General features: G+C 47.8%; 2 protein-coding genes and 1 long non-coding RNA gene across 3 annotated transcripts; 1 reads left to right on the forward strand and 2 right to left on the reverse strand.

Annotated features, from left to right (window-relative positions):
• Positions 1-1813: 1813 nt before the first annotated feature.
• LOC146191273 (uncharacterized) lies at positions 1814-10817 on the reverse strand. Its single transcript, XR_014706631.1, has 3 exons — positions 10716-10817; positions 9875-9982; positions 1814-2028 (listed from the first exon to the last, which is right to left on the reverse strand). It is a non-coding gene; the product is annotated as an uncharacterized LOC146191273 (long non-coding RNA).
• A 132-nt stretch (positions 10818-10949) lies between these two features.
• Positions 10950-12282, forward strand: LOC146191274 (uncharacterized). Its single transcript, XM_084601786.1, has one exon. It carries the CDS (start codon positions 11162-11164, stop codon positions 11780-11782), a length of 621 nt encoding a protein of 206 aa, XP_084457912.1. The 5' UTR covers positions 10950-11161; the 3' UTR covers positions 11783-12282.
• Positions 12283-16209: 3927 nt separating this feature from the next.
• Positions 16210-56506, reverse strand: LOC146191275 (uncharacterized). The gene is made up of 8 exons (XM_084600299.1): positions 56346-56506; positions 54353-54582; positions 51938-51970; positions 50702-50752; positions 44912-45044; positions 19070-19248; positions 18174-18197; positions 16210-16716 (listed from the first exon to the last, which is right to left on the reverse strand). The coding sequence occupies exons 1-8, from the start codon at positions 56504-56506 to the stop codon at positions 16550-16552; spliced, it is 978 nt and encodes a 325-aa protein (XP_084456425.1). The 3' UTR covers positions 16210-16549.
• Between the last annotated feature and the right edge of the window lie 1701 nt (positions 56507-58207).

The following is a 58207-nucleotide window of genomic DNA, read 5'->3' on the forward strand; positions in this document are numbered from 1 at the left end:
GGTTTAAGCACCCTTCCATATATATTTCATGGAAATCAGGTTAAGCCCAGCTGAGTCCACTTAGAAAGGTACCCTCTCGCAAAACATGGCTTGCCAGTCGTCCTTGCATGATGGAAACTGGCAGCTTGAAATATGAAATCTATGTGTGCCAGGAGGAATTCTATGTAATATTAAGCATTGCAATACTTTGCTTGAAAGCATATGCTTTTTTTTTTGCTCATTAGTTTCATTCACAGTGCACATATCCACTCAGAGACATTTACTCTATTTTCCTTTTCCAAAAGCTTGCTTCGTCCCTGACAGAGTACTGCCAAATTTTTCAGTTTTAAGCTAAGAAAATTTCTCACTGCAAAATTGGAAAGTGTGCCAAGTAATTAAGTAAGGCAACAATGCTATGCTTCAGAATACTCAGGCTACTGGAGGCATTAAGCTGAAAGTTTCATCATTAAAATCTTGTCAAACATGAGGATAGTCCGAAACTGAATTGATAAACTACTGATGTTAATACTGCATTTATGGTTCCAAAAATGGCTGGGATCACACGTGTATGCTGATGGTACAGTGTAGCAACTTTTGCTGCTATACGTACCTTAATTACTATTTCTCAATTTTTTGGAACGCTGTCATCTTGACAATGCTATTTTTTTAACTGCCAATTTTACTTACAATTACTGTGCCTAAAGGTTAAAGGTGTGGGAAAGGTTATACCAGAAACTGAAATACACATAAATTGAGCAAATGCAACAAATATTTTGGGGGCACTTCAGCACCGCTGTTAAGGAAAACATGCCACAGCATTTATGACTCCTGTATCCTCATCCCTGTACATTTAGTTGGCTACTTGTTGACTCACCAATCTTAGTTTGCACTTTTATCACACATACCAATTTGTAAAATTACTAATTACCACATTATGTAAATGAACTCCCAACTCGCACATCTGATTTGGGATTCTGAAAGGCAATGAGTTTTTCTCATGTCAAAGGAGCTGCTTGGGTAGGCAGCTGGACCATACCATGGTCCTCACATCACACAGACCAATCCATCCGGTCATACTATCTGCCACTCATCCTTGTCGCTCAAATTGCCTTTTTTGGTAAATATGGCCTTTTAAGCAGTCACATTAAATTAGCCGAGGGCTTCAACTATTGTTACATGTAAAGAATTACTGCACACGCTTTTTTTTATGCCCTTTTAGTATGCTGCCTCACCATCCCAGTAAAATAGAGGCACAGCAATAGTGTATTAAGCGGGTATCCAAGGTTAGATCTAATCTCATTGCTACAAGCATGTCACCTCGCTATTGAACACAATTCACTTTGAAGGGCCAAGAGTTCAATATTTTAGTAAAGTGATTAGCACTGCCAAATGTTTAAGCATTACATGAGGTGACAGTATGGGTGTAAGTAAGCATTGCAATTAAGAAAGTTGCTGCTCATCTGCAAAATACTGAGTTAAACCAATCTTGTGCAATTCAACAAACACCACCCACTTTGCCATTTTATCATCAGTCCCTGTCTGCAGTTCGAAACATCTTCATTGGGCTTACCTCTAAAAATTGTCTACGAAACATATCTGTAAACTTTTCTTACTTCACTGGTTTTGCGGATTATTTCCAGTCTCAAAAGAAATAACAAATACATGTGGTTCTACGACACATAAAGTAAATACTTACCTTTCTAGGTAGGTTACAAAAGGGAAGTAATGCAGAAGGTAGGCAGTCTAAACATAAATGAGTGTGTCAACATGGTGTTTTGGCACTGGAGTGTTTATTACTCCAATCATGTGCGTTAATAATGAATGAAAAGGCACATAAGTAGGAATACTTTATTTTGACACAGAAGCTATGGGAAGCTATGGCCAACGTGTGTGTGTTGCCATTACGCTCGTAAGTGAAGTGCAGACTTGTGAGTACACTGTTGAGCCAGTAGCACAGGGAGCAGTCAACTTGGGCCAGGGAATGCCATGCTTTGAAAGGTGGGCAGCTGTTGTGATCTCTCGACTAGTATCAGTCACGTGCAGGATCGGCTGTCACGGGGCGAAAAAACAAAAGAATGCAAGCTCAGAACAATAACAAAACACCCAGAGCAACTCAGAGACGTACCAAATTGAAATAAAAAGATAACAGGACTGCAGACTATGCAGCAGCTCATATATTCCAATAGTGGATTTGCATATGGTCACTACACCCTCAAAAAGGAAAGGAGCACAAATGCTGAATTCATGACTCGTCAAAGGAACCAGACAAAAAGAAAAGTGTGCACCCTGTAGCATAGCTCAAGAATGAGAAAAGTCAAAACAACAAAAAGGTTACCCCAAGTAAGGCCAGTACTAGTGCTCTCTGCATGCGTGTGACAATGTATCACTGCAGTGTACATGCACAGCAGAAATGGACACCATAGGTGGTAAAGAACTGATATGAAGTTATCAACACTGGCCGCAGACATTAGAACAGACAGCTGATTGTGCTTTGGTAGGTTGCGAACATATAAATAAACGTTGAGACATCTTGAAAACCATGTGTGCACATTTTCATTTGCTGCTGCATCCAAGAAGTTTCGCTTGCACTGTTCATTAGACGACATGTGTTGCCCTCGGATTGTAGCGTTTGTCGACTACACAGCATGATTCCAGAATTGCGACTGACTCAGCTGTGAACATTTCATTTTTCTAAACTTGCGAAGTCCTTCCTATGGGCTGTGAAAAAGAATGAGGAACTGTTCCACCGAAATGTAGTCGCTGGCCCTCTATAACGCACATGATGGTAGCCATAAGTCATTTTGTGCCAAACAGTAATTTCCATACAAGTAACAAAAAGTTCTCAAACTATGTGACAGGACCATAGCTATTTACTTTGAGGGTGGCCACAGCAAACAGGCAAAAACTACAAGATGGCCAAATCCCTCACCGAACTACAGCACCACAACAGTTGCTACAATGCTAGCATCATAAAACCTCTGGCTGTCTTTGATATATGGTCCTCATCACAAATACACCAGTTCATGTTGTTAAGGAGGCTGTCCATGAGCATCATACTTCTCAAAGCAGCTAAAAAATGTTGCAAACAGAGACCAACACTTGACTTTAAGTGCAGTAGCAGCACTACTAACATTCAGTGTGTTAATGGAGTATAGACACCCTGAAACAGAGAAGACAAAAATTCAATTATAAATTATTTAGCGGTTGAAGATAAAAACCAGGTGATGATCTGTACAGAGTAATGTTTTGCATGTCATTAACAAGCAAAATGCGATCAAAATTAGGTGCATATGCTCCTGTAAGATGAAGTGCTGCACTGGCCTAGCCCAAGCAGTGCGAGTACCTCCAGCCAAAACGCTTTCAAGTGCCATCATCCATGAGATGGTTGCCCAATAGCAATCGGAATTTTCATAATGCAGCGTTCCTTATCTTCGGCCAGCATTTTTCACTCTTCCCCATGGATGAAACCCTTCCCAAAACTCCAAATTGAAGACATCAATTGAGTCATGCAGAATTGTCAATAATGACCTGAACCACAAACCAACTTGGAGAGGTGGAAGCAGGCTCGAGCACTTTGAAGCTATAAAACGGGAGTTTTGAAGCATTCAAATTGTTTTGGAGCACGTTTCTAAAGTCAAAAGATTTTATTAGCTGAATTTTTTATACCTGGCATACCAAAATAACCTATTTGATTCCTTTTTATTCAAAGATCAATGCATTGGTGAAAATACAAGACTAACAGGCAAAACATGTACAGATGTTTAAAATAACACAAATGACCTCAGAAACAATTTGGAACAAACTAGTAGAAAATGCAATGCTTGTTTCTATACTTGATGCCCGAACGATAAGTTTGACTAAAAACATGACTCTTTTAGCTTGAGAAATGTGGACTATACCACTATGATGTGCTCAAGCACCACTAGACTAGTTCGGAGTTCACATCAGTAAGCAGCACATTTCCACTCCCTATCTTGTGCATATAATTTTTTTCATCCCATGCCTGTTCTGATAAAATTTCCAAAGCACTGGTCAGTAATCCCTTCAGTAAGGATAGACTGCCCTCAAGGATAGCCCTTTCCTCCTTCAGATGCCCTACTCCATGGCTTTCTGTCAGTGGCTTCTCATGTTTTCGCTTGAGTGGCACCGGAGCTTCCTTAATTTTAACATGTTAATGATAGGCCCTCCATGCCTGCCCAACACTTGTAACATTTCTAATGATTGACACCTTCACGGTGTCACACCCATAATACTGTATGTTTTTGTCTGACGTATGTTCGACAAGCTTATTATTAACAAAGAGGTTCAATGAAATAGATCTACGACTGCCAGAAACGAGGCTCATGCTGGTCTGGCTTATGAGATTTAATGTCCCAAAGCAACACAGGCTATGAGAGGCTCATGCTCTTCTATTTAGCAGAAAAGGAAAAATATATAAAGGCCCTGTTACGACACAGGTATGCAAACGAACAGAATGAAATTGAGGAAAGCATATAACAAAATCTGCATTGGTGATGAACGGTAATTAGCAGTGTATCTACTCTCAAATGAGAAAAAACTCATTGCAAACTAGGAAACAAACAAACAAAACAAGAAACATGCCACTGTTGAGGTCCGAGACCTCCACATTATGCATCCCATGCTTTACAAACTAGCTACAATAATGGCTGTGCAATCTTTTACTTTCAAGTTATTTATGTTGCATGTATCCCAACATAGACAGCGTTCACCAGTGCTAAACTAAACCACAGCAGCAGACGTGGGAATGCCCTGTAAATACAGCAACAAGATTAACGACTGGGCGAGTTGGTAATCATTCATTTTAAACCAGCCAAAAGACAAGAAACAGAGCAGCCAGACTCATCTCGTTCGCTTCTATTCTCTGTCTTATCCTTTGGCTGGTTTAAAATGAAATACAGCAAGTGCCAAGTAGAACATGATGTGGAGCATGGTGTCTGAAGAGTTGTGCATGAACGAGCCGCGCCGGCGCGGCACGCCACTGCTCGTAGTGTGCCCAACCTCCGACAGGCAGTGAGACTCACGGATTCGGGCAGTATGGCCAGTGTGACTCTTTCGTCTTCCCATGATAACTCTACACTGTTAGAAATTCGCTGAAAAAGAATGTATTAGTTTAGGCCGTTTACAGTCTCTAAACACACCACGAAATATGTCAGCTGTATTGCATTCCGCTTCTGCTTATTTTCCAATTTTTGACCAAATTTGATAAAACCTGGCATTCTGATTCGGTTTCTTGTACTGATTTCAAACATGCAACCATTTTTCCAACTGGCCAATTAGTTCAAGAAATAATGAAATTAATTGTTCATAATTTGCAGAAACAATGAAAAAATAACAGCACTACAAAAAAATTCACATGGACACTTTGCTAGGTACTAGAAAGCGTAATGAATACAATGTTAGGAGCATTTGTTTTTTTAACAAATATTAGCGATGTTATAGCAGTTCAAAGTTTTCAATTTTGCTCTAAATCAGACAGGAAGGCATTCACATTTGGAGCAGTGAATTCTGAACTGCTATAACATCGCTAATATTTGTTATACAAAAGTGCGCGTAACATTGTATTCGTTATGCTTTCTAGTACCTAGCAAAGTGTTCATGTGAATTTTTTGTAGTGTGGTTATTTTTTCATTGTTCCCGCAAATTATGAACAATTTCATTTTATCTTTTGAACTAATTGGCCAATTGGAAACAATTATATATTTGAAATCAGTGCAAGAAACTATATCAAAATACCAGGTTTTATCAAATTTGTTGAAAAACGCAGGAAAAATAGCTTCAAGAGCCATGTCGCCTGTTAAGGATGGCGACAACGAGAAGAGCGCGAGAGCTGCCGCTTTCAACTATTGTGACAAGAATTCCCCACCGGAAAGGAACGCGGGGTGTTTGGCCAGACGGCGACAGCAGCCCAAGTCGGGCCATCGGGAAACAAAAAAGGTTCAAGTGAATCCCGGCGTCTTCCCGCCTGGGTCAGTACCCTCAAGCCGGCCACGCGGTCACCCCCTTAGTCTGGCCGACAGCGCGTAACGGCCCTTGCAACGCAGACGGTGTGGCCCAGACCAAAAGGCGCCGAGCTCCTCGCTAGTAATCTACACTGCGCTTTTTCAATTCGTCTTGCCGACGGCGCGCAGTGGCGCGTTCGACATGGTTCGACGCAGGAGCGCCCCCGACAATGGGACGCAGACAGACGCCGATCGACGCAGGTGTGTGCCAGACTGTGAGACGCCGGCAGTCAGTGAGCTCGTGTGCTGCCTTTTACACTGCCACAGCGGCTTCCTCCTTCCCCACCAAGTCTAAACTTTCGAGGGGGGCCTCCGGGAAAAAAAAAAAGAAAAAAAAAAAGAAAAAGTAATTGGACTTCTTGTGAGGAGGCTTTAATATTTAGACACCGCGTGCAGCAAGATATAACTGATTAAAATCTCGAGGAAATGCAAAGTAGCCAATTGCATGCGTATGTAGTCTTCACGCCATGCCAAAACGGCCGTTCGTCAAGCGTAGGTATCACCTCCGTCAAAGAAAGAGAAAGCCAATATTCTTCTCGAATTAATGTATCTGTGAACTGGAGGCGACGGTGGTAGAAGAAAGACAAGAAGCTCAGGCAGCGTGTCCGCCCTGTGGTGTGCAAGAGGTGCTGTTATATCATAGCTATATTTATCGCACCGCCGCCAGGGCCAGCATGTGTTCTGGCTGCAATGCTCTTCGCTGATTCTGCATGTAGAAGGTCCCCCCCCGCCTCCAATTTCCCCTTTCGAGAAAGATGGCGCCATTGCGGCAGCAAGACTGTATCTGTGGCTGAGGCGTCCCGAGTGTTGAACAGCAACCTTGGAAAAGGCCACACCTCATAAAGCGTTCAGACGTTGGCCCTTCCCAGTGGTTTGTATGAGGTTTCCAGTTCCTAGTCTCCAGTGGTATACAAAACTGATCATATGCGGAAGCACCTTATCGCAGACCAGACTGTCTGTGCTCGCTGATAGCTGAAACAGCCTCATCCAGCGCTATTCTAATTTATTAGGCGAACGCCACGCAGCACCACACTAGAGTAACCCGCACATGGCATTTTACGCTTTAAAACATGCAAGAGCGGTGTCTGACTGCTGCTCTTCAGTCACAGAGGGGGAGTAATTTCATATATTAGTTTGAATCGTCCAATGTGGCCGGCGCATGTCTAATTGTTTACGACATTAATCGACTCATTTAAACATTGTTCATTCAAGATTTATCTTATTTCAATGTCAAGGAGATTTCTAAACTCTATCAAGCCTTTGCGGCTATTTCTGTTGTGAGACGTTCCAATCATCCAATCAACAGCTCAAAATGAAAACCATACCTATGTTTGGTTTTGAATTTTCTCACAACGAAAAAAAAAAAAAAAAAAAAAAAAAAAAAAAAAAAAAAAAAAAAAAAGGGGGGTCCCAAACCGGCTCAAGGTATGAGGACGCCGTAGCACAGGCGTGCGGATCACTTCGGCCACATGGGGTTCTTCAATGAAACTGTCATCTATAAGCATATGCCTGCCATGCTTTCAGCTCCGACCGAAATGCTGTCTCCCAATTAGGATCAAACTAGGGTATCCCAGCTCAGTACTCGAGAGCGTTAATGACTAAGCCACCGCGGTGTCGTAATAAGTAAATAAATAAGCTATGAAGACTAAACCTTTTTCTCGGAGCGTACCATGGTTATTTTATCCGTTTCGTTGCTGCGACGCCGCAGATGTGTATTTTACTCTGACAAAGTGACTATAAATCGGACACGGCTCTCTGTGTACAAGCCCGAATCTGGATTGGGCCCGCACGTTTAAGCCCACCCCGGGTCCAGCAAAAATGTTCATGAGTCGGCCCAGACGGCCCGTGGGCTGAGCCGCACCCGGCTTTTGAGCCGGCCCATGCCCAAGCAGTGTCGTGTGAAGCACGTGCTACCTTCACCTGACACTTCTACAGAAGGTCTGACGATCTTCTATTTTTTCGGTTCCTGGGGCTGCCTTTCAGTGGGTCGCTTTCTACTTTTCGAAGTCTGAAAGGTAGGCAAGGCCGGCAGAGAATATCGTGGGGACTGCTTCCTTTGCTAGCAACACTTTGCAGCACATGCCCATTTAACTCTGTCATCCATGTTTTGGACACAAACCTGGGCTCCAAATGCTCCTCACAAACAGTAACTGTATAGCTCGGTCCTATCTTGGTATGCCGTCCGCAATAGCTGAAGCTGTTCGACATCTTTTCGCACCGAAAAAAGCTGACATTTTTCACTGCAGAATATGTAGCCTGTATCGCAGTGGAGAACAATGCACTTTTTTCCATATTACATTACAACTTAGAATATACCATGATCGAAGAAAGGCGTGGAGCGGGGGCGTCAGCGAAAATTGAGAACTGACTCATTCCTTGCAGCAACCAGCGAACCCGCGGCCACCAACAGTCAACGCAGCCTCTCTGCAGCCTACAGAAGTCAGCGCATCGGTATTGCCACTTACTGTTCGGTGCAGAGCAGCCCGCTCACGCACTTCTATTCTAACACCATGATGCGGAGGTTGTGGGTCCGGGCCGACCAGTGGCATATGGTAGTTTTTTGCTTGACAATTACCTCAGACAAACTCATTATGAAATATCTATTGATAGCCATGCCATTATGGGCATAGAGCAGCGGTCTCAAACTCATATTGCTACGTGGGCCGCATTGACAAAGCCTTTTCTCTCATGACCCAGGAGCCAGAAAATAACAAAACAACAGGAAACAAAGTACAATAAATAACGATAAAATGAACAAAAATAAGCAAAACTTCTTTTTTCCAGACCAAGCCCTTCCATTATTGCAAAAGAAAAGCAACGTGTGCTCCTTTCCGCTTGAATGCCGGACAAAAGCAGCTTCAGGATCGCTCGGAGAGAGGTACTGAAATGACATACCTGTTAATAAATACCACACTTATAATCCTCAGCAAGAAAAAGAAAAGCACACTTGGAAATAAAAGAAAAGGCAGGATGTCCGGCTCCTTGCTTTTGAAGGCATAGTGATGTCAAATGAAAGTTCATGCAGATTAAGTGGTCAACGCCTTATCAAAAATGAATGCATACTAACTGGGTACTAAGTCTGAGCTTATTTTAGTTCGAAATTAGGGCTGGTGGTAATGCTTTCAAAACGCCGGCTGAAAATTGAGCTGGGCAGACTGCATCATGCAGCTTCGCTGGCCGTGCTCCAAGACCCCTGGCATAAAAGGATCATCTCTGATGAGCGGAAAGAGACTGCCCGGCGCTGCTGTGCCAGAAGATGCAGGAGATGACAAAGCAAGTGAGTGCGAGGGCGTGCTCACAATTCTTGCTGCTACAGTGAGCCTTATTTGCTAGGCTGCTTTGATTAATGTGAAGCAACCCTGCCACAATCGGCTAGTAGGCATATCGGTGCCCAGAGAAACTGTCACTGTTTTTAGCTGCTCAACGGCCCTGATAGTAACCGAATAAATAAATAAAGTTCTTGCAGTAACTTTGTTACACGCACAAAAAAGCGACACAACCAATCTGTGCAGGAATACCATTCGTTAAAGAAGGCAGCTTTGCTAGTTTCTCACAGCGAATTGAGAAGACAATATAGCGTGGTTTGATCTTCCATCTCGTGCAAACATTTCTTTGTTTTTGGAGCTAGTCTGGTTTTCTTAGTCTGAATCAACTGTTACATTGCACACTGTTTGCGATGCATTAATTGCAGCTGAGGAAGAAAGGCTGCAAACTACAAGCTGGACACTGCAGCTGCAGGAAGCTGCAGGGATGCTTGCTTGTTCGATTCATTCATGCACTCTATGCAAACTGGTGACCTGCCCCGTGTAAAAGTTAAAACAAATGACCAGTCCCGGTGGCACAGCAATTGTTTTGAAATTAAGTACAGGGCTCACCTTGTGGCGTTGGAGCATAGGCTGCCTCCGCCTTTCATAGTCCCCTTTGTTCAGCCTCAGCAACCAGCAAGCCCATGATAGACTCCAAAACACATATCAGGAAGGTCCCTGCGTACCAAATATTAGACGTCAGCATATAAGCGATGTTTACACACACAAAAGAAATTAAGACAAGTACGTGTTGATGTAAACACAAGGCGAAATCGCTTACCTCACCGTAATTAGAAAGGGGCCTTGCATACATTTGACAGTGCGCAGTCATAAAATGAGGTATGAAATCATTATTCTACACCGCGTCATAGCAATGAGGGTCACACAAAGGGTCACGTCGCACAAATGGTTAGTACGTCGTGGTGCACCGAAACAAAAGCTTCCCACACAGGCCTGTGTGATCCTCGCCTTTCCTGCTTCTACGCGTTGTTTTGTCATGTCCTAGTATCTCCTTAAGTCCCTCCATCAGCTCAAAGACGTTACAATCATTAACTATTCATCCAGACCGCTGAGGAAAGCCTACCCAAGTTTCCCGCCGTTTTCAGGCGCACGCAAGACTGGTAGTCAGGCGTGTTTTACATGACTGAGACTTTCGTGCGGTTGGCCTAATAAACGGTATTTGACCGTATGTTCCTTGGTGTCGAACTACGTTGAGCTTTCGATTGAAACTTTCTACAATAAACCTTTGGGCCGTTCGGGCCCACTGCCGGCCAAGCAGGCTCAATGGTCGTCAACAGAACATTCGGGCGCAGGGAAGTTGAAAACTAAATGTAGAGTTCCAGACAACAGGCAATGACTCAATACATGCATACTGAAATATCTAAAAAATAGAAAAAAATTGCTTACGTACCGTACAACACGAGAGCGCACGTCTGGCACGGCGACGCAGCTCCCACGGCTCCGACGACGACCAGCCATTCTGCTACTAAAAAAAACAACCACCTACCCACAAAACAATAGCCGGACGTGACGTTTTTTTTAAACCGGATAAGACGTCATGGGTTGCAGCAAGCATTTTGCTCCTGCAACCCGGTTGCAGGAAGCATTTCGTTGCTGCAACCGGGTCGCAGCAGACGGCGCCGTCCCAATCGCTTTCTTTTTAGCTTATGCTCGAGGTTCCTTCGCCTGTTTGCCTGTGTTATCGTTGCTCGGCGGCGAAGGAATGTCCCAAATAAGGGGACGATGCCTGCGATGAGCAAGGCCTGCCAAGGGCGAGTTAAGCGCCTTTATCTTGTGTATTATTTGACACTGTCGTGACAGCAGCGAGCTAATGCAGCCTGAAGCTTTCAGACGACGATGAGTAAGCGACTGGAACAACTGTCCGCCGACCGACCGAGCGCCGAGGGCTCCGAGAGGCCCAGCCGATCGCCAGCCGATGGCGACTTGGACCCGGACTCGGACGAGCTCGAGCGGTTACGCTGCTCGAGCGTGCAGACTGAACAAGTGATCGCCGAGCGGAACCGGCGAAACGCTCGGCAGCCTAGCGCAGGGTACCCGGGGCTTGCTTTCGGAGGCTCCATTTTCTCGTCGAGCACTCTAATGCGGTTCAGAGTGATCGCCAATGAGCTGCACAACATCACTAACGTGCAGTTGAAGCGCGCCGAGGGTGAGGTGTCAGCGCTACGCAACCGCATTAACGCGCTGGAGGAGAACCTGGGTCGCGAGGAGAGTGAGCTTCGGCAGGCAAGCCACGAGGTGTCACTCGCCAGGATGGAAAGCCAGCAGGAAGGCGACGACGACAAAGAAGACGGCGAGATGTCGCTGCTCGACACACAGTTGATCGAGTCCAAGCTCAGGTACGAGGCGGTGTCTCGGCAGATTGCGCTACTGGACGCCGAGTTCGAGCCGACTAAGGCGGCTTGCTCCCCTTGTGCCGACGACTCAAGCACTGCGACGCCCGACGCAACGCCTGTTTGAACCGTGTGGTGTTGTCACACTTGCGAAAGTGGATTCGGCACAGCCCGAGCGCGATCTTTGTGTTTGCGACAGTGAGGGAGAATCGGTGCTATCAAGTGCAGTGAAACCAGGTAAGAACGTTAACAGGCCGATTGGGATTTGTGAGAATGCTAACGTTTCACGTTTACAAGCTTAAAGAAAACAAGAAGCAAAAACAGCTCAAACGGCGAGTTTGACTACACCCACGAGTGGTCAACTCATTGTGTTTTCTTGGAGGTGCTGTTTTATGTTGCCTAATTTAAACCTAGTTGTAAGTCAGCCAAGCATTTGAATTTTTATGTGCACCTGACAAAAACAGCATTGTGATTACAGTGTTCATACGGTTAATACACATTTAGGCTGGAAGATTATGATTCTGCCGTATGTAGGAAACAAGCTCGGTGAGGCATGTGTACTTGCACAGACAGCTGTTGACAAAGAAAATAATTGTCAATTAGAGTGATGAAAAAAAAAAAAGAAAAGACGTTCTGAACTTTAAGCGACATTGAAGTGGTGCAATAATAACTCTGCCCAGTATGCTGACAATATGTAAGGATACAAAGGTTTTGAGTAGCAATGCTACCAGTAGCCATATATTATTGCCTGCAATGTCTACATGCAGAACTTGACACAGATCTGGATCCACTCATACCTTCAGTGTGAGAGTGGGATGTTAGGATATTTGTATTTTATTGAATATTTATGAATGTTTTAAGAAGCAAATGACAGAACACAACTGCACAAGACATGTATTGTATGTTGCTCTTGCCATGCCTCGAGCGTAACGCAATAATGAGAGAGCCACTATTTTTAGACACCTTTTGAAAAGTTAGTGTGCCAATAATATGTAATTTTATGTAGAACTGTTCAAACAGAGAGGCCAGCCGTAACGGTGACTATTTGGCAGCCGCTGTAACTTGTATGTTATGATAGAAAGAAAAGCCGATGCTCTTGTTCAGCTGCGTTTGCAAGCACAGCCACATGTATGAGTCTCAGGGGGTATTCTACCTTCTTTCAGTGGTTGCTTCAAAACTTGGCAAGGTTTTCCTGTATGCTTCAGGTGCATGTTTATATGTGAAACGTGCATGTGCAGACTCCTGAAAGCAACAAAATTTGACAAACGCATGTTAGTGATAAGCACTCACCCTTCCACGTGTGGCCTGAAGAACAAACACTTCAAAAGATGCTTTTAGACAGACTCTTCTTATCAGCAGCATTGTGTTGGCGTTATATTATGGCATGTGTACATTACCGTACTGTTCTAGCTGCAATGGCTGTGGTGTTTGGGGACAGCTTTGCTCTTTGATGAAGAAGTCTCTTTTAATGGACATAAATGTACTATGCTTTTACAATAAGATAATTTGGATGTTTACTTCTGTTGCAACCTTTTATAGAAGTACCTTGCTAGCCAAAAACAAACTCTACACATAACCTCATTGTGCCTTTAAAGAAATATCTCGTGCTTTGTTGCACTGCTGTTGTAGTGACTGATTTTTCTAATGGTCACCATGCTTCACATCAGCTAAGCAGCGAGCTGCTTTATAAGGGATGCCTTTGGGCAGCAGTGCAGGGAAAGTTGCCATTTTGGCTTTGGCATAGTAATGTGCATGATAAACATGAAGTATTAAAAGTGTCTAACAGTGTTTCCTGTGAAAACCCTTTTCATCACTCTGTATTTTGTACACTAGTGATAATGTCAGAGTCATTCATTAACCACTAATGAGATCAACAGTCTTCTTGGGGTCTTCTGGGTCACTCGTAACTGAATGCGGCAGGCAGCATCTGTCACGTATATAACTTGGGCATGTAACCAGCATCACGCTTGCTACTTTTGGATAAGAGAAATATATTGAAAACGAGGATGTGCATTCTTCAGATCATCTGGTGTGGCAGCATAACGTCTAAATTGGTGAGCTCTGTGGCATTGGAATCAGCGGCATAGCCAAGGCATAATTTTCAGGGGCTGTTATACGATGCTGGTGAAAAGAAAAATGGGAAAAAAGGCCGAAAAGAGACGGGAGAAGGGAGTGCTACGTTAAGAAAATTTCAGGGGTGTTCTGACACCGAAACACCCCCCGGGCTAGACCCCTGATTAGAGCCTCTGTGCCTGTGTCATGGCTTTGAAAGTAAAACTAAGTGTGGGTGGTCTAAAAACAGGAAATAAAAGGACTCGAAGCTGCATAGTTATGTTGTTTGCTGGTATAATTATTGACTGGTGCAGCAAAGACACTACAAAATTTAGGTGATGGATTTCTATTCTTGTTTTCTTGTGCTACTGTATATTTGTAAATAAAATCATAGTGAGGGTTGTTGAGTTTTGAATCAACAGGGTACGTGCAAAAGTGTAGTCATGCAAGCACTTGTGAAAATATTTGCAGCAAGTAAGTTTCTGGCATAGCTTTCTCTGCACTGTAGCTTGAAGCACGTTTTCATAGTGTACAGCACAATATGCCTTATTCATATGTGCCTTAGTGAAAATTGTAGGTTTTGCAATCATGTCATGTGCATGCAAACTTTGCCACTTTGTTCTCATGAATGATGGAAGTTCCTACATGTAGTGAGCCAGAGACAGGCAGCTGAATTTAACTTTAATTCTCTGGTTTGAAATTCTCTTCCATTCTTTTTCCTTACATAACCTGAAGAGTCTCTCAATATCTTCATGAGGTGATTTCTGAAAGGAAGTACAAAGAGACAGGTGGATATTGGATTCTTCTTACTCTGAACTGCCTTTGATGTCGGAATATTTAGTCTTTTTGAGCACGTGTGTAAAGCATTGTTAACTCTTGTATGTTCTAGAACTGTTATTGCAGATTTAGTATCTGTACCAAAGACTCTACATTCATAGGTGTGTAGATTCAGGTGTGAATCTGTGGCCTGTAAGTCTAGCAATGCACACGAAACAATGCTTAGGTGCCCCATTTTAAATTCTCTGACAGTGCAGTTTTGATGACTTGGCAGTGTGGTGCAACTTTTAATGATGTACTTTACTGAGCAACAGTGGTGCAAAGAATTGCACTGACGTTTTTAGTCTGGGCTACAGGTTTTTAGTTCCTTCATTTGTGCTGCCATGATATATTTTGTGCAGCACAGAGCTGTATTGACTTAACTGTCCAGATTATGCTCCTTCCCAGCACTATTTGGCAATTATATTGTAGAGCACTTGTGGCATTCTTCAGCTTGTGTATTTTGATAGTGGTATATGCATACTCATTGGCATAAATTTAGTGGTAGCCTCACTTCTGAGGTGGCCAAGGAACATTGTTTGGTTTCAATTTTGAACAATTCAGATCACAAATAGAGGCGACCCTAAGCCACTTGGATGTTGTTGGCTGTCAGAGGAAGCTGAAGAGTTGGCATTGTGTGCATGTCTGCATCCCCCCCCCCCCTCCCCTTTTTTTTTTTTAAACGTATGTTTAAAAAGCGAGACCATACCCGGAAGGTATGGTCTCGCTTTCACTGAACGTAACGGATTGTTCTGCTGGCTTACGCGGCGAGCGTGGGGCAGAAACGAGGACTCGTGAGGCTTCGCAAAAGTGCATTGTGTGCTTCCTCGTGCCTTTCATTGTACGTGAGAGTAGGTTGCTGGGAGCCCGTGAAGAGTTCGACTCCCAGACGTACAGCGTTTTGTTAAAAAGTAGTTCGTTTGATTGCCGCGTTTGATTCGTGGGGTCAGCACAGTAATAAAAAAGGAAATGGCGGCGGTGTGCAACATCTAGAGTGGAATCTATGCCAAGTATAGAGATTTTTTTTTGTTTTTATTGTTCTGCTCGCCGATGCAGTGCATGTGCATATGGATTGAAGCCAGAGAATCGTGTTAGTTGGAAAACGCATCTCATGTAGGCAAATCTCGGTAATTAGTAGGCCTATAGCACGGCCTATGAACCTTGACGGAAACTATCTGAGAACGATGCCTCGTTTAAAGCAATCTGAGTAGTTTCTTTGGTTGCAATGGGTGGCGCGACAATCGGTATTGGACGATATGTGCACAGTTTTTAGAGTTGACATGATGAAGCGGTTTTTGGGAAGGCGGCCATCTCTATCGTGGAGCAGTGAATGTTATTATGTTTACAGTGTTCCGAATATTTTGTATACAAAACCTTTTGATTAAATATGTGCGAAAGTGTGACAGTCTGCTGGTTCATTGTGATTGATGCTTCTTCGACGGAACACGATCGCGATATCCAAGGCTGCAGCCTCGCGTTCTGATGCACCCAAAACAAAGAAGAAATTCACAAGAGAGGAGCACATCGCAAACCACGGAAGCATGTACAGACAGGTCGAGAACACAAAGGACAAGCCCTGTCTCGGTGGTTGGAGCGCGCGACTACCGAGTCCGGTGCCGCGGGTTCAATCCCGGCCGCGGTGGCTGCGTTCGATAGAGGCGAAACGCAAAGCGAACGCATGTGTTGTGCGATGTTAATGCGTTTAATGTTTCCAAGGGGTTAGAAATTACCGGAGCTCACTAAGGTCAAGAAGTCTCTTGTGGGTTTGCACCTTTCTCGCCTTTCTAGAGTCTTTTATTCTGCTTTGTGTGACCGAAACGTAAACGTTTTCAGTTGGTAACTTTACTGCAGGGAAGCTTAAACCAGTTGATCGAGTCGCGCTGCAATGTGTCTAGTAGCCGAAGTCGCTCTCGGCTCTTGCCCTCAGCGCCTTGAGTTCCCGAACTTTTGCTTTCCTAAATCGGGTGGCCGCAGCGCACGATTCGTGAACCGAATGTGCCCGCAGTTGATGCCTTGCGGGTTGAGTTTACAAGGGTTGTTGCCTTTTTTCGGCCCTCTTCGATGCGAGGTAGTCCTGAATCTCGAGCCTCTTGTAATGCTGCTGCCAGTTGATAGACACGATGGCAAGGTATGCGCAGAAGTTGACCAAAATAGTGATGAGAGTCACCCACGAGGCATCGGACATTCCGAGCGCTTCGAAGAGAAATGGGAAAGTAAAGAAAGACGATATGAGTCGCTGTACATCAGAGGTCATGCATCTACGCGCTAGCAGCAGTAAGGTTAGTGTCTGTTCTTGTGGTTTGTAAAAGGTCTGTCCGGAAATATGTCTTTGGCTTACTACTTCCAAGACTCTCCTTGAGGCTTTTCGCCTCATGTGGCCGCATGCTGGGGGTACCCTGATAGGGCCCTCGTTTGTCTCGGGTCAGCAGTGAGGCGTTGTTCAGTACCGCCGTTTCAGGGAAAGGTTATTGGCGATAAAAAATAATGCCTTGAGGGGACTTTTGTTACGCGTACATTCTAAAATGACAGATGTCAGAGCCATGATTGGGAACGACCTATAGTTTGTAAATAATGTAACAAGCTCCCCCTGTCCTTTCTTCCCATCGCTCCCCTCTGTACTTCACCATCGCTATCCTCTCCCTATCTCTTTTTTTTTTTTTTTTTCCGCCGGCCGCCGCTCAGGTGCTTCAGATTTTAGATAGTTGCCGCGGCCGGCAACACTCCTTTTCTTCTTTTTGATTATTTAAAAATAAACCACTACCACCACCACCACCTGTAGCTAGCAAAGGACGGCGTTGACAGTGCACAGAGTACAGTTTCTCAAAACTACCACTCAAGCAGCATATATCTACCTCCTCTCGAAATCAGAGCACTGTTAGAGTTCTGCATGTCACAAGCAACATTTGGAGAAGAAATACGAGCAATGTTACTTGGAATATTTCACGTTATTTTAACGATACCTGAATGGTTATGCAGGACAGAGGCTGGTCTGAGGGGAAGTAGTTGTTTTTAGCTGCCATATCGTCGATTTATAGGAGAGGTGTATTTCGCTCTATTCGCCGGATCGTTACATATTTAACGCCAACTACGAGGAAAATGGTCTAACCCTACATTCTCGCGTGGGCAGAGCATTGCCCTACTGAAAAACCAAAAGTTTTACCGGGCAATAACCTCAAACAATCTCATCAAATCACATAAACCATCATACGGTGCACATCATTATCATAAAATATCTTCCATAATTTATGATAATGTACTAGAAACTATGAGACCTTATGCAATTTTATGCGACTTGTAGGTGATTTCTTATGGGAATTGAGTGTGACTGTGTGAGAAAATGTGAGGTTATTGCCTCACAATTTTTTCAGTAGGGTGTATTGTGTCTTTACGTTCATGAAACCAATTGCCTTCTTCGCAGCATTGTTTCCTTACAACGCAGACGATGTACACGAAGCACCGAATGCTTTTTCCCCTCGTCATTAGGCTCAGTTGGCGCCCATCTGTGAAGATTTTGCAGAGGTAAAAACATGATCGCGTCATGGAGGGGCTCCTTGTAATGGACGGCAATTAGTGCGCTGGTTGCAATTTTTGCTCCTTTTTACAGCACGTCGAGAACAGCCTACGAGGAAAAGAAAAACCGAACGACTAACCTCGTCGTTCCCTGGCCGCCTTCACTGCAAAAGACAGAACAGAAACAACGTGAAAAAAAGACGATCAAGAAACAGAATGCGGAAGTAAGGCTGTGAATAAGTGGGACTAGTAGATCGCAGGTTGGAAACGGCGGATAACAATAGGACTACACCGAGAAAGAAAAGCGGATAGGCTCTCGTGCGTGGCATATATGCTGACTGCATCTTCGCTGGGTTTGTTCCCTGCAGCTGCGAAACGAATGTAACATCGATCAGTACATACGTGGAGCGCCTGATTCAGAATTCCATATGTTCCCATGCTTTGTCTCGGGCACTGTATAGTACGGCAAGCTTGTTCTGAAGCTTTCAGCCTAGGGATGCTCGCGGCGTACTTTGGTGCCTTATAAGGCGTATGCGTAGACATAGTTTAGTGGATGCAGAGTAAGTAGCGAAGCTGTATCTGCGTTGGGAACATATCTTGAAGTGCTCTTCCTTGCAAACTTGCCCGGGCCTTGACATCCGGTATGGTTAATGTCAGACCATAGAACGGACGCCCTTTCTGTTGAGCCTAGGCATGCAGCTGTGCTGGTGTTGTATCATCTACTCCAGTTCTTTTATGCCAATGTCCTCCTCGTAAACATACAAGAATTTACCTAAATTCGTGTGGACGGTCTTTAGCGAGATTCGATGTCGAGAGATGCGCAGACTGGCCTATTTTTCTGTGGATATGGTAAATATGTATTTCTGTATTCACTAATCCTATTAATTGTCATTGTTATGACACATACACACACTCTCGTCGTGGGTGAAAGACTTTCAACGTTGATCTCAGTGCTGTCGTGTTCTATGAAGATTTTCTATATAGTGTGTACGCCATTGCTCTACTAAATACATACGAAGCCCAGGCGCGCGTATACCGTGCAATTCGAGGTGGCCCATCTTGACTCCCTGCACGGTGCACTCGTAGACGCCCGCGTCGCGCTCTTTGAGCGGCTTGAAGAGCACCTCCTGGCCTTGCAGGGACACCCGGCTCCATGTGGGACGGAGCTTGGAGCCGTTGTAGAACCACGTCACCGACACACCTGGACCGGCCACCCTGCCGCGCATGCGCGACCAGCAGCCCATCACTTTTTCAGTCATTTCGCTGGCTGATAGTCAAATTATCACATTTTTGTGTTGAATGGCTCGGAAGAAACCAAGCTATACTAACTAGTTACTACTCCCGGGAAGGAAGAACGCCAGATTTAGCCGTGTAAGACCTAGAAAGGGACATAGGGGCGGAGCTGATTGCTGCGCCAGCTCAGGCCAGCGTGGTACCGTTCATTACGAATTCATTGTAAAAGTAGACACCAAAGACAAAGACGACCTTTAGTTTGTTAGGCAAGCTAGACAATACATCAAACTAGCGTACATCACCGCAGCGAGGTTTCGGAGAAACGTTCTATTAAATATGAAAAATGGACATCTTTTAAGATCGAATGACTACCTGTATCCAAATTATTCTTGGAATAGAAAATTATGCCATTCACGGCAACTTGAGATTTCTCTAACAAAGCTGCGATGTCGTATCCCACCTTTAAATTTCTATCTTTACAGGTCTGGTTTGGCACTTTCTCCAGTCTGCACATTTTGCGGTGAACAGGAATCATTAGATCACTTTTTTATTGTTTTGCCGCCGCTTCACTACGTTGAGAAGACAGTTGATGGAAAGGCCATTGCAACAGCTTGGTCTCAGTTTAAGTAGCCCGATATTGTTATCATTTGGCGCCACCATCCTTGGGCACAGTCACAGGTCTGTTTTCGCCGCCATGCAAAATTTTTTACTGGAATCAAATCGTTTGCCTTGCTAAATATTTAAACATCACTTGTTCTACAATTGCAGTGTCAATCTCCAGTGTGTGTTACCACTTTTCATTTTATATTTCACTTATTTCCCGTTTTGTTTCCTTTCCTCTACCCCTCAAATCACTTATGCAAGTATACTTCAAAAATTTTCTTTGTTACCCAATTCTTGGCCGATCCCCACTCTGTGGGTATGTACCATAAGTTATTTGGTCAATAACAACAACAACAACAACAACAACAATGCTACTGGAACGCTGCGCTTAGGTAGGCTTTTCCTCCCCTTTATGCTTGCTGTATGCTGAATGGCACTTTGAGCATCGAGTAGCCAAAACATTTTGCTAGAAGTTCATCCATGGGCCAGGACCTGTCTTCACTTAATCCGACGAATATGCGTTGTCTTGTCCGTTTTAAATGCCTGACATCCGTTATATCAATCTCGAGGCATATAGATCGAATAGGAAAGATGTTTTTTTCTTTATTCCATTGCTTTTATACCATGATTTGGTACACCACAGCACTAGAGACTTTGCTGGCAGCGCTTCTCGAATAAGGTTGACTACTTGGTGTTTGCAATGACAGCATCAGCCACCATTGCAAATCTGCCTCGTAATAAGAGAGTAGTTAGAGAGATTTAGCTTGCCGGAGATGTACTGACATAGACGTATACCGGTTTGCCTGCGCACGCGCATTGCAGGGTGAGTGCAATTGCGGCCACTGCGCCTGCGTGGGAGGGGTACGGTATACGTCTACGTCAGTACGTCTCCGGCAAGCTAAATCTCTCTATTAGCATCCAAACAATTTGGCTGGGTAATTGTTTGGATATCAAAGCCACAGCAGCGATAGGGGCGAAAAATCCAAAGTCACGACTTTTATCCAGAGAAACATAGCCGCTACTAATCACGAGATCACATCTCGGGATATAGAAGCAGTTTTAACTGAAATCATCACCGGAAAAAAAGACCGAAAGAGTATCTTTCTCTTGAACATATACAGCACTCCGAAGCAAAAGAAAGTTAGGTTTCAAGCCCTATTCCGAAAAGCCCTAAAGATCGCAGGAAATAACCCGCTTATCATAGCCGGTGACTTTAATGCAGCCCATCAGGAATGGGGGTACAATCGGCAGGATCCTAAGGGCAGACAATTATGGGAAGACATGCAAACACTAGGACTCACCCTGCACACTGATCCAAATGCACCCACACGCACGGGTAATAGCGTCAGCAGGGACACCACCCCCGACCTCACCTTAAGCAAGAATGTAAGTACAGCGGACTGGAAAAACACCGAGCAAAACTTAGGTAGTGACCACTTCATTATTGCACTCACATTAGGAAAAGGAATAAAAATTAGAAAACCCAAACAACCCAAAATCACGGAATGGGAAAGATTTAGGCAAATACGAGAGACCGAGGGAATTGAGAAAATCGACGATATCGATAAGTGGTCACAAACGCTAAAGAAACATGAGGAGGAAGCAACAGTCACTCTAGAAGACGAAGATGCACCGCCGAATATCGATAGCAAACTCCTAAACATGTGGAACAAGAAACAGGACCTAGAGAAAAGCCTAAAAACACAAAGATGGAACCGTAACATTAGGAGAGCACTAGCTCGACATAATAAAGAGATGGAGACATACGCCATCAAACTAAATGAACAAAACTGGTGTAGCAGATGTGATGAAATGGAACAAGGCATGAGCCTCTCCAAAACATGGAACATTCTACGACACATGCTCGATCCGGAAAAATCTAAAGCACAAGCCAACGTAAATCAAACTAAAGTTAAGCATGCCTTCGAAGGCTCGGACGAACAATTGATGAGTAAATTAATCGAAATCTACATTGGACAAACGGAAACCGAAACGTTACCAGCATATGAGGGGAAACCTAACCTAGACTTAGACGCCCCCATTACCAGGGCTGAAGTCCGAGCTGAGATTATTGGATTAAAGACAAGATCAGCCCCAGGACCTGACGGTATCACGAACACTATTATCAGAAATCTAGACGACGATTCAATCACAGCCCTGACAGGATACATGAATAAGGTATGGGAGACTGGACAACTACCGCAGGCATGGAAAAATGCCAGTATAATCCTCATACCCAAACCGGGGAAGCCGCCAAAGCTAGAAAACCTAAGACCCATATCACTGACCTCGTGCGTGGGAAAGCTAATGGAACGTGTTATTCAGACGAGACTTACCAAATACATGGAGCAAGAGAACCTCTGGCCACACGAAATGGTGGGCTTCAGGCCGGGGCTAAGCACACAGGACGTCATGCTCAGACTTAGATACGATATCATAACACATGAATCTTCAGATACAAAGACTATTCTCGGCCTTGACCTAACCAAAGCCTTCGACAATGTCAAGCATAAGGCAGTGCTCGAAGGTCTCCAAGACGTTGGGGTTGGAACCAGAACCTATAACTATATTAAAGATTTTCTCACTAACAGAGAGGTCACCATGAGCTTTCAAAGCGCCAAATCACACACAATCACCTTGGGTAGCAAGGGAACGCCACAAGGCTCTGTCTTGTCTCCCTTTCTATTTAACATTGCTATGAGGGGGCTACCAGCACAACTAAAGCAAATACCGGACTTAAAATTTAGCATGTACGCAGATGACATAAATCTCTGGATAAATAAAGGTAGCGACGCAGAAATAGAGAGCAAACTCCAGGCTGCCGCAAATAAGGTGGTTGAGTACGCTGCGAAACGCGGTCTATCCTGCTCGCCGCAGAAGTCAGAACTATTCATCTACAACCCCAAATATAAGAAGAATAAAGCAGACATAAAGATAAATGTTGAAAACTACCCGGTTCCACAAGTAGAGGAAATTAGAATCCTAGGAATGATCCTCCAAGCAAGAGGGCAGAACACAAACACCATCAAAAAATTGGAGAACTACGCAGCCCAAGTTACGGGCATATTCAGAAGAGTAGCGCTTAGAGGACACGGTCTCAAGGAACGTAGTCTACTCAAAATGACACAGGCCTACATCATCAGTCGCATATGTTATGCCACACCTTTTCTCAATCTCAAAAAGATAGAACGTGAAAAAATCGACGTCATAATTCGAAAATGCGTCAAACGCGCACTAGGCCTCCCTGTCTCCACATCAACAGAGAAGCTGGAGAAAATGGGGATTCATAATACATGGCAAGAGCTCACTGAAGCTGTCAGAATCTCTCAACTGGAAAGACTAAGTCAGACGGAGACAGGCAGAGCCATCCTAGACTGGGTCGGACTCCAATCAGACAGAGGCCCACAGACGAAAACATCTATCCCACCCAACATAAGGGAACACATACTGGTACCACCCTTACCTCGAAACATGCACCCAGACTACAACAAAGAACGCAGAGAACACAGAGCCAAAGCCATCGCTAAAAGGATGAAACGCAAAGCAGTCGATGAAGTTGCTTATGTAGACGCATCATGCGGACGACATGGAGCAGCTGTCTCGGCAGTAGTAAATGGAGAAGGTGCACCTAAAATTGCGGCCTCAACACGCACCCGTGACATTAGTACAGCTGAAGAGGTCGCAATAGCGCTCGCATGCACTGGTACACAGGCCAAAACTATAATCAGCGACAGCAAAACGGCTGTCTGGAATTTTGCAAAAGGACGGATCTCAGAGGAGGCCAAAAAGATTCTTCTCACAAATCCCATTACTAGAACCATATCCATCATATGGATACCAGCACACGAATCTGTCCCTGGCAACGAAGCTGCGCACCTGCTGGCCCGAGATCTCTACCACCGGGCAGCGGTAGAACAGCCCGAATGCAAGGGAATTAAAGATCGCGCTATCACATACAATGAGATCACAGAATCTTACAAATTAGATCGAAAAGTATACCCTCCCCCAGATCGGTCTCTCACTAACAATGAAGCACGCATCTGGAGGCGACTACAAGCCGATAACTACATCTGCCCTGTCTGGGTTTTCTTAACACAGACCGGGGAGGAAGAAGATTCTAAATGTAAAAATTGCGGACAAAAAGGCACGCTAGATCATATAATATGGCAATGCGCCGATTCCCCAGGCGCCGGCATTAACATTGATAGTAGAGAAGCCTGGGAGGTTTGGCTGCGGAGCGGAGATCCCACCGTTCAGCGGCACGCGACCCGCCTGGCGGCTGAGGCCGTGAAGAGTGCTTGTAACCTCACCTGACCTCAGCCTGCGGGGCCCTCCTGACCCGCTACCCGGCCTGCGTGCCGGGGGCGGGAGATGAAGGGCTCCTTTTCGGTGGAAATAAAGTTTTCATTCATTCATTCATTCTATTAGCATCCACCCAACAAGCGCAGCCCCATACGGTTACGCAGCGAAATTATACAGTTTTCACAAAGTTCGCATTTGTTTTTCATCGTTTCGTGGAGTTCATGCTACTGTCATTGTGCACATTAGGGTGGAAACTTGGGCGATTTGGTTACGGTGGTCCATGACATGGGTGTATAGCGCAAAATGACGAAGGACACAGAAAAGTTACACAGCACAAACACAAACTTCCGACTGAAAGAAACTAAGGCGACCAAGGCGAAACGTGACACGTAAAGCACATGCATCCAGAAAAACGCGATGAAAAAAAAAAAAAAAGTACAGATAAAAAGAAACGTTAATTACGTTTCGCCTTGGTCGCCTTATTTTCTTTCAGCCGGTCGGAAGTTAGCGCCTGTGTTGCGTACCTTTTCTGTGTCCTTCGTCCTTTTGCGCTACACACTCATGTCATGTGCACATAACCCTGGGCATCTCATGGTATGCTCAGACATCGTTGCGCTTGTGAAAGCTTTGGACACAGAACAGAAAACGACACGAAACACTGGAGCGCGAACTAACAACTGAAATTTTATTGCAGTATACACTAGCCCAGTTTGAAACCCTACTGATCGCATAGTTATTCCACGTACCTGCCGAAACGTCTGTGGCTGCGGTTTTCGTGTCCCAACCCACCGAAGCGTAGTATGTCGATTTTTCGCTTAAATTGAAGAAAAAAAAACAACAACGACAACAGCACGTCGAATTCGATATCGATAAGCTTCCTTGACACACGGAACATAGCTTGCTGGCTATTGAGAAGGGGCTACGCTGAGTCACAGGTAAAAATAAAATGCCACTCGTCGCGCGCGGGACTGCGCCGCGCCCGCATCAGCGAGATCAGCAGAAGGAGCGCTACGTGTTGTATGTGTTTGTTGAGGCGCGGTGCGTGTTTTGAGGTCGCTGTCGCAAAACTGTTCCAACTGGCGATGGAATCGGCAAGCGGGCGCCATACGGGACAACAAGGGAAGAGACGCTGGCTCGGGAAATCGCACCGTCCTCGAAACGGTCACCTGACTCTCCCTCAGCCATCCTGAGGGGAGCCTGCGCAACGGCCGCGGCTGTTCTGCAAGAACGGCAGCGGTGGAAGAACCGTTAGGCGAGGGGGACCACGAGAGGGAAGGGACGGCTTTGAAGAGACGCAGCGGAAGCTCCGTAGACTCTCACTGGCAGCGGACTGGCCGCACCCTGACCGAGTCGGCGCTCTTCGTGGAGGCAGTTGAGGTTCGGCTGAACCGTTACAGCAAAAGAGAAGAAGAAGGAAATAACATTTTGTACAACTGCATGAAAGCCAGAGATGTAGTGGTATACGGTGTTACCGTTGGATATTAGTGCGGCTTCGCTACGTTCCACGCCTCCGTACGATCGAAAACGCCCCACTGATTGCCACCCGTCGTTTGCTGGTCGTGTTATGTTCACCGCCATCTCCCGCTAAGTGAAATTTCTAATATCGGCAGTTCCATCGCTCGCTGCAGTCAGCACGCAGACCACGCGATGCCTGACTCCGTTGAACTGAGAGAATGAAATAATGAATAAAGCCTCTATTTGACTGGAAGGGATGGCTCTTGGCCGCTGTTTCGGATGGGAACTCGGAATTAGGGAATTATGAGGTATGAGCGTGTAGCTTTTCTGTTCTTCTCGAGTTTTCTCTCTTCTCTTGTTACTTGCCATGCTACCGATCTGCGCATTGTAAGTCGACCTCTCTTACACTACTCGAAGCAGGCTTCTCTCGTTGCCGTAGGTCGCAGTGGCATGTTGTATTGCAGTGCTTGATAGTATCCGATGTGCTAGGGTGAAGATGTCATGTGGATTATGTCCCACAGCTCAACTCTCTGCCTATATAACCCGATAGACGTAAATCCCTACAAAAAAAATGCTCACTGAAGGCTCCCTTGGCAGAGCAATGGTGCACTACGTATGCACCGAAACATGGCAGCATGCTCATGCAGGTTATCTGAATCAACACCAACGCCGTTGTTTAATAGTATGAAAGGGCTCATTCGACCACGAGAGATCTTTCTAAACAGAGAGAATAAACTTCAATTTTTGCTTGCGTTTGACGGTTCCACCTTTACCCCCCCCCCCCCCCCCCCACACACACACACACACACACACATACACACATGGAACCGGTTTATTGAATGACGAAAGCGCAGCTGTACGTACGGCCACATATAATTACTGGTAAATCTTGCTCGTGTCGACCAAAGGGCTAAAATGTTACCCCTGACCGCATAGGAATGCTGAAATAATAATAATAAAAACCATTGCCGTTCTGGTCCGTGCTATGCCTAGATTAACCGACCGCAGGAATGCATGCATGTTGATCGCAATTCCGATCATATGCATACGGAATACGGTGTAAGATATAGCGCCCCATAGTCACCGTCGCGCTCCAACCTCTTCCGTTTCTCGATCCCCCTGCTCTCTCCACTTAGCTAGGCGCGGTTAGCAGGTGCCACCCATGACGTGCAATTCACCCGGCCGTTACCCGGGGGCGCTAGACAAAACGGTACAGAATGAAGGGTTCCCCAATTCTATAAAAGAGCTTTCGCTGTAAAAACCGGCAAACCATCTGTAGAAAATAACATTTGCTGAAAAAAAGGCAACACAGACACAGAAACTGCATCCGGAACAACCGCCGGAAAAAGTCCGCTGAATTTAAAAAAAAAAAAAAAAAAAAAGAGTGAAAACAGAACAGTCCCCCCCCCCCCCTCTCTCCACCCTCCTCGTACTTAATGAGAAATTCCCCATCTCTGTGCATTTCGTAGCCCCACTTTAAAGTTAAACGTTCTGACTCCACGGATGCGACGTTTCGTCTCAGTGCCTTTTAGCAGCGCCGAACGGTCTGTACGTGGGTGCGGAACGATGCTCACTTCATGAAAAAAGGAGTCGTCAATCATCGCCAGCTGCGTCTACGTCCTTGGGAAAGGATTCTCGCGCGTGCATGGGCATGGCGAGGTCTCACGACGCCGATATATACTCTCGCGTGCTTTCCGAGTTTCGCTCACTGAACCTTCGCGCCTTTGAAGTGGGCGGGCGTTGGAGGAATTAAATGCTGCTCACGCACAATAACAGCTGGTACAGGAAAGCATGCATGGTGCATTTGAAAACATGGCAAAAGCAGAGATACACCAGTTAACAGGGTCAGGGAAAAGTAAGAATGCCTAGTGTAGCCAAATATAATCGTGCTATCTTTGATCAGATTCATCCGCTCGTTGTTGTATCTCGCTTCATAAAGGGAACGTGGCAGGGATCTGGTGAGGACGTTTGGGGGACATTGTGAAGTTACGTGGAACAGAACTAGGCAGGCCTTTGTGGACACAAGAAAAGAACTGCGCTATCGATGCAAAGACAAAGAGGCAATACGCACACAAATGCAGCACATTTTTTTTCTCTTCTCTCTTTTCTTGCATCTAATTACGAACCAACTAGCCCGACAAGTTCTACTTAATCGGCGGCAATGTTGATGAAATGTGTGCACACTCGAATGTAGATTACACAAAAACGCGTATTATTTGCTACATGCTCGAGTTAAATTTGAAGCTGAATGAACTACTGTTGCAGCCGAGTGTGCTGGAGTTGGCCTCGCCCGCTACAGTCTGTAGAGAAAGTGAACGATGTTAGTAGTCTTTTAGTGCGCATTTTGGCTCGAAATAGACGAGTACTCTTTTGCTGTTGCGGACCAAAGGTAGCATCCGTGGAAAAGTTCGTTGGTTTGCAGTTTTTGCCAGTCAAAGGTTTCTAGAGCTGAGTTCCACAGAAGGCGCCGTTCGCGCCAATTGGACGTCGCGTTGGTTGCCGTTTCAGACGTATTAAAAAGCGCAGTCAAACACAAAAGCTTATACGAACGGAACTGCGCGGCGCGCGCTATATTCTTGCCACTTTTCGCGTAAAACCTGTGTTAATTCAATAAAGCACATTTATTTTTTCCCCCATTCTCTAACTTTTAAGTTGGCAAGGCCGCCAGAAGTTTTACATGTTGAAGCGATTATTCAGAAGAACACTGATCGTTTCATTATTTACTTTCTAATGTTTTTTTATAGCAGCATTTTATTTTAGCTCCGCTAAAAAAAAAAAAAAAATATGCTCGCCCGTATACTAGGAACCCTACTGTGCAAGTTGTTACAATCTGTTGGTTAAAATTACCCATATATAGTCAGTGTTTTGTTTTTAACGAAGGCGTATGTTCCAATCTATGGTACACGTACGTTATACGGGAACAGAAACGTACACGCGCACAGTAAGCTACACGGTTTGTGTTAACGTCACGTGACACATATTACGACCGCTGCTCGGTTAAGTAACGAATCGTTTCAAAACCTAATTTGGTCTCTTGCTATTCCTTCTACCTTTCACTTGTCTACAGTAGCACTGCACATGCAAAAGCAAATTGTATGCTAAGAGAAAGCAGCAAGAAAGAGCTTGTGAAGCCATTCATGCGATTAATTCTATTCATTCGCGCTCTATAGGTGAAGCCGTGCCATCTCAATGTGCAGAGGAAGGCGAACGGCCGTTACGCTGTCGGCCAGGCGCCTTTGTAACTGCTGGCTCGGCTGCAACGAAAAAAAAAAAAGAAAGTTCGAACGAAACCCACAGCGCAACCTGCGCTGACGTCACGGCGACAAGCGCAGTGTCGCTTACGCTCAGGCGGCGTTCCAAAAGAGTCGTTCACCGGAGCCTGCTTTTCTCATCGGCGCGCCCGTACCGGAGGCACGCCAAGAACAAACGAGGAAACATTGTACGAGCAAAGACCGAAAGGAAGCTGCATATCTTGCTCCGGGTACGGTATTATTGGTAACTGTTTTGCCATTCGCTATTTTGCGGTGAGGTGAACTAACTCGAGATTTAAACCATCCCTATGCAATGCAGGGATCATTGAAATCTTGGATTAGATTTATTCACAGAGGTTGACAATTCCTATGTAGTGTCTAGGAATCGCTCCGTAACTTGAGGCCGGAAGGTTTAACTGCTCTAAAATGGTGAGAGCGCCATAATTAGCTCTTCAACATATCCTTTCCGGAGATATTTATGTGCATGATGTCAAAGGATTGCACGCCAAATAGAGAACAAAGATGAACCGGTCTGAAATTATTTACTTTCGCATTATTGGAGTATCGAAATTTTCCTTAGCCGCATAGGCGACGCTCACATTTGTTATTGCAGAAACAGAGAAAACCAGCAGTATTCTCAACTGGACATCTGCAACTTCTGTGATTACAATGTCACAACTGTACGTGCAGTGTACCAGGTTTTAGCGGACAGGATAGTTCTGCAATAGACGTAACAAAGGAAGTGGGGCCAGCCCAAAACCAGCCAAACGAGAAAACTTTCTTAGAAAAGCTGTAGTTAAACGGTGTTTCCGGCACTAAGGGTCCCACGGACGACAATTCGACCTTGCCTGTGCCCTTTTTTAAGCGAAAGCTTCACTGCGCAGCCTCGGGCCAAGGTCAGCGTGGGATTCAATTAGACCTTCACGGAGCAAGAGGACAAACTGTTGTGTGGTTCAGGTGTCGAGGTAGAAAGAAAATTCTAGAGGGCACTTTGGACCACTAAAGTGATGAGTCGAAAGCCATTATAGCGAGAGAGGGGAGAAGATGAAGGGTGGCAGTTCCTGGCCTACGGGGCTGGGACTAGCTGGGACGGTAGGTCAACGCCGCTTGCGGCGGGGGCTAGCCAGTCATCGAATTTTATCTGTTGTAGGCCGTCCTGGCACCCGCCACTGCTTCGGTGGTGGACGACGGCTGTTGTCGCGGCGCACGTCTTTCTCTCCCTCTTCTTTTTCTTTCCTTCTCTATTTTCTCTTCTGTACGCACGAGGCAGCGGAGGTGGCTTAGCTACAGAGAGCCAGTAGCAGGCCAGTGCATTTTCTTTTCCTTCTTCCTACAGCCACAACAACAACAAAGCCATTATAGCGCGGTGGTTCATAGCGCTCCACTATGGCACCTCCATCTCTTTCTCTTCTTTCACTCCCACATTACTCCCTTTTTTTTATTTTTTTTTAAGTCGATATTTATTGCCTCAGGGCATCAGTAGGTTATGAGATGAAGGATGAATAAATGATTAAATGAATGGAAAAAGGTTGGCTGATTTTATGAAGTCCAGAAGTGAGCGATGATGAGGTCCCTGCGTCCAAGTGACGTATGAGGCAGGATTGGTTGCTGAAAGGCCAGCTATTCTCAGGTGCCGGAATCGTGTTGGCTTGAGTGCTGGGCAGTCCCACAGCAAGTGGTGGATGTCGGCCTCGACATCTTCGTTGTTACAGATCGGGCATCCTGGGCGAGGATATAAGTGTTGGAAGTATGACCACGTCCTAGTTACTGCTGGTGTAAGGGCAACACCGACCCGGATCCTCCTAAGCGCAACCTCCTCTGCACGGGTGAGACCGCGGGGAAGGGATATCGCACACGGAGGGATAAGTGCACGTGTGCGGCGCCGGAGGTGCTCCTTTCTTGACAAAAGGAGGGTAGCGTCGTCGACTTCGAGAAGCTGTGGGATTGATGCGTCTTGGTTCACGAGGCGGGTTGCAAAATCAGCTTGACTTTGGGAAGGCAGCAGATCCCGTGGGACCCACTCAATGCGTATTGACTGTGGGATGCGCGCCGCAAGCTGGTGGATGTCCTGGCAAATTTTAGGGCAGCGGCTGACACGTTGGAGCAGACGTACTGCTTGAAGTGCGTCAGTGCGGATTACAATGTGGGCTGTAGGGAGCATGGTTATAGAAGTCACGGAGCAGAGTGCCTCTTGAACTGCCACAAGCTCAACGCAGAAAGATGTAAGTGGTTCCGAAAGCTGAAACGTAGTTGTCTGATTCAGGCTAGGCCTCCGTGGACAGTAGATTGCCGTTTTGGCTTCACAGCCTTGCAGGCTTCCATCTACGTACACTACTACGGAATCCTGAGGCAGGTTAGCATCGTGCTCTTCAAATCTCTGGCGTAGCAACGATGCAGAGTTGGCAGACGTCGGTCTGCGGATGTCAGTTGGCTTGTTGTCTCCTAACTGTATAAATTTCCAGGGAGGGAGAACTGGCGTAGGTGGCTGAATAATAATGTGTGACATTGCATACGCCCTCAGTGCTTGCGTGGAATGTGACAAAGTGGCCTTGAGTCTGCGAGCATCTCGGCGCTGCTGCACCAGTTCATCGATGGTGTTGAGCTGCGCATTCTCCTGTAACGCTACGACCGGTGTGATTCGTGGAAGGCATGTTATGGTCCTCATAGCTTCTCGATTTAAGGCTTCAAGGCGATCCCATTGTGCCCTTGTAAGATGCTGGAACTGGGCCTGATAAACAATACGGGGCTGCAGAACCGCCCTCACTAACTGGCGTGCAACAGACGAGCCAGCGCCACCCGTTTTAGGTGCAATTCTTCTTATTAAACTTATAGTTTGAAGTGCTTGCTTTTTTGCCTGAGAGAGCCAAGCAGTCGCTGATCCTGATTGGTGAATTGTTAAGCCCAGAATTTTCAGGCTCGAACTTTCTTGTATTGGGGTGCCTGATAGAGAGAGACGAATTGGATTTGAGGCAAGTTTACGGCGTCCCCAGCGGTTGGCGACTGACGTGTATGACGTTTTACACACAGAAAGTTGAAGGCCAATGGAGGAGGCGTAATCAGAGGTTACGTCTAATGCTGACTGAAGGGCGGCCTCTTGAGTGAGAAGATCATGGTGAGTGCTCCATACCGTGATATCATCTGCGTACTGCAAAAACTTGATTTCAGGGATATCATGTAAGCGCCACGCCAATGGGATGAAAGTAATATTGAATAACGTCGGAGACAATACTGATCCCTGGGGCACGCCACGTAGTGAAACGAATGAACCAACAGTGTCACCGCTGAGACGTATTGCAAATTTTCGTCCATCCAAAAATGATGCGACAAAAGTGCGTACTCTCGGAGGGAGATGGAGCATGTCAATGGCATTCAGGATTGCAGCATGACTGATGTTGTCATATGCCTTTTCAACATCCATTGCTAATATGGTACGTACATCGCGGCTGCGGGTAGATGACAGAACTGCTGAGGCCAAGACAGCCAACCCGTCCTCTGTACCTATGTATGGACGAAATCCAATTTGAGCAGGGTGATAAAAACCGTGCTGTTCAAGCCACCAAGAAAGTCGTGTGGCTAGCATTTTCTCTGCAAGCTTGCAAAGCGTTGATGTTAAGGAGATTGGTCGCAAGTTGGCGAGGTCCGTTGGAGGCTTCCCAGGTTTGGGAATAGGGATCACGACAGCGGTTTTCCAGCTCTCGGGTACGACACCATCAAGCCACACTTTGTTTATGGTGTCTAGTAGTTGAGGAAGTGCAGCAGTACTGAGGTTCTTGTAAACCTCATACTGAATTTTGTCCAGGCCGGGCGCTGTTTTCCGTTTCGCATCGTCAATTGCAGCCAGCAGCTCGCACATCGAAAAGGGGCTCGCAATTCCATCTGCGTCGGCAGCAGATGGTAATTTCCATGCGTCTGCAGGGATACCTGCCAAATTAAGGTTTACAGCTGAAGGAGGCAGTATATCGTATTTTGGGAAAAATTTTCGAGCAGCTTCTTTGGCGAAATCACCCGGCGACAGATTAGCCGCAAAGCATGCTGTTGCTGCTGCGTCAGTAGAACGACGACCATGTTCCATTGCACGAAACGTTCGCCATAGTGAGGCATTCGATGATTTATCAGAAAATTGTTCACACCATGCATGCCACTGGCGTCGCGATAGATCGCGTTCATATCTCCGAGCCTTCGCGGTGAGATAATTCAGTCGTGTACGTGCCTGCCCCGAAGTAGGGTCTCGTGTAGCAGCCAGCTCAGCTTGACGGCGGGCTGCCCACAGGTTAAGCAGGCCGAGATCTGGTGCCGGTCGACCTACATCAATCCAGGTAGTAGTCGTAGCGCTGTTTAGTGCTCTTTGTATACGGTCAACAAGGAGTGACGGCGAATCTGAAGACATACTGTCGAGACATGAGCGAAAGCTGTCCCAGTTTATCACAGAACATTTGCGGCGTAAAGGGCGGAGGCGGGAGGGATGGAGACCGATGAGGATAGGGTGGTGATCACTTCCCCAGCAGTCCGGCTCCATGTGCCATGAGGGAGTTCCTGCGCCCAACCACCACGTCAAGTCTGGAGCATAAGCAGCACTATGTATGTGACGCACAGGCCGTGTTGCTGTCCCAGGGTGATTAAGCAGAACAAACAGGGCATCAGTGAAGGCGTCCCGCACACGCCTACCACGAGGGCTTGCAGTCGGATACCCCCAATCTGGGTGAGGGGCGTTAAAGTCGCCTCCGACTAAAATTGGACACCCGGGGTATTGCTGACGAACACTTAATAACCAGCCAAGATTAATACGGGAAGAGGCGCCTCCAGCTGGTCGAACGTAATAAGAAACAAGAACAACTGTTCCTTTCAGAAATTTCGCAGCAACTGCTACTACCTCTTGGTATGATGTGCACCAGTTTTCGAGAGAAAGGCGTACATGAGGAATACTCGTTTCGACATATATCGCCGCCTTTCCCGGGGGAGAAGCAGTCTGCACGCGACGGTCGGTCATTGAAGGGGACACGTAGCCGCTGAAGCCAGGAATAGATGGCAAGGCGTTCGTTTCCTGAAGTAACATAGCCCACACCCGAAGCTTGTTAAATCGCAGTCGGGTCCTGAGCTCGGCAACCTTCGTGGAAATGCCTCTACAGTTCCACTGTAGTACACCAGGACGACCGGATTTCGCCATTTTTGTGTGCTAGTCCAAGCGCTGTAGTATCACAGATGTCAGGTTGGATAACTGGTTGACCATATAGCGGAGCAGCGATGTTGCAGAGTTATCATTGGGCGTTGTGGTACACTGGGAAGAGGCAGCAAATGGCCCTGTTGCGCGGAATGAAGGCGGTTGTGTTGGGCAATTACTAGATTTGGCGGTTACTTCTGCAACTCGCCGACGTCGAGCAAGCATTTCGCGGTGTTGTCGGAGCTTAGAGACCTCTGCTAAGAGACGATTGATTTGCTCATCCACTACAGCCATATCGTCGTCTGGTAGATCAGTACACTGCTGTATTGGCTGTTGTCGACGGCGTTTCTTGAGCACCGTATCATTAGACTTTGTCTTAGCTGGAGGTGCATTCGAAGCGGGCTCAGGAAGCTCTGGCCACTCGTCATCATTCCACTGAAGAGCTGCAAAGCGATTGGATGTCTGCACCGGCGTCATATCCTCTATTGGCCAACGCTTAGTGTTCCGAAGACGAGCCTTCTGCGTTGCCTTTTGCTTTGTCGGACAACTTGGAGATGTTATCTCGTGGTCGTCCGATTTGCAGAGGCCGCATCGGTACGTAACTTTTCCTTCAGACGCACCTTCATCGGCAGTAGCAAAGGGGCAAGATTTGCGCATGTGCCCTGCCCGAAAACAGTTATAACAGTAAACCACACTCGGTTTATACGGCCGTGGCCTTAATATGCAGCCGTAGTAGTACAGACAAGCTGGGAGTGTCGGAGGGCCTTGCAAGGTGATCATGCAGGAACGCCCCTTTCCTATGTGTCGGGCCTGTATGACTCGGTGCGTTGGGCAGTACAGCTCACGTTGAAGGGTGGTTTGATCATCGTTTATGTCGACGTTGTAAACAACGCAACGCTGCAAGTCGGAGCCTTCAACTAGATACACTTGCACAGGCACTGAGATCTCACTTGTGACTGAAATGTAACTAAGCGTTTGGACACGTTCCACCGCAGTAAGTGTCGGGAGCCACACAGCTATAGTGTTTGACTTCTTCCTTGCCGTGAAGCCCCGAAAACCTCTGGTTCCGAGACACGCGTCCAAGTTGGCCTGGATGATCCTGTTTGGTATATCGGTGAGGCTTTTGTTGGCAAGAGATTTAATCGCCACTTTATATGACGATCCCGGTGTAGGTGCAACCTGGTTTTCGATAGTTAAACAGGAGCGCTTTCCTTGATAGCCACCACTTGCCGAGGACGAATTCGGTTGATTATCTTCCGAAGGACGCTTGTGAGGCGCACGGGTGCTCGTTGATACGGATGGTGGAGCCGATAGGTCCATTGAAGAGCTTGTCTCCTCAGGACGCACTGTTGGATGTGCATCTCGTCGTGTTAGCTGAGTGGCCATAGCCGTGCTCCGCCCAGAGAACAGTTCACTTACGGGCTGTTGTCCATTTTGGGAAGGCTGAATGGGCGCTGGTGCTGAAGAACCGGGAGCACCAAGCTGGACCTGAGGCCGATGGTCAGGTTGAGGTGTCGACGGCAGGGCAGGAGTTGCAGCGAGCAACTCCGGCGAAGCTGCCTCTGCCAGCGTGGCTGCGGCAGCACTAGGCCTAGCCTCCGTGCCGACCTGAGCTGCAATCATGCATGAGTAGCATGCGCCGGAGGTCTCGCAACCTGACGCGGAGAGGACGTCTGGAGCTTCCTCGGAAATAGAAGATCCACTTCTCTGGAGACAGGACAGGTGCTTACAGGAACGGCAAGAATTTTCAGAGGAGCGATGAAGCCACCTTAGCAGGAAGATACTTCTTCTTCTTCCATTTCGGCGTGGTACTTGTGTCCGCGGAGAATTGTGACAGATACAGCGCCTTTTCTATCCTGTAAATCAATTTCAAACGCCGCTGATGCCTGCTTGCTCTGTGGACACCTGGATCACGGGTGAAGGGTGGCTGTTCCTGGCCCTACGGGGCTGGGACAGTAGGTCAACGCCGCTTACGGCGGGTGCTAGGCAGCTAGCCACCGAATTTTAGAGCGCAGCTCTTTGGCGTCCGTTCCTGGGTTTCGCGTCGGCGTCGGCCTCGTAACCAGCTCCACCCTCCTTTCATCCCCCCAGCACTAGCAGCGACCGACTGATACCGCTGGATGCCGCTGAAGCCGCTAGAGAGTCAAGATAACGTGACTGCATAGAACACCGTCGCCGCCATGCAGAAAGAGGAGGGGAGGGTTCCCCCCCCCCCCCCCCCCCCGGTTCGTGTGTGGCGGATAGGGTGCTCTTCAGTTGCCGACGCGCCGGTTATTTCACGTAGGCCCCGGCACGTCGGCGAATACGTGTACACCTTCCCACGGCTAGACCTGGTTCTTGGCGCTGCGGAAGCGAGGGTATCATAATGTTTGCGTCGGCATCGGCGGCGTTGTCCCTGAAACCAACTCCGCAGCTGGGGTTGACTCACTATCGGCATCAGCAGCATCAGTCAGTCGCTGCTATCTCTTCCCTCCTCCCTTTATCGCGTTGTCCGCTTGCTGCGCGCGCTTCTGCCCCCATCGTTTGCCGCTGGGTGTACACGCCGCCCCCCTCCCCCCTCTTCCTGTGAGTCTCCGGTTGTCAAAGCGCCGGCTCGAACTTAATTCCTTTCTTCGCTCCTCCTCCAATGCAACCCCATGTGCTGTGGCAATCAGAGAGCCAGATCGGTGGCGGCGGATCTGTATATGTGCACCGCCCGAGCCGAAATTGCCGCTGCCGTTCGCCACTGCGAAATTATCTGCCAGTTCTTTCTGAGCTATGAGCGAGACGACCGGTGGAAGTCCTCCGTCTGCTGCTGCTGCTAAACGAGCTGCCAGAGCAGAGGCCCAGCGCCGTCGCCGCCAGAATCCAGAGCAGTAAGCGAGGCTGAAGCAGAAGCTCATCGCCGCCGTCGAGAAGACCCTGCCGTTTGCACCGCCGAAGCGGAGGCTCATCGCCACCGTCGAGAGCAACCAGGTGTAAGCGAGGCTGAAGCAGAAGCTCATCGCCGCCGCCGAGAAGGGAGTCTTTGTTAAAGGAATACGTGTGAAAAATAAAAAAAAAATCTGTGATAGCGCATACATGTGTTGCTCAATTTCTTTGCCTCAATCTATCGAAAAGGTGAAACAGCTTATTTGCTGCGCTCAAATTTCGCATTAGGAAGTAACGTAATCGTCGACTATTTTTCGCCTTAATCTCTGACACCGGAGGCGTCTTTCCATACCTTTTTATCTGTTGTAGGCCGTCATTGCACCCGCCACCGCTTAGATGGTGGAAGACGGCTGTTGCGGCGCGCGTCTTTCTCTTCCTCTTCATTTTTAATGCGAAAACATTACTTCGCTATGTTCACAGATTTCTGTCCGCAGACCGTGTCCGCAGGTCGTGAGCGCAGCTAGGCCATGTCCGCAGACCGTGTCTGCAGAATGTGTCCGCAATATCGTGTTTGCACAGTTGTGAGTAATTGAAAAGTGGTAGAGGTTAATGAGTGGTGTCAATCGATAGAGGGTAATGTTATTGGCGAAAAAATAATTAAGCGAATAAGTTAATTAGGTAATTAGAATAACTGGTTCGCAGGAAAGGAAAGAAGCAGTATCTACCACACGTTCTGTGGACACCTGAACCGCACGTAAGGGAAGGGAGTAAGGTGGGAGTGAAAGCGGAAAGAGAGAAAGGGGTGCTGTAGTGGATATGACGCCAAGGATGTGACGTCACGCATCCGGAAGTAGGGCCGAAAAAGGGCATAGGAAGGGATTGGTGCGCAATTTGAAAGTACCAAAGACTAAAATGGGCAAACGAGAAGTGAAATAATTTGAGGTAGAGGATGTGACGTCACGCAACCGGAAGTAGAGCCGAAAATGGGCATAGGGAATGTCGCGCAATTTGAAAGTAACAAAGGTTAGGTTGGTTCACAGGAAGGGAAAGGCGCAGTATCTGTCACACTTGCTCTGTGGACGCCTGAACCGCTCCGTAAGGGAAGGGAGGAAGGTGGGAGTGAAAGTGGAAAGAGGGAAAGGGGAGCCGTAGTGGAGGGCTACGGAGTAATTTCGACCACCTGGGGATCTTTAACGTGCGTTGACATCGCACACCACACGGACGCCACTTCGTTTGGACACCTCAACCGCGCCGTAAGGGAAGGGAGGAAGGTGGCAGTGAAAGTGGAACGAGAGAAAGAGGAGCCGTAGCGGAGGGCTACGGAGTAATTTCGACCACCTGGGGATCTTTAACGTGCGCTGACATCGCACAGCACACGGACGCCTCTTCGTTTCACCTCCATCGAAACGCAGCCGCCGAGGTCGGGTTCGAACCCGGGTACTCCGGCACAGTAATCGGGCGTCTTTCCACTGCACCACCCCGGCGGGGCACCGTCGCTGCCATGCAGAAAGAGGAGGAGCGGTTCCCCCCTCTTCCTGCGTGGCGGCGAGGGGGCTCTCCGGTTGCCAAAACGCCGGCTCGCTATCAGCCGATCACGGTGCGTGCATCTCGTTCTCACTGGCTAGCGGCGTCAGCGGCATCAGTCACTGCTATCTGTTCGTCGCGCAACGTTCCTATGGGCCCACGCGCTGCCTCCCGCAACCTCCCGATAACTTAATTGCTCTCTTCATTTCTCCGACCACTAAGCTTCTTTCATGACAGCCAGGAACTGTTAATGGAGTGTGTTTTGAAGGAATACGTGCGAAAAATTTTAAAAAGTTGTCTGTAATTGTACATGCGTGTCTTGCTCGAAATCTTTGCCTCAATCTATCGAAAAGGTGGAACAGCTGATGAGCTGCGCTCAAATTTCGCATTAGGAAGTAACGTAATCGTGGGCAATTTTTCCTTCTATATTTTCTCTTCTGTTCGCACGAGGCAGCAGAGGTGGCTCAGCTACAGAGCCAGTAGCAGGGCCGTGCATTTTAAAGCGATAGCGTTAAGGGTCGCAGAAAAGTCGGTGTCGTCCGGCGTTGGCCGTCATCTCGCGTCGTCCGGCGTTGGCCGTGAGCGAAAACTCCCAGAAGCATTAATAAATAAAAACGAGTAGGAAAAATCGCCGGCCTGAGGAATCAAACGTGAGCCTCCGAGGTGCGAGACGAGCACGCTAACCACTCCGCCACGCCAGCTAGATGGCTTGGAATGGACAAAGACGCGTCTATTGATTGCGGTGTTGTCTCAGAAATGTTCCTTGTGGCGTATAATAATAATTATGAGCATGTAAATTACAGATTTACCGAACACGCAGTTAAGCGAGTGGCAAATTACTTTTCCGCTGTACTTCCTCTTCGCTTGGCGTGCACGTAGCGCCATCATGCGTGTGGCGCACGGAATAAGATAGACAGGGCATGGCCTCCAAGATCTTCATTGCGCCGGCTCGGATCGGCAACGATGTTTCCGACGAACTACGACTGCAACTTGAGGCCCGCGCGTTTCGGCAAGGTGGCTGGCAGCGCTTCTACGTCCCGGAAGGATTAATAAATAAAATTGAGTATAGCAAGTTGCTCCATGTAGGAATTCGAAACAGAGCCTCCGTTCTCAGTGCACGCCGCAGCCGCATTGTAAGCGAAGGAACGCTTAGAATCACGTTTCAGAACAAGTAATTACCAAACAGTCATTCTTTGGACAAGTTAATAATAATAATAATAATTAGTTCACAGGAAGGGGAAGGCGCAGTATCTGTCACTTACTCTGTGGACACCTGAACCGCGCCGTAAGGGAAGGGATGAAGGTGGGAGTGAAAGTAGAAAGAGAGAAAGGGGAGCCGTAGTAGAGGGCTACGGAGTAATTCCGACCACCTGGGGATCTTTAATGTGCACTGATATCGCACAGCACACGGACGCCACTTCGTTTCGAGTGTTGTATCATGTGAACTACGTATTTGTGTCACTCAAAAACGCGACAAAAGCTGATTCATTTATAGGAAGGGAAAGGCGCGGTAACTGTCTCACTTCTTTTATGTGGACACCTTAACCGCGCAGTAGGGGAAGGGAGGAAATTGGGAGTGAAAGTAGAAAGAGAGAAAGAGGAGCCGTAGTGGAGGGCTACGGGGTAATTTCGACCACTTGGGGATCTTTAACGTGCGCTGACAACGCACACGGACGCCTCTTCGTTTCGCCTCCATCGAAACGCAGCCACTGAGGTCGGGTTCGAACCCGGGTACTCCGGCACAGTAGTCGGGCGTCTTGCCACTGCACCACCCCGGCGGGGCAAAAAGCGCGGCAAGCAAATGAGTAGACGGTGCGAACGGGGCGCGATAACGCTATCGCGTTTCATTCTTAAAGGCGAAGCTTAAGCGTCCTCCAAATTTTCTTTTCCTTCTTCCTACAGCCACAACAACAACAACAACTCACGCGGAACAGAGCGTGGGCTCAAATATGGAGGGCGCCCCTTTCAAAGAATGTCCCCACCCTCCACGGAGCGGCGGAGGGAGGCGCGCGCATCGAGGCACCCTAGTCGCGTGGCGTTACTTGGCGCGTTCAAATGTAGGATTGCAGATGAAAGGAACGCTAAACAAGATGAGACTTCTCAGGCTTTCGCCTTTCACTACTTCAGTCGTTAAGGTCTCTTCGCGTCCCGGGTTCGATCCCTATCGCCGGCGACTGCGTTTCGATGGAGACGAAACAAAAATGCGTCCGTTGTTGTTGTCCTTGTGGCTGTATGATCCCTAGTGAAAAAACCCTATGAGTCACAATAACCTCATACAGACTTCTCATATTAAACTCGTACCAGCCCCGCCGGGGTGGTGCAGTGGTAAGACGCCCGACTACTGTGCCGGAGTTCCCGGGTTCGAACCCGACCGCGGCGGCTGCGTTTCGATGGAGGCGAAACGAAGAGGCGTCGTGTGCTGTGCGATGTCAGCGCACGTTAAAGATCCCCAGGTGGTCGAAATTACTCCGTAGCCCTCCACTACGGCTCCTCTTTCTCTCTTTCCACTTTCATTCCCACCCTCCTCCCTTCCCTTACGGCACGGTTCGGGTGTCCACAGAGCAAGTGTGACAGTTACCGCGCCTTTCCCTTCCTGTGAACCAATTTATTATTATTATTATTATTTAAACTCGTACCAATCTCATATCATCTCATATAAATATTATTCAGCATATGAGATTGTATGAGATTCGTATGAGTTTAGTATGAGTTCAGTATGCGAAATTTGTATGAGGTTATTTTGAATCATACCTTTTTTTCGCTAGGGGAAGAAGGAAAGGAGGCTACGGCTGATAAAACATTATTCACAATAAGTGGGAGGAATAGGGGAAGTCAGCCAGCGTGCCGCAGGCCGTGGAGACTTTGGAAACGCTGGCGCATTCGACGGCATTGAACTGAAGGCCAGGTTCATCGCTGGACCTTAGCTTGTCCCAAGCCTCTTTAGTGGGATCAGGCAAGAGTTCTGAGGGAGGCTTATGGGCTTTGCACGCCCAGATCATATGCTCGAAGTTGTCTTTCTCCCCGCAAAACCGGCATAAGGGATTCATATCCTTATTTATGAATTTTGATATGTAGCTTGGATTGGGGAGGGTTCCCGTCTGTAGCTGTCTCCATATTACTTCTTTTTGTCTGGTCAGTGTTTTATGGGGTGGTGGGAGTGCTCTCATTGCTTTGTAATGTGCAGTGAGTTCGTGGTATGATACGGCTGGCTCACCGAAGGGTTCCGGTTCCTGATTTTGCGCCACCGCTCGGCCGGAAAGGAAAATGCACGGGCCTGCTACTTGATTTGTAGCTGAGCCACTTCCGTTGCCTCGTGCAGACAGAAGAAAGTAGAGAAGAAAGAAAAGGATGAGAAAGACGCGCGTCGCAACAGCCGTCGTCCACCACCTAAACGGTGGGGGGTGCAACGACGGCCTACAACAGATGGAAATACGGTGGAGTGTGTTGTGAAGTGTGGCTGTTGCAAGGCAAGGGTCCTGCAGTGCGCAAATCCTGCAAAAGTTTGGCGTCACGCCTAGAGGCAGGCGTTGGAAACGAGCTACCCATGTCACGAGGAACCGAAGGCCATAGAGACCGAGGAGGCTGAAAACAGTCAGGATGGCAGTGAAATGCCTGCATGCTCTTTTGCCGAGGACACGGTTGAGGCCTCCTGTTTGTCAGGTGAGAGAAAAGAAAACATCCCAATGGAATACACCGCTATAGTGTATTTGAGACAGAGATTTCTCACCCTGTCTATCAAGTGGTACAAATAAGCGATGTGACAGTAGAGGCCGGACACGAGGGCACCAGTACATCGTCTTTGGGGCTGAGCTGTACGCGTCAGCAGAACGAACCTCAGAAAGGGCGTGAAAATGTGCGTTGTGACGCACGTGACACTAACGTGAACAGGAGAGTGCTATCAGACAAACCTCAGTCATCAGGCAACTGCATGCTAAGCCCATACTCAAGTGATGCCATCGAGCCGACAGGCGCAGGTAAAGCAGTGCGCGGCAATCTGAAGGTTCGTTCCGTCAGAAAAGGGGCTTTATGCTCTATACCAGACAGAGTGCCAGGAGACAGGTTTACTGCTCTTGCAGGGAAAGCTGGATTGCGGAACGGCGCTGTTCATGATGCAAGAAGCAAGTGGATAAAATCCAGTCGCACTAGTATGGACAGGAGGTGCAAGGGTGGTGCTACATGTGCGCCACGTACTCGACTCATTTCCGCTGCGCAAAGGGGAGGACCCCTCCTCGGGTCCACTGCGTGATTTGGTGTTAGAACCTTGAGGTTCCCCGGCTATTTTCGATCCGGGAGGGTACAAGCCATCGAGTGTTCACCCCGTTGTGGTGGCGGCCTAGCGAGTAATCGCAAGGCGTAAAGCCTTTCTATTCAGACTAGCACGGTGGCTCAAACGCACACAGGGGCTGTCGGTGCTACTGAGAAAGCTCACGTTGTTGCTCTTAGATGAGCGCAAATCAACACTCCTGTCATGTGTGTGTGGTGTGCGCGCGAGCTGGACGTGCACGTGCGTGAACTGAACACATACAGTACGCGAACTTGGACTTCAATCAAGAAGCGAGCCGTGCATGCAACATTGTGTATTGTTTACTCGGGCCAATTTCCGTGTTCTGTTACTATGTACCCCGCGAGCGGGACAGTGTCGTTACGTAGAACGATCCCTTATGATTGTTTTAATTTTAAAGGTGCCATTTGGGGCTCCTTGCAAAATCTTGGGGAGGGCCTGTAAGCGATCGTCAAGACGCGCGCGGGGATGTCCATTGACCCGACGACAGAACCCGACAAGAAGCGGCTGAGGGGTAAGCCGGCGCCTAGCGCTCAGACGGCGGGGCATTGTTTAGTTAATTCCCCTCGAGTCCCTGAATGGGAAGTGGGTGCCCCTGCATATCTCGTTCGAGGAAAGGTATCGGTCAGCGAAGGAGACAGGCGTCGTCGGCGGATGGTCAGACGGGCTAGGAGCGAAGATGCGTGGGAGCGAACATCTTCGCGAGTTCTCACGGGGTCAGTTTCCACTAGCCTAACAAAAGAAAAAAGGAAAGCTCCATGGGTCGCCATGCCTGTATTACTTTCAGTGCGGGAGCATGCGCTGCGGACAGCGGTGCACGGGGCGAGGGTGAATTTTCTTGGCCCAATCACGCCGCTTATGGCCAGTGATTGAATAGTTCAGGCCAACAGGTGTAAACCAGAGCTGTAAACGGGAGGTGCCGAATGAGAGTAGGTTGTTCTTGGTTGAGTCCTGTCTTAGGTCGGTGCCATGCACCATCGGCTCTGCCGAGTTAGGGAGTCTCTCCCGGGAAGACAGGACAACCAGTTCCTGTATTTGCGATGTCTTTGCAATCCTGTATAAATGTATATTATGTAAATAGTTGTACATAAAAGTCAAGTTCATCAGTCAAGACCCTTCTGTCTCGCCCAAGACATCCGTCCCTGACGGAGGAGCACCGCTGGTGCAACGGGCCCCTGCCTGGAAAACGAACCAGTTCGCGCCAACCCCTGGTTGGGCAGAACGGCGGTTTAGAAATTTACTGGGACCGCATCTCGGCGGATACATATATACTAATACGTCATCGCATGAATGTGTACACCAATGACTCCTGCGTTTAGCCTATTAGAACGCGTTTTAAAAGTGCATCTGTTGATGAAGATGGGGCACGAGCAAAAGCACGCATATCGCCTACCCTGGACAAAGAAGCTTGATGTTGGTTCCGGGCCTCTCGACTCTCCTGAACTCCGCGTCCTCCAGCTCGGCGGTTTCCTCTTCTTCGGCTTTCTGTACGCTCATATCGCCGAAGAACGACTTGTTAGCCACCGTCATCGTGTGCTTGGCCTGGAATTCGTCGTCTGCAAAAGTTCGCGCACGTAAAGCAAAATGACCGGAAACTCGCCTGTAAATGCTGCGATACAAACATGTGAGTACTCATATCTGCCACATAAGCCTGCCTTATTCAGATAACCGAGCCTGGAAGCCGGCAGCACGCTGTCTAGTATATTATGTGAATGCAGCCGTTTGTTATGGTTGGCTAGCAGCTAGGGAAAAGCGAAAGAGACAGGGACGAGGAGAAAAGCAGGCAACGCAGTCATTCTCTAGCGCTTGTGCTGTTCTTACGCAGTAGTGGTTACACATAGGCTGGTATAGCAATGTTCCGCACAGTAACTGTTTTGTGCGCACCTTGCTGGAAATGCATTTCACAGTTTATTTCTCCTTTCTATCGTTTCATATTTTCATTTTCCTCTCTTCTGTGCAAGGCATGCTTACTAGATAGAGCATGACTTGCATGGCTTACTCCTTTTAATTATTTAAAAACATCTTTCCTTATGTTCAAAAAATTCCTCTGCAATAATGGTTGAGACGAAGGAGACGACTGCACAGTTAGAGAGTCATGCTACATGTGCAGTTCACTGCTGTTACTGTGAGCTTTTGCGTAAATTCGTGGTGGCTGCACACAAATAGTTGCCAAACGTTCAGTGCGGCCACTACATAGGCAGAGGGTAAGAGCGAACTGACCACAGGGCTCTTGGCAGTACTCGGTCTGGACGAAGTCGGGAAACGCTTGCAGTTCCCGGGCCACCGCGTATCGACCGAGAAGCGCGGACCGGCAGCTTGGTCCCATCATGTGAACGGTGATGTTCAAGGGGGCCTGCCGGTTGGGGATTGGGAGAGAGAACGTCGCATGAAACCAGCTGTAGATGCATACAGATCGCTGGTTGGCGCTTTATGAAAGTTCACTATTTCGTTGGCTCCGAAAAAGAAAAAATCTTGGATTTTTCGCTGTTTGAGAGCCATTGCGCGAAACCTTTACCGTCTCGTCCCGACCCTAAAAGGCTCCCCCACCTCCCGGGGCCATCAACTACAGGCACAGATCAAGCGACCCTAGATGGTATACGGTTGGTCAGATGTTTCCTGGCCACATGGCCTACTTTTTGACAATTAAGTTATTACCCCCCCCCCCTCCACCCGTAATATCTCTGGATGGTGAGAAGGCCCATCCTCTTTCATGAGGGTCATGGTATTCACATTAGCGCTCGAAAGCAGGACCCTGTGCCCTATAGGGACATTTGATCAACGTTGCACATGCTTTTTGATGATCACGCCACTGCTTCAGTCTCATTGTTCAGAACGTGACCGCGTTGTCTAGGAGCGGTTTCACTATTAAGGTAAAAGTCTTTCTAGGCACATGGGCTGTGGAAATGTCCGCAGGATGAACTGACCAAAAAGAAAATAAAAAGCCTGTCTCAACCGAGAACTAAACCGCTGTCTCTCCGATCTCCAGCCAAGCGTGCAAACCGCTACGTACCGGGCTTTCTTTTTTTCTTTATTGCACGGGAAAACTTCCGAGGATGAGAAATAAGAAGCATAAGCTGCTTTTAAACGCCGGGCTTGTAAGAAACCGATCGTAATTCTCCCTGTTGATAGTAGCGATGACAATGACGATTCAGTTAGTGATAATGATTAATGATGATAGCAGCGATAATGCTGCTGATGATGATGGTGGTAGGGATGATTATGACGATGCAGTTGGTACTGTGATTTTTTGCGATGTAGTCCTGCTACATAGGAACCGTAAAGCCCGCAAAATCTGTGTGCAGCGCAAGCTGTAAAATCAATATAGCCTCAATGAAGCTCCGTTACAGCAGCCATGGCTCTTTAGCGGCAGAGATATCCGACACCTTAGTAAAGCTAACCATGGAGCAAGCAGCAGCGTATAGATAAGAGCTACGCAATTCTCTTATAATGAATCTTCAAACCAGAAGAACGGCACGATTTATAACCCCCAAGCGAGTATCAGATGGCGTTTTAAACAAGATAGCGACAATACAAACGCATTGGTTTATGGTGGCTGAAAATGCTTCCCTGCTGCTTTGAATGACAAACAAGGTAATAAGGATACCTGTTTTGAGAACGTGGCTGTACTTAGTGGGATTCCACACACTAGCAGATATGATGCGTCTGTTTGTCTTGCAATGCATACCGTATAAAGTAGAGTTTGACTCGATTAAAACTATGGAATACGAATTTCCAAGAGGAATTTTTGCTGACGCTGATAAGAATAGAAGCAGCGCTGAATCGGGTCAGCAGCTTCCCTTATCGGACTCGCCTGTGCCCCAGGAGGCATGAACAGAGCATCCAGGCTCGTACGTAGCTGACACCGGCCGTACCTCTTGCGCAGTCCCACCTCACCACAACGGTCGCAGGGCTCCCAGTCGTCCCAGTTAGTGGACACGCTGTACCGTAGCAAAGGGCCCTCGCGGTCCAACTTTTCTGGTACGAAAACGGCGAACATTGACAATCATAGCAATCGCCATAAACTATAACAATAGTAAAAAGCGATATCATCTCCACTAGACTGTGCAAAGGTCCCTCGCCTCTCCAACTGTTCCAAGTGAGCCTCATGCATTCGTTTCTCTAAATCCTCTTACGCTAACTGTTTTCATAGATCTCGCTCAAGTCTCTTGGTATTCGTTCTGTTAATACTTCTGCATCGTTCTGTCTGTTGCAACGCGTGTCGTGTTTTGAAACTTCTGCAACGCCGCCCTGGTTGATCCCGAGCGTTTTCGGCACGCCCATCAAAGAAGCAGAAAAAGAATACGTTTTTAAGTATGTGATAGCATCGCCGAAAAACTGTCCACCAAACATGCATGACAACTTCTCCGACATCTCATTGACATACACGCACCACGTCAACAACACAACACCATGTGACACGCCTCATACACGAACATATTGAAGATCCCGACGCCCTCCTAGACACACTTCAAAACACGTACACCTCTCCGGGAGCCCCCACACCTCTACCCCCGTATACAGGACAGCCCAATTCGACACTGGACACAGAGTTCACGGAAGTCAGAGCAGCCCTTCTTAGTCTCCGAACAAACTCCGCACCTGGTCTGGACCAAATCACAAACACCATGCTTCGTAATCTGGAAGACCAGTCGATCACCAAAATTACGGTATACTTTAACCAGTGCTGGGTGGAGGGTGTCCTGCCGCAGTCCTGGCGTCATGCGAAGGTTATATTTATACCCAAACCTAACAAACCACTTAGACTCAAAAACCTTCGCCCTATTTCGCTAACCTCTTGCCTCGGGAAGCTCTTCGAACATGTTGTGTTAGCGAGACTTACAGCACATATGGCAGACTGCAATCTATATCCGCACAGCATGGTGGGATTCCGACCCCATCTGTCCGCACAGGACGCCATGCTGCAACTCACCCACGACATTTTTGACCCACTTCTTCCGTGTCACACCAAGGCAGTCTTAGCTTTGGATCTTTCCAAAGCTTTTGATCGCATCGAACATCAGGCGATCTTGACTGCCCTATCCACATTGAATGTAGGTGCACGAACGTACACTTATATTCGAGCATTCTTCACTGACCGCACAGCTGAGGTACACACTTCGGCCTTCTTTCTTCCTCCTCCTACACGCTTCAAAGTGTCGGCACCCCGCAAGAGTCCGTCCTCTCCCCCTTTTTGTTTAACGTCACCCTAATCCCCCTCGCCCGAAAACTGTCAGACATCCCGCATCTGAAACACACCCTCTATACCGACGACATCACGCTGTGGACCACTCACGGCAGTGATGGCGGTATAGAAGACACCTTACAGGAAGCAGCCACCCAGACCGAAAATTACGCAAGGAGCATTGGACTGTCTTGCTGCCCAGATAGGTCCGAACTGCTGCTCATCCGCCCCAAGAACGGCCATTTCCCCCACTCCCCTATTACTATTGAACTGAATGGGAGCCCAGCACCGGAGGTTGAAACCCTCCGCGTATTGGGCCTACACATCCAGAGCAATGGTAAAAACAGCACCACCCTAAAGAAACTCAGGCAGGTTGCAGGTGCGATATCGCATCTCATCTGCAGAGTTTCGGGCCACCATAGGGGCATGAAGGAGCGCGACCTTTGCCGCCTCATCCATGCCTTCGTCCTTACCTACAACTGCCAAAACATGACATAAACGCTTTGGATGCCTTGATCCGCAAGGCATACAAGGTCGCACTTCACCTTCCCCTCAACACACCCACAGACAGATTGCTAGGCCTGGGTATACACAACACGATTGGGGAGCTCGTGGAGGCCCACCGACAGGCTAATACATCAGACTCACGCAAACATCCACTGGACGGTATATCCTAGACTCGCTTGGAATCAGGATGCCGACTAACGACCCAACCCTTCTCTCCATCCCTCGACATATCCACCAAGGACTACTTATCAAGCCACTCCCGAAAAATATGCAGCCATCCTACCATGATCAACGCCGCAGAGCCCGTGCAAAGGCTCTCCACCGATATTATGGCGGTGAGTCGGACGCCGTATGGGTGGACGCTGCATGCACGCTGCATGCAGCGACCGCAGCCGTGGTGGATTCCTCCTCATCCCCTCTCATCACATTACCTCTCCCCCCAGATACCCCCCCCCCCCCCCCCCCCGAAAGTTCCAGAGGAAGCTGCCATTGCATTAGCCGCAACCCGCGTGGAGGCCCAGCACATTTTAACTGATTCAAAAACGGCAACTCTAAATTTTGCACATGGCCGAGTCCATGTCCCTGCTTTTAGCATACTGGACTCGCCCGATGCACCCCCGCCCCGCCATGTGGAGCTGATATGGGTGCCTGCGCACTCCGGGAATCCCGGAAACGAGGCTGCCAACCTTTTAGCTCGAGGTTCTTTAAACCGAGCTCAGGTGGCCTCTAATCCGGGATTTACGAAGGAGCGCATGCACTAGTTCAGCGAGCTGACGCAGACCTACAGAGCCTCGCGCCAGCTCTACCCCCCACCCCACCCCTCCCTAGAAAATAAACACGCAACACTATGGCGCAGACTGCAAACACACACTCTTCCTTCACCCCTTACCCTTTCCCACTACCATCCCTCCTTCCACACTCCTGCTTGTACCCTTTGTCTCTTCAATCCACATCCTCTCCCTCTGCCCGGCGGACCCTCCCCCGCGGGGCCTAGAGCAACTGAAGATCTGGGAGGACTAGGAGACCCTGCTGCGTTCGGAGGACCCGGCCGTGCAGAGCATCGCCACTGGCCGGGCTGCCAGTTTTATGATCCTGAGGGACATAAACACTTGACTTTCAGTGGGGTCGTGCGGGGACCCAGGGGCCTGCGCGCCCTGAATTCCTACATGTAATAAAGGTTTTCTCTCTCTCTCGAAGGTACTCAAACGCGGGTACTGCCTCAAGCACATCCTGAAGCTTGGTCCTGGCCCTCTTCTTCCGGCGAGCTTGATAAAGCGGCAGGCGCTGACAGAAATTTCGACAGCAGACGAAGGTCCGGGTGAACAGGCGCAGCATCGCGTTTGCCGCAATAGATAAGCTTTCTTGTCAGCGTACCCGCGACACAATAGAGGTGCAGGCGAGGTTCAACCTACTGTCTCTCTCCCGCCGCACTGCTCCATTACCTTCGAACGAAGTCCTCCTGCGCCCATAAACTGTGAGGGCTCTCTCTTCCCTCGACTTTGCCGGCACGCGGATTACTGGTGTTGGTTCAAGCGCGATAAAGCTACGGATGCGTATAGAAAGATGGTGTCATGTGCAGCTATGCTGTTCTTCGTCAGGCTTCGTCAAGCATAGTGGACAAAATAGCAGCATTTGGACTTGTTGGTGGGTTGGTAGGACGGCACGAGTCGTCCACTTATCTGATGTCGTCCTTTTATATTTGCGCTTTCCCACTTCATCACTAACTAGACAGGCACTAGCTTTCGGAAAGGCGTAAAGCGAGAGCAGTCAAGTGAGCAGCTGTGCAACATGTCAGCTTCAGTATAGCTGAGTACGAAATGTTCGGTAAGCTTTGCGAGGAGAAAAATATTTGTTTGTTACCTCAGTATGCGCGTCTGTTTATTTATTGTGGTTGGAGCTTGTTTTGCTATAAAGTTCATTTTCCTCTGTCTCTTTTTGTGTCATCCGTCAACCTTCATTAAATGATTCTCTGCTATCTGTCGTCGTCGTTGTTGTTGTGCCTTTCGATAATGGCATATGTATACCTCGAAAAAAGCGAAGTGAAGAAGAACATCGTCTTAACTACTTTTTTTTCTTGTTCTGATTGACCTTCACAAATTTGCTCTGCGACCCATTATACTCTTTTCCCATCCCCGAGAAACGCGTGTACTGTGCTTTGGCATACTGATTTGTGTCGCTCTTTGCATACGTCTGCTTAGTTTTCTTGCACCTGCAGCTCTCAGTATTTGGAGATATATTCGTGGGTGAAGCCTTCGTTTGTGGCCGATCCTAAATGACACGTGGAAAGTGTCGCATTGAGATTCTACTCTCTAGAGACTTACCGTAGGTAGCCTGCAGCTCTTCCAGATACTTTTTGTGTTGTTGTTCGTCACCTGGAAGGGAATCGGTAAAAGTAACGACGCTAAAACGAATAGTCAAGCTGAGCGACTCATAACTATGTTATGTATTAGGGTGTTCTGCTTTTCTTTTTTGTAGCGATGGTCGCATATTTTTCTGTTCGGCGATGAGAGAATTTTATGGAGTCAGAATTTGCTCTAGGAAACGAAAAAATGCTTTAATTGCAAAACTATAACACTACAATATATTTTTACATCATCTAAGCACGCCTCTCACATCTGAAACTCCTGTCGCTGAAACCTCATAACAAAACCAAAGAAAATGATTTGCGGGGATGCACAGTGCTCAAGTAAAAGGGGAGAAAAAGATAAGGTCGACGCTTTATCACTATCGGGCAGGTAAAGTCTGTTACTAAAGTAGAATGCATTTCGACGCATTGTTAACAAACACAGCAACATAGAAGTGTTATTTAATGTGCTGCAGGTATTCCAGTTTTGCTGCCTAAAGCTTTGGGTGTGACTTCCTGGCCCTTCAGAGCGGGAGTCCAGGGGCTTTCCTCGATTATGGCTGTTTCGAAGCGCATCTCTTCTTTTTAAATGTTTCGTCTCATATTTCGTTCGATCTTCCTCTGTCCACATGTGACAGAGGTAGTAGGCCGTTCATTTTTCTTTCCATTCTTCCTTTACTCCAAACAGCCTGCACCTCTTTCGTTAGCACAACAGCAGTTTAACCGCAAGCTGGCTTTTCTGCAAACTTTGCAAGTTGTGAGGTGAAGCGAGCCAGCACTGAACGAACGACTGAAAATTAAAGAATGAGCGCATAAAGTGAGGTTGATGCAGTCCTTTCTTGCATTTTAGAAAACTCAGTTTGTGTTTTCAGTCGTTTCTACGGCGGTTACCCTGTGGGTCTGTCGGCCCGTCCTAAGGCATGGCGACTGGCGTACGTACGGCACACCTTCCCTGACTTTTTTTCAGCAAAAAAGTTATTTATAGTCTTGTGCGACGTGAGGACAATTCAAGGCTGGAATGAGAACAGATAGGCGACCGTTACTACAAGTAGAAGAGGCCAGGAGGTGTGCCCCAAGCAGGTGATGTCGTAGCAACCATAAGGGCTAATGCAATTTATCGCCCCCCCCCCCCTCCCCCTCGAAAAAAAAGTGCACATTTTTTGTCGTGGTCATTACCTTCGCATATTCACAAAGGACGGTTTTCTCTGCTTACCAGTCCGCGGCTCACTTTGTTTTGGAACGGCCACTGCACGAGAAGGGAACATTTAGAAAAAATGATTTCATGCCTTCTCTTTTATAATGAAGCAGCTTATATTAATTGAACCACTGCAATGCATCTTGCGCAGAAGGTCCGTCACTGGAATTATTGTTCACTCCTTCAAAAGAAGGTAGGAGGAAGAAGGGGGTATATTCAAGGGCTCGTGGAAATGTTAGCCTAGCATTCTACGGCGGGTATAATCCGGATCGTATGAGGTTGTCGGACAAGAAGCGAAAACACACACACACACACACACACACACACACACACACACACACACACACACACACACACACACACACACACACACACACACACACACACACACACACACACACACACACACACACACACACACACACACACACACACACACACACACACACACACACACACACACACACACACACACACACACACACACACACACACACACACACACACACACACACGCACGCACGCACGCACGCACGCACGTACGTACGTACGTACGTACGTACGTATGTATGTATGTATGTATGTATGTATGTATGTATGTATGTTGGTTGGTTGGTTTGTGGGGTTTAACGTCCCAAAGCAACTCAGGCTATGAGAGACGCCGTAGTGGAGGACTCCGGAAATTTCGACCACCTGGGGTTCTTTAACGTGCACTGACATCGCACAGCACACGGACGCCTTGCTTTTCGCCTCCACCGAAAAGCTGCCGCCGAGGCCGGGATTCGATCCCGCCTCGGCGGCAGCTTTTCGGTGGAGGCGAAAAGTATGTATGTATGTATGTATGTATGTATGTATGTATGTATGTATGTATGTATGTATGTATGTATGTATGTATGTATGTATGTATGTATGTATGTATGTATGTATGTATGTATGTATGTATGTATGTATGTATGTATGTATGTATGTATGTATGTATGTATGTATGTATGTATACGATATTCATACACATGCACATACGTATGTATACACAAAGTGTGTCCAAGCTAACTTTAGCCAAGGGTTCAAAAATAAAACGTTTGAGCTAGGCCAGGCAAAACAGTTGCATGATCTGCCAGCCTTCTTGCGCACCGCAATTTTTTGTTTTGCAATTAATAAGTAATTAAGATAATTTTTCTAAATGACTAAATATTGACTTTAGAAAATAAATGTGCGTTTCAAAGTTGGAGAGCATCTTCCGAAACCGCGTTCCATTTATTTCCGATAAAAAGCCTCCCGTGTATCTTTTTTTCCCGAGCTTCAAAGAAAGCCCGAGAAAAAAGATTACGTGACTAGCGCATTCCCGCGCCGCGATTGTGGTGCTCCCAATGCGTGTGTGCGTGTGTGTGTGTGTGTGTGTGTGTGTGTGTGTGTGTGTGTGTGTGTGTGTGTGTGTGTGTGTGTGTGTGTGTGTGTGTGTGTGTGTGTGTGTGTGTGTGTGTGTGTGTGTGTGTGTGTGTGTGTGTGTGTGTGTGTGTGTGTGTGTGTGTGTGTGTGTGTGTGTGTGTGTGTGTGTGTGTGTGTGTGTGTGTGTGTGTGCGCGCGCGCGTGTGTGTGCGTGTGTGAGGGGGGGGGGGTGATATGAGGAGTAGGTTTTGTTTCCCAGAAATACTCTGGGCGATTCGCGTGATAACTACCATTTCATTCCATGGCAACCACCCTTCGGTCGTGGATTCTTCCGGTCTCGCATTACCTTGTTTTCTACCGTAACCCTCCTCCGGATGGCTCCAGTGCGTGACGACACTCCAGTTACATATTCTTCCGCTCTCGTCATGTGCTCTTCCTTCTGCTGTAAACACCCTCGGAGCGGTTACGCCTTCGGAATACCTTATATGCTCCGTCCTAGTACCCTACTCGTTACTACTGCTACTATTATATTTCTACGACTATATTACTGATGCTATACTATGAGTACTACTACTATTACTAAGCGACGCGAAACCAAGAGATTAGGCACTTAACAGTTTCAGTTTACTCATAGCACTGCATCGCCTCTTCGCGTTCGTGTTCCCCAGCCATTCACCTAGCGCATTCGGGAATGAATCAAACCAGCCGCGAAAAAAGAAAAATGACAGCGTTTATGCTAGTAACCTAAATAGTCAACAGTGGTAAACCTAGACGTGCGTGCTTAAAAGGATGTGCAGCGAGCTTTATTCTGTGCCAAGTCAGCGGCATGCCGTTCCGGATTCGCACAGAATAAACGTTTGTGCCCTCGATCGCGTGAAGCAGGCTGTGTGGCAACCTCGCGCAATATATAGCCAGTTGTGACAACACTTTCACATTGCGCGACGCGCCGTCCGGAGGGTATAAACGAGCCCATCTTTCTTAGCGCGATCGGCCGCTCTGCGAAGCATCAGTATAATCTATAGCCACGCAGCGAAAGCGAATACACACCGTCGAGCAGGTACTCGATGCGGTACTGCGTGGGCAGTTCCTCGTTGTCGTGGCACACGTAGAAGCCGACGTCCGCCTCGCTGACGTTGACCAGCGTAAGCGCGTGGTCGGCGCCAACCGAACGTCGGTTCAGCGCTGGGTCGTCGTGCGTGTCGGGCGTGAGGCGCGTGAAGTCGCCTTCGAGTGACCGCCGGAACCACTGGCGGCCCGTGGGCGAAGGCCCCTCGTCGCTGCCAGCGTTGACCAGAGAGGGGAACGAAAAGTGCACGTTAGACGCGTGCATGCTGGACCACTAAATCACCCGTACCGTTCTTGGCCTCACTCAGTACCTTGTACAGTTTATGTAACAATTTCGCAGGACAGCTGTCGTTGGGACGTGCAGATAAACTCTGTTCACGTGTATCGCAGTATGAAAAGGGCAGGTCTCGTTGTGACAAGCGTTTCAGTTCCATAGCGTGTCACGTTATATAAACCAGTCTGTAGCCCTGGTCGAGCCTTGGCTGAGTATATTGCCATCGTCGCAAAAAGAAAAAAAAAAAGAAAGGAAGAGTGACGTGGCCTACGCCGTGAGCAAACGAGCAGAAGCCGGGCTGATGACGGGCTGGTGACGTTCTGCTCGAGCCGATTGTGTGCAGGCGACAATTAACGCGCTAATTTAGCACTTCGAGTTTTGCATCATACCGTGTTCTAGTGTAGCTCGACGCAACGAGTTCGAAGTAACGGAGTTCTGCCAATAGCCTAAAATGACGTGCTCGCCTGCGGTTCTGCGCCAGTGCCCGCACGCGTAGATCATTCATGTGGGAACGCAAGTGCGCCAGTCTGAATCCGCATTCGCCAAGGACCGTGCGTACGTATGACGTATGTACTTGTGCACTTGTGCACAGTCGCAAGAACGCCATTTGGGGGAGAGGTGGTGAAGGGTCGCTGTTCTTAGCCCTATGGGGCTGGGACTGGTAGGAGCTAGCCTGCCACTGAATTTTTATATGCTGTAGGCCGTCATTGCACCCGCCACCGCTTAGGTGGGGACGACGGCTGTTACGGCGCGCGTCTTTCTCTCCCTCTTCTTTTTCTTTCTTCTCTACTTTCTTTCTTCTGCTCACGAGGCAGTGGAGCCCCGCCGGGGTGGTGCAGTGGTAAGACGCCCGACTACTGTGCCGGAGTACCCGGGTTCGAACCCGACCTCGGCGGCTGCGTTTCGATGGAGGCGAAACGAAGAGGCGTCCGTGTGCTGTGCGATGTCAGCGCACGTTAAAGATCCCCAGGTGGTCGAAATTACTCCGTAGCCCTCCACTACGGCTCCTCTTTCTCTCTTTCCACTTTCACTCCCATCTTCTTCCCTTCCCTTACGGTGCGGTTGCGGTGTCCACAGAAAACAAGTGAGACAGTTACCGCGCCTTTCCCTTCCTATAAATAAACCAGGCAGCGGAAGTGGCTCAGCTACAGAGCCAGTAGCAGGCCCGTGCATTTTCTTTTCCTTCTTCCTACAGCCACAACAACAACAAAAACAGCACGCCATTAGATCATGTCCCCCCATTCCCCTCGATAATTATTTCCTTTACCTTGGGTCAATTTTCGCAAATTGACTGTTTCCCTCTGACCGAACCATGGCAGTTTCATTGTCTGCCCCCAGTGTGTGAAAATCGGCTAGAACATGTAGTCTCTGTTCTGTCTTTAGCTATCAGGCGTGTGTCGCAATTAATCTGTGCCTTTCAGATTGTAGTTTGATTGGTTTGGTTTGGTTTGTGGGGTTTTACGTCCCAAAACGACTGAGGCTATGAGAGACGCCGTAGTGGAGGACTCCGGAAATTTCGACCACCTGGGGTTCTTTAACGTGCACTGACATCGCACAGCACACGGGCGCCTTGTTTTTCGCCTTCATCGAAATGCGGCTGCCGAGGCCGGGATTCGATCCCGCATTCTTGGTAACAGTAGTCGAGCTCCGCCCACTGCACCACCCCGGCGGGGCGATATGCAGCCGTTAAAAAGCACTGACCAGAAGCGGCAGGCCATCCGGGCACTTCCTCCTTTGTCGACGCTCTTGACGTGAACTTCGGGCTCCATGATCGTGGTGGATGGAGGAACTAGACGCCTCTCGCAGCTGCTGCTCGCCGCACCCACCGCCTCTGCGCCGCCATTAGTAACAGTTTCAGTCATGATTGGTGTCACTCTCCCCCCCGACCCAGGCTCTTCTCACCGCCGCAAGCAAGTTATTTTCATTAAAACGAACTGAATAACCAAAAAATTGGCGACGATTACGATACTTCCTAATGCGAAATTTGAGCGCAGCTCATCAGCTGTTCCAGCTTTTCGATAGATTGTGGCAAAGAATTCGAGCAAGACATGTATGTACAATTAGAGACATCTGGTTACGAGGGACAACGCCGACAACGCCGCGAAACCTGGGAACGGGCGCCAAAGAGCTTAATGCTGAACGATGCCATTCGAGACATATTTTTTAAAAAGCGAAGTTTTTTTCTTTTTTTTTCCATGGTGAACTAGCTGTATATACGCAAACTACATCAAAATATGATTCTTTTCTGTACGAGTGTGTGAATTTTCGGTTACTGCACATGTTACCCTGCAGTTCGGTGTGGGCGCTCGCATTATTCGTGAATTATCTTTGCAGTGTGTACCATGTGTGGTAACGTCTTCCACTTGAGCTCTGAAATGTGCCTTTCATAAATGGTTAACAGGAATGGAGAGGCGCAGTATCGTCACACTTATTTCTGTGGACAACTGAATCGCGTCGTAAGTGAAGGAAGGAAGGTGGGAGTAAAGTGGAACTGGTTACGAGGGACGCCGACGGCACTTATCCCGCTGAAACTATATTGACAGGCCTCCAAGCGTGGACTTACCGAAGGTAATCGCCAGCGTTGTGCTAAATAAAACGTAGGCTTCCATGACGCTGACACGGAAAATTCAGGCTTTGCAATGCCTGCAGCATGCAAAGGCTCAACGGAGCTTCTGCGTTCCTTTCGAGGAGCGCATGTAACGTGCACGAGTCAGCTGCACGTGACCGCTTGTGACGGATGGTAATGAAATGCGACCGCCATGTAGTTATTTGAGTTGCATCGTGTCGTGGCCGCAGCTTGGTTTATTTAATTGCTAGTTAGAGCTTTTCGCAACATTTTCGTACGTTTAACTGGAAGGCTGTTCTGTATTTTCAGTCTCCCCCCCCCCCCTCTCTCTCTCTCTCTCTCTCTCTCTCTCTATTACATACGCATGCGGTGATGATGATTAAAGCATTTTTTATTGAAGTAAAACGCACGTAGAGTTCAGAGTAACTGCTCGTTGCTCTTCGTTTTTGGCCCCGGGAACCTTGCAGCCCTGCGTATTTTTAAAATGGCAGCATGTTTTGCAAAACTCACAATTAAAGGGTTAATTAGTACCGACACTCGCAGTCTGCACTGTGAGCTGATCTCAATAAATATACAAATTTTCTACAATCTTGTTGTCAGGGGTCGTAAAAAAACAGTTCGACTCACAGCAGCTCTTTTTTAATGTAAAAATTAGCAGCACATTGCCGCCTCATGAAGGCGGTGAAAACATCTGATAGCATGTCTATCTGTGCCCGGGGTGCAGTGTACTGCAATGCACGATATGGGTATGTTTGCCAATAGATGATTCTTGTGAATATATAGTAATCCTCTTCAGTATCATTTCTTACGGTACTATGTCTATCTGTATTTCACTGTACTTACCACATTCGACCGTTGTCCTTCTTTTCTATTTCCGCGGGCTACCGATCAAGCATTCGCCTGGGGCAATGATCAGCATCCAAGAAACGGAAGCCTGGGGTCCCTCCTACAAAGCGCGTAAAGAATCAGTGTATTCTTGCACGCTTAGTTGCCGAGT

The sequence above is a fragment of the Amblyomma maculatum genome, chromosome 4, assembly GCF_055883805.1.
Source record: "Amblyomma maculatum isolate TAMU_Amacu chromosome 4, ASM5588380v1, whole genome shotgun sequence".
Taxonomy (NCBI): domain Eukaryota; kingdom Metazoa; phylum Arthropoda; class Arachnida; order Ixodida; family Ixodidae; genus Amblyomma; species Amblyomma maculatum.

Excerpts from the sequence above, each read along its gene's own strand:
- LOC146191274 (XM_084601786.1), top strand. The coding sequence starts at position 11,162 with ATGAGTAAGCGACTGGAACAACTGTCCGCCGACCGACCGAGCGCCGAG.
- LOC146191275 (XM_084600299.1), bottom strand. The coding sequence starts at position 56,506 with ATGACTGAAACTGTTACTAATGGCGGCGCAGAGGCGGTGGGTGCGGCG. Across the intron at positions 54,583-56,345 it reads CGGATGGCCTGCCGCTTCTG|CGACGAGGGGCCTTCGCCCA; the intron begins GTCAGTGCTTTT and ends CAACGCTGGCAG. Across the intron at positions 16,717-18,173 it reads GGCGGCCAGGGAACGACGAG|CGCTCGGAATGTCCGATGCC; the intron begins GTTAGTCGTTCG and ends TTCTCTTCGAAG.